This window comes from Cydia fagiglandana, chromosome 9, assembly GCF_963556715.1.
Source record: "Cydia fagiglandana chromosome 9, ilCydFagi1.1, whole genome shotgun sequence".
Lineage (NCBI taxonomy): Eukaryota > Metazoa > Arthropoda > Insecta > Lepidoptera > Tortricidae > Cydia > Cydia fagiglandana.
In genome coordinates this window covers 7111167-7183255 of record NC_085940.1, presented here as the reverse complement: position 1 = coordinate 7183255, position 72089 = coordinate 7111167, and the positions used below count along the sequence as shown (strand labels likewise).

Sequence of the window (72089 nt, the reverse complement as noted above, 5' to 3'; positions counted from 1 at the left end):
TATACGCTGAATAATTATTTTATTTTATTTTTATTTAATGTTCGTTATTACTGACCAAATCTTGCAAATACATTATTTTTTGTTATAGAAAGAACTTTGAAGTTATAAATGTATTTTAAAGTGTGTCTAGTGATAATGCAGCATTGTATAATAACATTGACCCTCTCCATGGCATGGTAGATGTATGATTTACTATCCAATTTTTTGCCGATAATTCATTTTTACCTAGCAGCGCAAGCGAGATATGAATTTTTCGATTCCCAAGGAAATGATTGATAATCTGGTGATGGTGGGCTTTCACAAAAGTCAATAATGATGAGATGGGATAAAAATTTTAAACTCACTGAATCGCCTAACGCGTGAGTTTATCAAAACAGGCATAAACTTTTTTTTAATTTGAGACTAATACATTAAATTTATTGTTTTTTTTTCTTACCTAAAATTAAACAATTTTTAAAATATCATTTTCATTTGTCAGAATTATTTGAATTTGCCGTCAGAACTACAGAGTTAAAGTATGCCGATTAATTCAGGCCCACGGCGTATAACACATAGAGTCCATTTACAAATCGACTATTCTAACTACAATACACCGTGTACACAAGCTTTATGGGCGGGCAGAATCAAAGGCAGTATTTGTGGCCCTTGTAGCGATCATGTACCAATAATTATAATCAATGGCCTGGCCAGTTAATGTCGTTTCGGCTGTTCGGCTTGTTACCATGGCCGATTTATCCTGTGGGGTTTATTTTATTGATCTGTGATGGTCATATGTTTAGATAGTGTTTTATTTAGTGGCAGATAGAATGAATATCAAATATATATGGTCTACCATTGATTAAGAATGTTTCTGTGTGCACGCACCACAAGTATATTGTATGTGTTAGTAGATATTGCTATTTCTGAAATGTCACTTTCTTTCGTTACGGTAAATTTAAAATAAATTTTCAAATATTTTATACAAGAATTCATACATCAAACATCAACATCAAACATCAACATTTATTCAGCAAATAGGCCACAAGGGCACTTTTACACGTCCACATTGAATTTACATAAAAGCAAAAATAATAACATCAACAATTTTATAAAATAAAACTAACAATTCAATCTAACGTATTACAATTACTAAGAGATGTATATGGTCTCTTAATGTCGAATTACATACAAAATACAGATAAAAAAACACACAAAAAAAATCTATAATATTTAGAGGTGTAAATGTCTCTAGGTGTCAGAACTATAAGATTATATAGTTTATCAAGTTATCCTTAGAGATGTATAAGGTCTCCAAGAGTCAATATCCTGTATAATTAATACATTCATTAAAAGAAAAGAAACATACGAGAACAGAATGAGGCGTCTCACTGTAATTAATTAATAAAAGTTACTAAGTATAATAGCTCGTGTTAGCTTAACAGACCAGTCTCCACAAACAGCACCCGTTCACGAGTATGACGCGTATCTCAGCCATCGCCTCCCTCAACCTTCATTCGGGAAAGTGGCGACCCGATCAACAACGCCACCGTAAGCAAAGACTTTTAAGCGAGCATGACATGTTCAAGCTACCGGCCTATATTAATATTAAAATAGTAATAACATGTAGCTGTAAGACACGGCATTTTGTGCTCATATGTTACATAAAAAGACAGTAATATAGCTTCACATAATTACTAGCCTAAGTTGACTTAGAGATGTAAAGGTCTCTAAGTGTCAGAAACATTAAAAATATAGGTAAGTATGTACAATCAAAAATAAAAATCAAATAAATAAATATGTACTTAGAGATGTATAAGGTCTCCAAATGTCCAAAACTAAAATTAAATTAAACAATATAATCAAGCGAGAACATCATTGTCTCATGTGTCAATTCTACTGGACACTAGCATATTTAATTCACAATGTAAAAAAAACAATATTTATTTAATTCTTATTATACTAATGAAATCAAGCTACCGGCTTAAAAGCATCTCTATCGTTTATAAAATCATTTACAGTGTAGTACGCCTTACGTAACAAGGAGTGCTTAATGTGCGACTTAAATTTATGAAGTGGTAAATTCACTACATCAGTGGGGACTTTGTTATAAAAACGTGTACAGTTCCCGACGAAAGACGTACTAACCTTACGGAGGCGGTGGGCGGGCACAGCAAGTTTATGTTTGTTTCTAGTGTTATAGTTATGGATATCACTGTTAACCTTGAATTCGTGGATGTTTTTCCGAACATACATAATATTCTCTAGTATGTATTGAGATGCAACGGTAAGAATGTTAACTTCTTTGACTTTCTCTCTTAGGGATACTCGAGCGCCCAGTCCATAGATGGAACGTACAGCTCGTTTTTGCAGCACAAATATTGTCTGAATATCTGCCGCTTTTCCCCACAACAGAATTCCATAAGACATAACACTATGGAAGTAACTAAAGTATACCAGCCTGGCCGTCTCTACGTTTGTCAGCTGTTTGATTCTCCTCACTGCATAGGCTGCTGAACTAAGTTTTCCGGCTAGAGTGCCTATATGTGCATGCCATTGCAGTTTGGAGTCTAGAGTGACTCCCAGGAAAACAGTTCGGTCCTCAAATTCCAGCGTATCACCTTTTATTTTAATCTTGCTGTTATTTACCTGCTTGACGTTAGGTAGCGTAAACTTGATGCATTTGGTTTTCTTGGCGTTCAAAAGCAAATTGTTTGCCGTAAACCAGTTTACAATGGTAGATAGCGCGTCATTAATGCTCTCGAAGCTATTTTCCTTTCTGTCCACTTTAAATATAAGGGAAGTGTCATCTGCAAATAACACTATATCATGTCTATCTTGCACAACTTTTGGTAAGTCATTAATGTATACCAAGAACAGGAAGGGACCAAGAATTGAACCTTGAGGCACTCCGAGGGCTACCGGGGACCCCGCCGATTGAGTTCCATTAATAACTACTCGCTGAGTTCTATCCGAAAGGTACGATGAGACCAGGTCAAGGGCACTAGCTTTTATCCCATAGCGGCTTAATTTTCTCTTTAAATTTTCGTGATCAACGCAATCAAATGCCTTTGACAGATCACAGAAAATTCCAACAGCATCTTGAGCTTTTTCCTAAGCATCAAAGATGTGTTTTAGAAGTACCGCACCGGCGTCAGTAGTTGATCGACCTTTGGTGAAACCAAATTGATTGCTGTCAAGCAGTTTGTTTCTGTTGAAATGTGACAATAGTTGATTCAGAATAAGTTTCTCGAACACTTTGCTTAATGCCGGTAGTATTGAAATCGGTCTAAAGTTCGTGGGATCTGTTCTCGTTCCTGATTTAAACAGAGGGATAATTTTGCTATGTTTCATAATATCTGGAAAAATTCCAGCATCAATGCATCTGTTGAAAATCTCAGCTAAGTATGGTGTAATTGACTCAATGATGGAATCTAATACTTTGACAGACAGGCCCCAAAGATCTTCTGTTTTCTTTAAATTTAAAGACCTAAAAGTCTTAAGAACTATATTCGATGAGACATACGAAAATTTGAAGATTTCTGTACATTCTGCCACATTTGTCTTCAAAATTTCTTCAGCGACGTCTGGCGATGAATTAAGGGATCTTGTTGTTTCTACCGGGATATTCGAGAAAAACCGCTCAAAATGATCTGCCACTTCACGGTCGGAACTTACTAAAGTGTCAGCAATTCGTAGGTTGTAGTGCGGATCCTTCAGTTTACGTTTTCCAGTTTCATTACTGATAACTTGCCATACAGTTTTGACTTTATCGCTGGAATTTAGGATCTTTTTCGACAAATAATCGGCTTTAGCGGCGACACACAACATTTTAAAAGTAAATATTCGTAATGCTCTTATTTTAGGGTTCCGTACCTAAATGGTAAAAACGGGACCCTATTACTAAGACTCCACTGTCCGTATGTCTGTCACCAGCTCACCAGGCTGTATCTCATGAACATTTTCACAGATGATGTATTTCTGTAGCCGCTATAACAACAAACACTAAAAAGTACGGAACCCTCGGTGGGCGAGTCCGACTCGCGCTTGTACGGTTTATTTTTCATAGTCATGCTTGTTATGAAAAAAAAGCTGCACTTTAGGAGGAAAACAAGCCGCTTTGCACGATGATAGTAGAGGCCCATTTAAACATTTTTTTTCGAAGAACCCGTAATTTCGTCCTTTAGGAGCCGAGGTGGAGCGAGGTCCCTTAAAAACAGAAAAAAAAATCTAAAAGTGTCACGGATCATCCGATTTCGCTAAATTTGGTGTCGATTGTAAGAAAATGACTTGCTTCATCGAAAAAAAAATTAAAACAAATTATTTCAATATAAAAATAATGTACAAAAAAATTTAAACCTATTTTTTCCTTTCACACTTTATTTTTGCAAATAGTGTGTTCCATATAGGAAAAAGTCTACAATAAAGCACTAAATGATAAAATTAAACATATTTATTATCGTATACTGAAAACCACATCAAAATCGGCTAAGCAGTTTAAGAGATCCATGTTTCAGAACTTGGCCTAGTTTTGTTTATTAATTTTATAGACCAACAAGCACGTAAATCATAGTAAATTTTAAGTATCTTGTGGGTATTTACTTTATCTATTTTAAAAATATGTGTATATATTCACAAAAAAACCGGCCAAGTGCGAGTCAGACGAAAGATTTCGTACCATTACGCAAAAAACCGAAAAAAAATTGCGTTTGTTGTATGGGAGCCCCACTTAAATATTTATTTTATTCTGTTTTTAGTATTTATTATTATAGCGGCAACAGAAATAGATCAGCTGTGAAAATTTCAACTGCCTAGCTATCACGGTTCATGAAATACAGCCTGGTGTTTACCAGTTCTGTTCGTTTGGACAGACGGACGTACAGACAGACAGCGGAGTTTTAGTAATAGGTCCCGTTTTTACCCTTTGGCTACGGAATCCTGAAAAGTTCTATTCGCCGTCATTCGTACTTGGCTCACATGGTACGCTGCATGCAAGGTATGTTTGTGAAGTGCAGCTCGAGTTGAGGGAAGGTTAGTTACAACTTTGTTCTTTACTGTAAAAAACCGTTCAGTGCTCTGCATGTGCGTCATACAATTTAATGAAATGGTTTCTAGGGGAACAAATAAGCTTATAAAGGCAGGTACTTCAGGATGCTACTGGACGCTGGACATCCGACAGGCGTGTTGGAGTATCAGGGCCTAAATATACTACTGCTTCCGTGAGCGCGAAAACACAGCCTCATTTGGGATGCGACGTGTGTAAGCACACTTGCCCTTGTGTGAGGACACCTCAGGCCACAGGGCGCGTCGGAGCAGCCGCCGAAAACGCAGCAAAACTTAAACGAGCGAAATATTCAAATTTGGAGCCTGCCTACGAATTTGTACATACGAGTAGGTACCAGTAGCCGCAGAGACAAGCGGTTCTTAGTGTGCTGAGGCAAAAAACTATCAATAAGTTAGGATAATGATGCCTACGTGAAAAAAGGGGTGACCCCAGGGTCGGCGCATCTTTAGTCACACAGCGAAGCAACGCGAGCAGTGTTATAGGCAGGCAGAGTTCATCGGAACCATCTACCGCAAAAATACTGCAAGTTCCCGTCCCTAATTCTGCATCCAAAAAGGAGTCAAACAGGATGATCGATCCACTATCTCCAAAGCTGTTTACCTCTTGCCTACAGGAAATCGTCCAGAAGCTGGTGGCTAAATGGTAAACAATGGGCATTGACGTCGGCGAAATAAGGTTGACTTGAATTGTATGACGCACATGCAGAGCACTGAACGGTTTTTTACAGTAAAGAACAAACTTGTAACTAACCTTCCCTCAACTCAAGCTGCACTTCACAAACATACCTTGCATGCAGCGTACCATGTGAGCCAAGTACGAATAACGGCGAATAGACCTTTTCAGGATTCCGTAGCCAAAGGGTAAAAACGGGACCTATTACTAAAACTCCGCTGTCTGTCTGTACGTCCGTCTGTCCAAACGAACAGAACTGGTAAACACCAGGCTGTATTTCATGAACCGTGATAGCTAGGCAGTTGAAATTTTCACAGATGATGTATTTCTGTTGCCGCTAGAATAATTAATACTAAAAACAGAATAAAATAAATATTTAAGTGGGGCTCCCATACCACAAACGCAATTTTTTTTCCGTTTTTTGCGTAATGGTACGGAACCTTTCGTCCGACTCGCACTTGGCCGAATTGTTTGTGAATATATACACATATTTTTAAAATAGATAAAGTAAATACCCACAAGATACTTAAAATTTACTATGATTTACGTGCTTGTTGGTCTATAAAATCAATAAACAAAACTAGGCCAAGTTCTGAAACATGGATCTCTTAAACTGCTTAGCCGATTTTGATGTGGTTTTCAGTATACGATAATAAATATGTTTAATTTTATCATTTAGTGCTTTTTTGTAGACTTTTTCCTATATGGAACACACTATTTGCAAAAATAAAGTGTGAAAGGAAAAAATAGGTTTTAATTTTTTTGTACATTATTTTTGTATTGACATAATTTGTTTTAATTTTTTTTACGATGATGCAAGTCATTTTCTTACAATCGACACCAAATTTAGCGAAATCGGATGATCCGTGACACTTTTAGACTTTTTTTTCTGTTTTTAAGAGACCTCGCTCCACCTCGGCTCCTAAAGGACGAAATGACGGGTTCTTCGAAAAAAAATGTTTAAATGGGCCTCTACTATCATTGTGCAAAGCGGCTTGCTTTCCTCCCAAAGTGCAGCTTTCGGGCAAAAAAGCTTCATAACCAGTAAGACTATCATACTCGTAATACTGTTGCAAATTATGCACATCTCAATAAAACAAAGCAGTACTGGGAACAAATAAAATATTTTTATAACTGAAAAGCGGTTACTTTCATGCAACCATTATATTAGCCATTAAATGCTTAAATACTAATAATAATCAATATAATTTTATACAACCACCATAAAGTAGGTATATACAAGTACCCATAACATCCATGTGTAAGCTTCTGATTATTAATAGTCATATTTTGACTAAACGAAACTCGAGTGGAACCCCTAGTGTGAGAATATGGAACTAAAATATTGTCCTGTGTTTAAATATATTGTTTAAACATATTAAATAACGCATACAGTTAATTAAAAATAATAGTTATTCTAAGTTATAAATATTCAATGTATAAATATAATAGTTAATACGGCTAATGAAAATAAAGTAATGTCACTGACTTGGAATTGGTTACCAGTTCCGGTTCGCGCGCTGTTATTGAACAGAGTGGGAGGGTTGAGTTGTCAAAACTGGTAACCGACACCAAGTCCGGGTCATTCGGTGATCGGATTTCAAGGTGTAAACAAGTGTGCCAAATATAGTTGCTGAGAAGTGAAAACTGTGGTTTGGATTATTTCGATTAACCTATCAATTCCAGTCCAGTGCTAGCGTGGATTTAGGTGTGAGTGGATGAGATTACATATGTCAGAAGTGGGATGAATTAAAGGTACGTGTTACTTTCATTTTTTTTTATGGAAGGTTTTGCTGTATAATTTTGACCTATGGTGATAAAGTTAATAATTTCGTTTCGATTACTATTACCTAACGATTTATTTACTACTGCTTATCGGTGGTGGTAATTACATTATTAGTTTCAATCTTTATCATAATTGAATCTGAATGCAGTACCAATAACGAATATTGTAGAAATGATAACCTTCAATTCCACGTGTAAGAAAAGAAAGAAAATTTCAAATCTTAACGGACAAGTAATGAGCAAATAACCTTGACCACGTGTAAGAAAAGAAAGAAAATTTCAAATCTTAACGGACAAGCGAATGTTGAATCGGTTATAGACTGGTACCTTAAGTACAAATAGTAAGTAAAAGTAAAAAGTAAAGTGTAAACAGTAGTAAAATAGAAACAATAGTAAATGTAAACAGTAGTAAATGTAAACCGTAGTAAAGTGTAAACATTTGTGAAAGGTAAACAGTTGTGAAATGTAAACATTTGTGAAATGTAAACATTTGTGAAATGTAAACATTTGTGAAATGTAAACATTTGTGAAATGTAAACATTTGTGAAATGTAAACATTTGTGAAATGTAAACATTTGTGAAATGTAAACATTTGTGAAATGTAAACATTTGTGAAATGTAGACATTTGTGAAATGTCAACATTTGTGAAATGTAAACATTTGTGAAATGTCAACATTTGTGAAATGTAAACATTTGTGAAATGTAAACATTTGTGAAATGTAAACATTTGTGAAATGTAAACATTTGTGAAATGTAAACATTTGTGAAATGTAAACATTTGTGAAATGTAAACATTTGTGAAATGTAAACATTTGTGAAATGTAAACATTTGTGAAATGTAAACATTTGTGAAATGTGAACAAAAAAAAAAAAAGATATAAAAATGTGAGCATATCATGTCCTTCCGTATTTTGTTTACAGCTACAAATGAGTGACCAAGATCAAGCACCACTGCTGGCTGAAGCCCAAGCCGATGCAGTCGATGATAACCAGAGTCTCGACGATGCTCGCGGACGTAGCATGCGACGAACCCCACGAAGACGAGTGCTGCGGAGCCCTTCACTACGGAGGGTACGGCGCCAACGCTCACCATCAGCGAGGTCACGCTCCCATTTACGTCGAAGCCGTACTCGAAGCCGGAGCCGTTTCTTTGTTGATGAACGAGGAAGCGGAGACCACGCCGATCAACGGGAATCACAGCATCGCAGTAGAACCAGGGAGTCTCCTTCCTTTGTTCATGAACGAGGAAGTGGAGACCACGGCGATCGACGGGAACCACGGCGTCGCAGTAGATCCAGGGAACCACTACGACGCTATGACCGATCCAGAGAACCATCGCGACGACGAGGCAGATCCAGGGAGTCTCCTCGGCACCAGCGATCTTCAGCCACAGAGGAGACCTCACGTGAGTTTTTGTCTCAATTTACAAAGCTATTAGACAACCTTGGATCCTCTCGCAAAAGTAATAAGGAAACTTTTTCAAATATTAACGTAGTGCCAGAATTTGATCCTTCATTGAAGAACCAAACAATTAGGAACTGGTTAACAAAGGTTAATGAATGCGCAAAGTTGTACGAATGGTCAGAACGTCAAACGATACATTATGCATTACCAAAGTTGGTGGGCGTCGCAAAAAAGTGGTACGAAGGTCTACCAACTTTGTTATACTCATGGTCCGAGTGGCAAACCAAACTTAAATCTGCTTTCCCTTCGGAAGAAAATTATGGTCAAATGTTGACGGACATGTTGGCCAAGCGAGCTAAGTTTGGAGAGTCACTCGAAGAATACTATTATGAAAAAGTTGCCTTATTAAATCGTTGCGGCATAGTGGGAAAAAGAGCGGTTGAATGCGTCCTATTTGGTATAGACGACAGGTCGGTGCGCCTTGGTGCGGAGGCAGCACAATTTACAGATACAGATAAGCTTTTAGCATATTTACGAAATGTTAAAACAGGGCCTATTAGAAACTTTAACAATTCAAATAAAAAGACTCGAGAGCTGAAGTCTAATATTACTGTAGGTTCTACGAATAAGGTTAATACTAATATCCGTTGCTATAATTGCAAAGAAGATGGGCACCCCTTATCCAGGTGTCCTAAGCCTATAAAAAAATGCAGTAAATGCTCTTTAGTCGGTCATACCGACGCAGAATGCTTTCGCACCGGGTCAAATGATAAAAAAGATAAATCGGTAATGATGATTGGGCAATCGCAGATTAATAAAAGCTCAAATAAATACGTACAACAAATTCTCGTAAATGGACAAGATACAACATGCTTTATAGATCTTGGGAGTGAATTAACCCTAGTTCGAAATAGTGATGCTAAACGGTTATTTGGCAAGTTTGACGATGAAGTTGGTAGAATGGTAGGATTTGGAGGTGCGGTTGTTGAATCTTTGGGTTCATGTATGGCTAACGTACAGATTCAGAATGTAAGCGCTTATGTAAAATGTATGATTGTAGCAGATCATCTTATTAAGTACCCTGTGTTAATCGGTCAGACCTTCACCGAACAACCTCACGTTCAAATACTGAAAACTAATAAAGAGTTGATTTTTACAAGCAATTATGAAGCTGAAGAGTCAGTTCAAAAGTTCGAGAAATTAAGGATAACTAGTGATGTCACTATCAAGGGGGTAGATTTGTTAGAGGTAAAAGGTGATTCGGATTTAACAGGAAGCGTATATGTTCGTAACAATTACCGAGGACAACCTGGTAGGGAATACCAGATTGAAGAAGGTATATACGCTATTAAGAATGGGATAGGTCATATAATTGTGACTCCGTTAAGCAAAAAACCCATTACATTTAAGAAAAACGAACTGATTGCAAGAGTAGAAATAGTTATAGATTCTCCTGATCTTAGCGAAATTAATAGAATTGAAAGTAAGGGACCACTCGAACCCTTCACGTTGGAACAATTAAATGTCGGTAATATTCCCGAGTCACAAAAAGTACGTTTATTGGATTTGGTTAATTCTTACAGAGATTGTTTCGCAACATCGTTGAATGAATTAGGCTGTACAGAAGTAGAGAAGATGAACATTGATTTGAGCGATGATCAACCGATAGTATATAGACCGTATAGGCTCTCGCAGAAAGAAAGAGAAGAGGTACAATGTATGGTAGATGAACTGAGTGCCAACGGAATAGTTAGGGAATCCAGTTCACCGTATGCTAGCCCGATCATATTAGTTCGAAAGAAAACAGGCGATAAACGCCTTTGCGTGGATTACCGGGCGTTAAATAGAAAAACCGTTAAACAGCATTACCCTCTTCCATGTATGGAGGACCAGATGAATAGACTATCGGGTTATTCTTTTTACACTACGTTGGACTTAGCTAGCGGCTACTATCAAATTGAGCTAGCGGAAGAAGCGAAACCAAAGACTGCGTTCATAACACCGGATGGCCAATGGGAATTCAATAGAATGCCCTTTGGTCTGGCCAACGCGCCAGCAGTGTTTCAAAGGACTGTGAACAAGGCTTTGGGTTCGCTTCGTTTTAATACGGCCGTAGCCTACATGGATGACGTTTTGGTACCTTCGGCTACGTTTGAGGAGGGTTTGACAAAGCTAGAGTTGATTTTCAAAAGATTAAGGGAGTTCAATTTAACCTTAAAACCGAGTAAATGTTTTTTCTTTCAAACCTCTGTCGATTTCCTCGGATTTCAAGTGACGGCTGAAGGTATCAAACCGGGCAACAAAAAGATAGAGGCAGTACAATCTTTTCCGTTACCTAAGAATGTACATAACGTGCGTCAATTCATTGGCTTAGCAAGTTTTTTTAGGAAATTTATTAAAAACTTCGCAATTATAGCAAAACCACTAACGAGCTTGTTAAAGAATAATGTACCCTGGGTTTGGAGTCATGAACAAGACGAGGCGTTTAATGAATTAAAAGAGAGACTGGTTTCTCGACCTATTTTAGCACTGTACAATCCATTGCTAAAGACTGAGCTGCATACCGATGCAAGTAAGTGGGGTGTTGGGGGCATATTGCTTCAGAAGCAACATAACGGAGATTTAAAGCCAGTGGCATACTTCAGCCGCCAAACGTCATCTGTTGAACAGCATTTTTCATCATACGAATTGGAAACATTGGCGGTTGTATCATCCTTAGCAAAGTTCAGACCTTATCTCATTGGTATGCCGTTCACTATAGTAACGGATTGTAATTCACTCAGGGCTACTTTCATGAAGAGGGACATGATTCCTAGGGTTGCTCGTTGGTGGAGTTTGATACAGGAGTTTGATTGCGAAGTAAAGTACAAATCCGGTCAGAAGATGTGTCACGTTGACGCATTGAGCCGAAACCCGATTGCTAGTTTACCTGATGATTCCCCTTTAACGGATCCAGAGCTACCAACTGTTTTTGCAATTTCTGAAGATTGGTTAAAAACAGTACAATCTGATGATAGTGAAATTGAAAGAATAAAGAACATATTACAAGACCCCAAAAGTAATGACGTAGTTGACATAAAGAAAAATTTTTGCATAAAAAACAATTGTGTGTATAGGATGATTGAAGATGGTAACAAATGGTTGGTACCTAAAGGAGTACGATGGCATGTGTTGAAGGCGTGCCATGACGAGATTGGACATTTTTCCGCAGAGAAGACGTTAGAAAAAATTAAAGAAACTTATTGGTTTCCTGGCATGAATAAGTTCACAAAGAAATATGTCCAGTCTTGTTTGGAGTGCGCTCATAGCAAAACACCATCGGGAAAGAAGTCGGGTTATTTACACCCGATACCTAAGGTTGCCCAACCTTTTCATACCTTACACGCCGACCATTTGGGGCCATTTAATGCGAGTAAACGTAAAAATAAATATCTGCTGGTAATTATAGACTCGTACAGCAAGTTTATAATTTTAAAAGCTGTAAAAAGTACGAAGTCGTTTACAACTATAAAAGCATTTAAAGAATACTTTTCTATGTTTGGGTGCCCCACAAGATTAATTCCCGACAGGTATTCTTCCTTCACGGGTAAGAAGTTTGCCAATTTCTTAAATGATGTAGGGGTGAAACATATAATGAACGCGGTTGCCACTCCACGGGCCAACGGCCAAGTGGAGAGGTACAATCGCACGATTTTAGATTCTCTGACAGCAATGAACCATGGACGCGATGAGGATGATTGGGATAGTAAAGTTTTGGAAGTCCAATGGGGATTAAATAATACGAAAAAATAAAGGTATAGGTCGTACACCCGCGGAAGTATTATTCGGGTTCAATTTGACAAGTATGGCAGAGGGCAAATTGCGGTCAACAATAAATAATGATCAAGAGCAAAATGTTACTACTAATAAACTTACAGAAATTAGGGCCGACGTTGATAGACATATAGAGTTAGCACAACAAAAACAGAAAACCCAATTTGATAAAACTAGATGCGAACCCCGAAAATTTAAAATAGGGGATTTGGTAAGAGTAGAGAGGTCCGTTTTATGTCCGGGAAAGAGTAAGAAGCTAATGCCAAAATGTTTGGGTCCGTACAAAATTGTTAGTGTGATGAGTAACGACAGATATTCGGTAGAAGATACTCAGATTACTAGGCGTAAAGGAAAGGCTGTCTATAGGGGTGTATATCCTGTAGAAAAGATACACCCATGGTTACATTTCAAAAGGTCAGAAGACGATACGAGCACTGAAGAGATGGAAGAGGATGATGTTAATAATAGCAACACAACAATAAGTATAACGAATGATGGATTAGAGGTAGATGGAATTCAGGAATCAGGATCCAAGGGAACATAGTCTAAAAGATATATATATAGCTGTAAAATGAGATAAAAATCACGTAAATAATATAATGGATGGAAGGATAATATAATAATTGGATATAAATTAAAAATGGAAGGATGTTAATCTTTTTTTTTCAGAGAGATAATGGAAGGATGTTAACCTTTTTATTTCAGAGGGATGATGAAAGGAAGGATGTTAATTATTGTCAGAGGGATGATAGAAGGATTAAACTTTTGGTTTTCTTAAAATGGATGATTTTATGTGATGAGATACCGATGTAATTTGCTAAATATTATGTGAGGATATTTGTTAACTAGTCATTGACTAATAAATTTTGGAAGGATATTGGCTAATAATATAACAAAAATTGGATATTCTGAATGAATTGAAAAATAAAGAAGATTGTTGTATATAGTAGTAAAAGGAACTGGAAAATAAATTTATTAAATCAATTAATGTTAAAAAAAAAAAACAGGATTCGTTTTCGAAACTTAGTATGAGTTGAGAAATATTGCATAATTGATTATGTAACCTGTTAAATACAAATAATAATTGAATATGAGATGCCAATGTTTCACGAATCAAGCAAGTATATAATGGTTGGTACATTTTCTCACACATAGGGGGCTTACACGAGGTCGTGACATGATTTGTCAGGATGGACGAATCTGTAAGCTTCTGATTATTAATAGTCATATTTTGACTAAACGAAACTCGAGTGGAACCCCTAGTGTGAGAATATGGAACTAAAATATTGTCCTGTGTTTAAATATATTGTTTAAACATATTAAATAACGCATACAGTTAATTAAAAATAATAGTTATTCTAAGTTATAAATATTCAATGTATAAATATAATAGTTAATACGGCTAATGAAAATAAAGTAATGTCACTGACTTGGAATTGGTTACCAGTTCCGGTTCGCGCGCTGTTATTGAACAGAGTGGGAGGGTTGAGTTGTCAAAACTGGTAACCGACACCAAGTCCGGGTCATTCAGTGATCGGATTTCAAGGTGTAAACAAGTGTGCCAAATATAGTTGCTGAGAAGTGAAAACTGTGGTTTGGATTATTTCGATTAACCTATCAATTCCAGTCCAGTGCAAGCGTGGATTTAGGTGTGAGTGGATGAGTTTACATATGAATACATTGGTATAAAAATTAACAGCAAATGAAAGTTCGTTATTAATTAAAATTAAAATAATAACGAACACACTTAACTTGAACGCAATGAAAATAAAAGTTATTCGAGCTACGTTAGCTAGCTAGCTAGCTACGTAGCTAGTGTTAATAAGTATATACCTAATGTTATTTTATTAATAATGTTAGACATGTTTCCGCCGTGTAGTACAAGTAAACGAACGTTCTACTTGGTTGTAGAACTGAATCCCGATAAACTCTCTATGGAGATAAATTTAATGTAAAACATGTGGGTATGTTCCACTTAGACAAGTTATAGATAGGTAATAGACAAAATTAGTTATAGAAACATAATTTTACAGTGCATTATGGTCCTATTTTCCCGCACTAGTGCGTGAAATAGCACTTTTCGTGCGTATGTCAAAAGTTTAAAGGGCCATATGGGTCAAACAGATCACTGTGTTACGTTCTTTCCTGTGGACACACACAAAGTTAAGGGCTATAAAGGTTAATTTTCTTATTTAACCCTAACCCACGTAAAAAGGTCCTCCTTTTATTTACAGAACTATGATAAAATCATTACTTACATGCCCACAAGCTGTTAACTATTGCCCACAGGGGAGAAAAATGTACAGTTCGCGCGAACACGCTAGTTTTCTCTCCTGTGGGCAATAGTTAACAGCTTGTGGGCATGTAAGTAATGATTTTATCATAGTTCTGTAAATAAAAGGAGGACCTTTTTACGTGGATAAGGGTTAAATAAGAAAATTAACCTTTATAGCCCTTAACTTTGTGTATGTCCACAGGAAAGAACGTAACACAGTGATCTGTTTGACCCATATGTACTGTAAAACGTTGTACGATACACGTGCGAATAGGTTATTCGAATTCGAATTCCTCTTTTCCGCACTTGTATCGTAAATAACAATTTTCTGTTTCATAAAGCCCGTTGAAGTCTTTTGTTTAGCGTTACGTACAACATGTAGGTTCCCATAGAAAATGGTCCAGCCAAAATGTATCATCTTCCTCGCGTTGTCCCGGCATTTTGCCACGGCTCATGGGAGCCTGGGGTCCGCTTGACAACTAATCCCAAGAATTGGCGTAGGCACTAAACCACCAAAATGTATGATATAGCCAATTTTTTTTTCGCGATGTCAGGGTTGATCCCATAGTAAAAGTTGCTCAGTATAATCCCAAAACCTCCCTGGCAACGGGAATGCAGTTATTTTTTAACCACCCTGTATTATAATGTAGGTATATGTATTGACTTTGTGCGAAGTGCGGTGTGTGGAGGTGGACTGAAATGCCACGAAATGTAAACTATAATCGACTCAAAACTTATTTTCTGCCAACTGTCAATTGTCAAATAACTAATAAGTACCTAATGTGGTTTATAGTTGCCGAACGAATACCCATTATACCTGTAACTGGAAATCTAATTGCCTTCATATAAAGCAATAAATTACTTTAATAAAACCAATTCATGACAAAATAGGAGTCAAGCGGAGCACACTCAAACAAGTTACAACTAATTTATAAGTAGCCGGCAACAGCTGGCTACGGAGTTTAATTAAAAAACGATGAATCGAAATTCTTAAGTGACTTGCAATAAACGCAGTTCACAGCGAGTTCACACTTGCCTCGTGCCTGGCTCGTGCACTTTTTTTGAAACTACGCTGGTGGCTGGTGGTGAGATTTTTGGTACCCAAGTGGTCATCAAAGTTTGTAGTAGTGCGTACCTCACGCACGCATAGTCATACGGTTTTAAAATGTCCACTTGAGAGATTATCTGCCGATGAATGGCATTGTATTATATTTTTAAACTAAACCGCTAATTACGTGTGCAAAATAAAAAGCAATAACAACAAAAGATCCATACAGATAACAACTTGTGTAGGTAATGATAAAAAATCTTGGGTTTAACCACAGTTTAACCCTAAGTCATGCCAGAAAAATCATTCTAGAATAAATTACCAAAATTTGTGCCAGGACTTTTATCATACACAGAACACAGACAAGAAGGTCAATAACTAGTTGATACATTATATAAAATGTGTACTTACTTATTTTATTCTGCCGCAACTTGTCTATACCTAAACGCAAAAATAAAATAGATCTACGCATGCTCACACTATCTTAGGGTTGTGTCTAGGTCATTTTGAATACCTCACCCATTCAGCTAATTTTAGTGCTGGTTGATATTAATAAATAGGATTTCGAGTAGTGGTTAAAATACAGGGTGTCCCATAAGCGACACTGGAGGTAGACCAGGCCAAGAGGACCCGAACCAACTTAACTAACATGACCCCAGTAAAAGTGGCACGGTTTTCGAGTTATTGCCAAATCAAGGTTTTTCATGAATTTTGACCGTTTTTAACATTGTTAGTACCAGTGTGCACTCGGAAAGGTCTCGAAGTTAGTTTTTTTTATGTGTACGGCATCATGAATAGTTAATAAGATAACAGAATAGGTATTTATTAACTAACTAGCTATCACAGTTCATGAGATACAGCCTGGTGACAGACCTACAGACGGGCAGTGGAGTTTTAATTTCCATTTATTTATTTAATAAAGTAAACAATGATTTTATTTTTGTTAGTACATTCTTAAAAATAATGTTAGTACTTAAACATTTAAAATTATTTCATTAATTACAGGACAACACAAATGATCAGCAATCATCTTTAATAATTAGGGTCCCGTTTTTACGTTTTGTGTACGGAACCCTAAAAAATGCCCATTTACGAACTGTCAAATAACAATCACAATCTGATACACCCTTTTTGCAAAGTGCGCATGCGAAATAAAAGAAAAAAAAATTATACGTGCCACGCCAAAGCGCCTTTAAAAGTTTTTGTACAAATTATTTTTTACGGGATATTCTTCGAACCAAGTCTATTACTTTAGAATGTTTTTTTTTTAAGTTTACAGTTAGAACCAGTTTAGTGAGCGTTTTGTCATTCTTATTGCCGCCGCAAAAAGCCGCGGCAGTTTTATTCCCAGTGCGTATCAAATTCATTGCGTCTAGAAAACCAGTAAAAGATGAAATGCGAACAGACATACAGCCATCAAATATATCGAAGCGGTTAAGGCGCTCACAAATATCTGAACACGCCTCTATTATCAAGGCGCTAGAGTGAGTGTTCAGATATTTTAGAGCACCTAGGCCGCTCCGAATATTCTGATGGCGACTGTACTACCGATACCGTTGCGCTCGACGAAAATATGGATTATGATATTTTATTGGCATCCTTCATATTTGGCCCGGTCCCGAATCCTGGATTTTAGCTTTGATGTTAATTCCTTCTTTTTAAATTTTATAAAAAGGGAATTCATAAAAATAAACTGGGAAAGTATTTTTACCTCCTTATCTCGTTGGTGGTGTAATTAAGAATAGAAAAGAAATGTTAGAATACGTAGAAGCACAGTTTAGCCTTTTCACTGATTTAATATTTAAGAAAATAACCTCAATATGTAAGGGCTTATTTAAAAAAATACATTTTGAGGCTTACCTATAAGCAATACACGCCTAGGCAATTGGTATCTTTGTATTATGTGTTGTCATTCACACATACATATATAAATTTACTAGTAGGTACAATAGTGGTAACCAGACATCGTAAATTTTTAAGCATTTTTGGTGCAGCAGAGTGGTGTTTACGGAATTGGTACAGATGATTCCAACTGAAATGGTAAATTAAGGTTAATATTAACGTAATTAACGCTAATTAATCTTTAGGGTTGAAATTGTTTATGCCAATTCCTTTAACCACCCCGCTGCACCGAAAATAATATAAAATTTACGATGTCTGATGGTACCTTTTCTACAAGAATTGGGGAAATGGATGGTGGTGAAGGGGCCAATCGTTGGATACTTTACCCTAGTTAGCAATTAACTCTAAAGGGTTGCCACAATACATAATACAGGATTGATTCACCCGAGGCGGTACTTGTCTTGTGGTTTAGTGGTCCTTAGGACCACAAGATTTGCATACTTGCATAGTTTTTTTACCAGAACCGGCTTGCTGCGTTTAGGTTGCTATAGTCCGTCTAAGTTAATTTTGCACCGAATGGAATAATAGATCAATGGGTCGGAATGTCAACTTAAGCCTTCCTTGTATCAGTATGCCAATCGTTAGACTGTTTGCTATTGAACCCTATGACCTCGTATTATTCTGGAGGCAAATTCGAACTTACATTTTGTTGGCGAAACGATATCTAAAAAATGTCATTTTATTATCATTCGACCGTGCTTCTCTCTCGCCACAATACATGTACGAATTGTACGAACAAGTGGGACCGGAATTCACGCGCGAATATAACAAAGTGACGTCATACAGATATCATTTTGACATCAAAATGTACGTTCGAATTGGTCTCCTGTACTGTATCATTTGAGGAACTCAGAAAGCAACGGCAGGCAATAATTTGCCTACGCTCAATATGAACATATTTTTTTTTAGATTTTTAGATTATTATAACAGTTAGGAGCGAAAAATAAACACCATGCGAATTTTTAAAAGCTCCTAACTTCCATAATAATATGCAATTTCCGTTGTCCAATGTCAATATCCAGAGAGGAAAATGGGTACCTTCTACGTATGTATGAAGGAGCGATCGTCCACTATCCTCTTAAGATAAATACTTACAAAGTTGCACACTATTGCACATTTCACATCAATTGCATACTTTACGTGTGTTATGTAGTATCTTAATACAAAAACCGGTGGAGGCGGGGTGGCTGACCTTTCATTCAACATGAAAACTTGTATATTTTTAGCTCACGCAAATTTGGCTTATCAAGTAAAATAATATATTTTTATTTATAAGGGCAATAAACAATAACAAGGGTAAAAATAACAAGGGTATAGAAAGTAGATGAGTTTACCGTGACGTCACTATACTCGTTTTCATATAAATTTCATATCAGCAAATCGTTTTGACCGTTCTAAAAAAGAAGCTGAGTTGACTAGTAGCAAAGTAGTCAATTGAACCCTATCACTTTGAAATAAAGTACAATATCAGATGAGAATAAATAAATTGTCTCTGCCTATAAAGGCTTAAATCGTATAATCGTATGGTTTCCTCGGGTATAATTTCATTTACAAGCATTTTAAGTAATATGTCTATTACATGCGTTAGTTACTATTACATGTGTTAGTTATATTTGATTTTCGGTGCTAATTGTAGACAAATCTCTGGACGATTAGCTATTCTAACATAATTTATCGAAAATCAGCGTTCTAGTGGGCGGTACGGCCTCTAGATGCTCCCGACACCCACGCCTATATTTTAATTGGTCCGTCCATTCATATTCATGAGAATTGTCGCTAATGACCCGTACGTGTTAATTCACCCTTACGGACACCAAGTACTGAGGATTTAGCGGTGTAGAAGCTAAAGATGAAATGCAGCATTTAAAGAGGCAAGAGATTATAAAATAATAAATAAATAAATAAATATTGGGGACATCTTACACAGATCAACTAGCCCCAAACTAAGCAAAGCTTGTACTATGGGTGCTAGGCGACAATATACATACTTATATAGATAAATACATACTTATATACATGAAACTCCCATGACTCGGGAACAAATATTAGTGTTCATCACACAAATAAATGCCCTTACTGTGATTCGAACCCAGGACCATCGGCTTAGCAGGCAGGGTCACTACCCAGACCAGCAAGTCTGTCTGGCAGGGTTGGCCAACGGTTTTGAGTGTTTATAACTTCAACCACTGGGTGGGAGTGGATGAAACATAAATTATTTATTTATGTTTCAACCACTGGGTGTCTTCTGCACTTCTGCATGCATGACATGCATCAGCTCGAAGCAAAAATAACTTTGCCAGTTCAGTACCTACATTTGCAGACCCGTGTTGCTTTCCCTACTAAGGGCCACCCCACATTTAGCGTCTTTCGAGCGTCGGCGTCTACAACTCTATGGCCGCTGCTCGACGCTACGTCGACGCAACTGCGCGGCGACGTCATTTTCCATAGCGCTGACCAGACGCCGACGCTCGAAAGACGCTAAATGTGGGGTGGCCCTAATAGCCCAGCTGCATATATCTGTTAAATTCTTACCCGAAATAATTTGTTACGAAAATTGTTTTTTTCTCTCCGTTCGATTGGTATTTATTAAAATGTATAAAATGTATTGTAGAATGCCTATTTCAATATTGTTAGTCTTAAAAAAATTTTTTTATCTAAATCATTATTTCTGTACAAATGGGAGAACCTCAGAAAACGCTCTGACTAGACGAGAACATATGCATCAGGGGATAAGTTGCAGTTAAGTAGTACTTAAAATCAAAGCTATGTATTTAAAACGGCTAGCTGTTTGAAATGTTTCTAGAAGCATTTCTACATAAAATCATATATCTAATTCATCATCATCATAAAAATCTTGTGCTTAAACGATATTAGTAAGTACTTGACTTCTTCCTCTTTTTTGTCAGATAAAACGATAAAATCTTTCATGATAAAGTCACTAAAGCAACATAAAAAGCAAGCATCTTAAGCCTGCTCGTCAATGTCGGAATCACATAATAATATCATTATGACATTCATAATAATTAGTTTAAAATGCATAAAAAAGTAAATATTTGATTTTATAAGTTGCGTGAGCGCCGAGTTGCCATTTATGAAGAAATTAATTAATGTTGAGCATACGTGCAGTGCTTACATCCCTGACAACTGCAGTGATCATTGTGACAACCCTGGGTAAAGATGTTGTCAAGAATATAGATGCGAACTTATGTTTAACCCTGTACACAGTTTAAATAAAACGATTTAAACGGAAGACGTTGTTTTGAGTGTTTATTTAGTCACGTTTGAGCCACTTGCACCATTAACTAGGGGTTAATGGTGCAAGAGGCCCTAACGTGCCACGCCACTAACTAGATGTTAACCGGGTAACCCAGAGTTACCTGTGTATTGTATTATTTAATTACATGTTATCGGTTAACTCCGAGTTAGTGGCTAGCTGGTAGCTGGTAATTATTACCATACTAATTTAACTTGAAATTCTCGGCGATAAGCAATCTCATTTAAAATAAATCATACGTTAACGAAGTAACATACCTTATTGAAAACAATAAACTCTTCGCGTCGTCGCGCATCTATTCCTTTTTATCCATCTACAAGTCTAGAAGATCTCCATACAAGGTCTATCTGTTCCAATATAGTATTTCTTTGGACCTCTTTTTAGCAACTTCGCACTAATCTCGTATTCTGAGCACATAACACTCTGATGCAAGTTTGTAGGAACACTAGGGACACTAATAGGATGGTAATGCAAGCTAAAGGTGACATTCGGATGTCAACTGCAGGGGCATTACATTGCGACATTACTGCTGCGGCGTTGCTGCCTCGATTTCAAAGTTCAATCCGTACACAGACAAAACATCGTCCAGACTGAGCATAGTCGCGCTACCTCCTCTGCCACGCATACGGTAATTTTACTCCATGTTCGAGTCGAAAGTGTCTTTGTCTGACGTCCGTGTCTTTGAACGGACCAATCACGGTACGGGACTAAGCTCACCTCGTCCCGCGCACCCCCGCATTTTTGGCATCAACGGCTGCATGAAATAATTGCTCTTAACTCGGTCTAGAGGATTCCTAGTCTATGAATCCGTATCTCATTTTATCAAGGAAAGTGACAGATGCAGCGACAGCATCAACACCGCAGTAATGCAACATTAATACAAACTGCATTTGACAACCTCATAAGAGTGACATTCCATTTCCAACTGCAGCTGCAATACTGTTCATTTTACTATGGAAACGCGTCGCTGTCATTGTCAATTGCCATAGAAAATGAACAGTATTGCAGCTGCAGTTGGAAATAGAATGTCACTTTAAGATCCGAGGCAGTTTTCATGCTTTTGAATCTGAAGCTTTTTTTTATTCTAAAGCTATGCGTGGTCGGGAAATTGAGTTATAATGGATCATCTGAGCCTCCGTATCGCACGTCCTCTCTATGCGATTGGACAGGGGCTAATTTTAATAACAGTACTATAATATAGCATTAACATAACATTTGTAATATAGGTATTGTAAGTATGTATATCTTTTTACATACTTACAACGAGCGATCCGGCCCGGTTCGCAACTTCGCACGGGTTAACAAATTATACTCCTAAACCTTCTTCAAGAATCACTCTATAGATAGGTGAAAACCATGAAACCATGAAAATGCGTTCATTAGTTTGTGAGTTTATCGCGAACAAACAAACAAACACATAAACAGACAGACGCGGTGTGGGACTTTGTTTTATAAGGTGTAGTGATATTAACCAATAGTAAAAAGAGTGAAGTTTTTTTGTGAGATATCATAAATCATTATATATACTATATGACAGCAAGCTTAACGCAAAATACTAATGTGCACATTCGTTTCTATGCCTCATTCAAGTTCCTATAAAGTTTCTGCTCTGTACTATATGATGTATGAGCTTGTCTCTGACTGTTTAAGTCGATAGCAGTTTGCACTAAAACTGTATAAAGTTCTATAGCCGGGTCAAAGATCACATAACTTGAACAGTTTTAATTGTAAAATTATGCATTTGGCACATACAAACCATTGGACGTTTATACGAATAATTTCCAATATCTATTTTATGAAGTACAAGGGTTAATGATTTAGGGATAAAGGCCTATAGTTTTGGTCTAAAGTCGACCGGAATAACTGTCAAAAAAGGAGTACATATTGTTTTCAGGGTTCATGTTTATATATCACCGGCACACTGTAATGTTTTGCTTTTTTTAATGCTAAAACTACTACTAAAAGGGGGCTACTCTCAGCAATTTTTCCGTTTTTAACCTTCAAACTATAATTAAGTAAGTTAGGTAATGTAGTCATTCAGCAATTATTATATTATGCATCTTTTTTTCTAAAATGATCCCTTTTCTATTTCTCCATCTTCTCTACAATGAGCTGTATGCCTTTCTTTTTCAAATATATACTTTTTTTTAACATAACATACCTAACAGCTGAATATTTTATGTAGAACTATAGGTATATACTATTTTAAGTTCCACGCAACTAGAATATGTATGTTAGTACAATTGCTGCGCATTGAATATTAAGCCTATAAGCCTGTCGCCAAGCGTGCTATAAAGATCAATGCTTCACCTAGTTTGGTAGAAATTATTCCATCGATAGTTCAGAGATCACGTCAGACAGTAATTGTAAAGTTATGTGGTTGAAACACCTGTCTGTGTGTAAGAAACACCTTAGTATTTCTCGGCAATACCATTTGCATTGCTATTTATGTTCGCATAACAACGCTCTGTACAAAAAATATAGAAAACTATCGATAAAAGATCTATATCTGAATCCCTAAAGTCTTTTCTCCTATCATTGCATTCCCTAATATTGTTTGTCATAATGATCAGTTGTTCTAACACTAAAAACCCTAATTTTGTTTTTCCTAACCTAACTTAACCTATCCTAATGTTATTAAGCATATTTTCTTTTTTGCGAGGGTCGCAGTTCTAACCCTTACCCAACCCACTTTCGTGGCAGCAAGTTCTAAAACCTAACCATCTTTCAGAACCTTACATTACGGAAAATAATCGTTATGGCAATTAATCGTTACTTCGTTAGGGCATGTGCCCATTAGGACAAACCAGTTAGGGCAAGTGACTTTAGGACAAACGTTGTTAGGGATTCAGAATGACACACATCGATAAATACCTTCAAATAGCAGTATTTGATAGACGAACTTGTCAAACTGATGTAAAACTCGTTTATAATTAGCCGGGGTAAAGTGACGTTTACTTGACATGTTTGGACATGTGCGATTGATTGATGTTGACCAAGTACAGTCAGAATCAACACAACCATTCTTTAATAATTTAATAAAAAGCGAAGTCTTTAGGTACAATATGTAGAACAATTAGACTTACGGCCTGATTTCTTCAAACAAAAACGTCACTTCTGACATTACATATCCGATAAATAATACCGGGTGTGGCTGTACTCCTAAATTAAACTGTAAGCTGTACTCCTCATACTAACCAACATTTGTTCAGCTACTTTTAAAAATAACTTGTGGTTTGATTTTTAATACACTTTAAAGTTTATTCTAAGACGCAATGTACTTATTGCGAATTTTGTTATGTTTAAGGCGTGACAAGCAACGTCAGTCACAATGATATGTCGTGGCGATGGCGTCCATTGAAGATAATATTTATTTTGTATGAAAAATAGGGAGTCTAAATACTTCATAATTTTTAAAGTTATTGAACAAAAGTGTCACCGTTTGAGGAGTACAATCTATGTTTTAATTATTTGCTCGTGTTATAGGCCACACCCGGTATAACGTAGGTATCTTTAGCAAATTTTTGACGTATCTTAAAGTTCGAATAACACTTTTGAACGCGGACGCTAACTGTAGCGATACCTAAGTATTTACATATATCCCTATTTGTAAAAGTATTTCAGAGTGGCAGACACTTTTGGTACCTTGTTTCACCCACTGATATTGATGCTGACTGTACGCGAGTGTTCCTGTTTCATTTCTTTCTATAATATAGGAAAAAAGAGAGACATGACAAAACCTTGAAACACTAACTTTTTTTGGGCGGCGTCAAAACCACCTACGGCAGGTTTTTGTCCCATTTCATTATCTCTAGAATTTGCCGTCGGACGAAACGTGTCTTTGAAGTACATATTAGTTATCAAATAAACTTATTATAACATGTATTAATTTGTCTATTGGTGTTACAAGAAATTTATCTCTTAATTTAATGTTAACTGAAGCGGTGTGGAAGCGGTATTTGATTGACAACTGACAAACCAATTTAGAACAACGTTGAATAGTTCGGTCGAAGCTTTCAATCTGGTGACTCACTTTTTATTGTAGAAAGCAGTTTTGAAAATTACGATTTTGAGAAAGTGCGAATATACCTATTAGTTCTCCTATTATGAGGCCATAATTAGTTAGCAACATACATCACTTAAAAGTGCAGATGTAAATTTTACTTCCTTTGGAATTCAACTGTTTCTAATGAAACTGCTGCCTAGTGTACCGCAAAATCTACCAGAATGCAAAAAAATGGTCCATAAAAAAGCGTATGGTATGTGAGTCTGTGACCGTCACAGCTGCGCCAGAAAGTATGGAACATAAATCATAAATCATAAATCATAAATTATTTATTTGCGTGAATAGGGTCAGATTACAGTTGTTATATATACATAAAGTTCCTCCTAATTCAACCGTCCACAAACAGCATGCAAATATTTGTTGTATTTCTTAAGCTAAGTATTTATTACATTATATACATTATGTACTACAATATATCATTGAAATAATCGTGAAGTGAATAAAACATTTTATTTAACAGCCACTCATGTAGGGTTTTCTTAAATTTATTCATTGGCAAGCATTTAATGTCAGATGGCAACTTATTAAATATTTCTACACACATAGCAGGGCAGTTTTTGTTAAAAATAGCAGTTTTTTTTGCATTCCAACTACAAGTCGTTCACCATTTCTAGTATTTCTAGGGTATATGTCACTAGCTGTAATAAATAATTCAGGGTGTTGTTTAACAAATTTGGCTACTTCAAAAACATACAGGCAAGGAAATGGCAGGACTTTAAGCTTGAGAAACATCGGCCTACATGACTCGAGAGGGCTAATACCACAGATTGCACGAATACATTTTTTTGGGATCGCAGTACTCTTATAATATCTATCCCATTACCCCAGACCGTGAGTCCATATCTGAGAATTGATTCGACATATCCGTAATAGGCAGCCATGGCAGTTCTGTGATCAGATGTTCTACGCAATCTATTAAGGACAAAAACAAATCTATTCAGTCTTGCGCATACAGTCTCAATATGTCCATTCTAGTTTAGCTTATTTTCTAAATGTATTCCTAAAAATTTTATTATGGCACGTTCTTGTAATAAATGTCCATTGTAGCTTATAATTATAGATTGACTAGATTGATTAAAACGTAAATACGTTGTTTTTTCCAAATTAACTTGGAGATTGTTTCCTTCAAGCCACTTTACTACACATTCTATTGCACTATTTATGTCAAATTCGTGATTTGCTTAAGTTTCTGATTGATTACTTGATACTATAATTGAAATGTCATCGGCGAATAAAATACATTTATGATGTGTGAGGTCAGGAAGGTCGTTAACATATAATAGAAATAGCAGAGGCCCAAGGATGCTTCCCTGGGGCACTCCATATTTATTAGTAGAATATTCAGAAGTAAATACTTCTGTTACGTTCCTATTGTTTACTCTTTTTATTTCTACACATTGCGTTCTATCTTCTAAGTAAGATCTTATCCAATTTAAAGCCAGCCCTCTAATGCCGTAATGTTCCAGTTTTTTTAGAAGTAAGTTATGTGATACAAAGTCAAACGCCTTTGACATATCAAAGAATAAAGCTGTGGTTGGTACCTTATCATTACAATTAGTTACAATCTCACGAACCAGATTAAAAGCTGCAAGTGTGGTAGACTTATGTTTTTGGAAGCCATATTGATCGTTTGTTATAACATTAAATTTGTTAAGAAAGTTTATCAGTCTTTTGTACATAGCTTTCTCTAAAATCTTTGAAAAGATAGGTACAAGTGTGATAGGTCGGTAATTTTTAATGTCGTTTCTATTACCTTTTTTATACAATGGCTTTACGATTGACTTCTTTAAATTATCAGGAAATGTACCAGAAAGCAATGAAAAATTTATTAAATACGTTAGTACTGAGACAATTTGAAGTTTACATTTTTTTATTACCTTTGTTGCAATTCCATCATATCCCTCAGCATTAGTTTTATTTAACGAGGTGATAAGATTTAGAACCTCATATTCCTCCAATGGCATTAGGAAAATAGAGTTAGGAACTTTGTGGTTTTCCATCAATGTTACATAAGGTGTGTTGTTAAGTTTGTTTGTTGTTTCTATAAAATAGTTGTTAAAGATAGTTGCTATACTAGATGGATCCGTAATATTCAAACCATTATGCTCAATGCTTTCTATGAATTGATTGTTGATAGGTTTGCCTGTTTGATCTTTTATTACATCCCAGGATGCTTTGCAAATATTTTTGCTATTGATCACATATTTCCTGTTTGTAGTTTTTTGTGCATTTACTATACATTTTCTTAATAGTCGTGAATATGACATGTATTTATTTTTATTTTCAGTGGTCCTCTGTGTGTAGTATTGTAACCGAAGCTTTCTTTTAGTTTTTGTACTCAGTTTTAAGCCTTTAGTTATCCATTTCCGTTTTTTATTCACATGCACTTTGACCTTAATAGTAGGAAAGCATAATTTGTAAAAAAGGTCTATAGTGTCATAAAAATACATAAAACTTTTATTAAGATCACAACAAATCATGAAAACTAAACTTTTATTTATTTTCGCCGTAAAAAATGCGTTTAAGTAGGTATTTAGTTGCTATGCAATTTATTATAATTATAACATAAGGAAATCACTTAATATTAATACATGTGCATGTAGTTCACAATATTTACATATTTTTTATTGAAAATAAAAATATACGTGAAGTTTTAAATTTTTAAACTTGAATATGTTTACAAAAATGTTTTACAAAATACTTGGAGGTTCACATTTATGCATTAATTTGTTGTTATTGAATATGTTTAATAAACAAACATGGCTAAGTATCTTAGTCATCGGCAAATGCTGAGTGGCATCCATTTTGGTGTTAGTATGTATTAGAATAAAATGTATTTCTATTCTATTCTATTCTAAACATAATATAATATTTTTCATGCAAACTCAGAAAATTAGTAGGTAATAAGATAGTAGGTAATTAACAATATACAACTTAAAAATTCACGCTTAAATAGCAAACGGTAAATAAAGAATCTTTTAATTGAAAAGGTTATTCACAGATAGACTTAACCTTTTATTTTATAACCCGTATTTTTATTACACTCTGCATACATTAAAGACTACATTAAGTAATAGATCTATAAATTATCTTAGTTCAACCTATGCCGTTACTAACTATTCTTTTGTCAAATGGTTAAAAGTATCTTAAGTAATGGTTAAAACTCTAAATATTTTGTAATAATAATTATGTATGTTACGTATATCATCTTTGCGCTTTCCAAATCGGGGCATGTGCTCGATTTTTGATTTAATATCTGGGAGACGGAAATGCGCATTTTCCCAGAGATAAGACTTAGCTAGATCGATTTATCGCCCCCGAAAATCCCCATATAGCAAATTTCATCGAAATCGTTAGAGCAGTTTCCGAGATCCCCAAAATATATATACATATAAATAAATAAACAAAAATTGCTCGTTTAAAGGTATTATTAGAAAAGTAGGTGGTAACCTAGCAACAAAACATATGTAAAAGTAATTCATTAAAATTAAATGCAACGACGATATGTAACGATGAGGCATGTAACCAATCATAAATATTAATAAAAAACCGGGCAAGTGCGAGTCGGACTCGCGCACGAAGGGTTCCGTACCATAATGCAAAAAAAAAACGAAAAAAAAGCAAAAAAAGAACGGTCACCCATCCAAGTACTGACCACTCCCGACGTTGCTTAACTTTGGTCAAAAATCACGTTTGTCGTATGGGAGCCCCATTTAAATCTTTATTTTATTCTGTTTTTAGTATTTGTTGTTATAGCGGCAACAGAAATACATCATCTGTGAAAATTTCAACTGTCTAGCTATCACGGTTCGTCAGATACAGCCTGGTGACAGACGGACGGACGGACGGATGGACGGACGGACGGACGGACGGACGGACAGCGAAGTCTTAGTAATAGGGTCCCGTTTTACCCTTTGGGTACGGAACCCTAAAAATATTGGTTTAATAATTAATTAACCAATGAAATGCTATGTAGTCACCTGTACTACACATGCTTATGTTATAAAGGTGTTATACCGAATTAAACGCTGTACCTCCGAAAGATTGAAATGAAAAGTATTTATTACTTATTGCTTGTACTGAAAAATATAATATGAAACTTAGATATAATTAAGCAAAAATACCTCATATTAACAATAATATTTACAGGCAACATCAGTTTTAACACCTATCTGTTTATTTCTTAAAAAAATCAGATTTGTTGCGGGTCTAACCCCTTACTCATTCATAAACTTACCCTTATTCATAAACTTTTACTAAAGTTGACAAGCCGATAAAAATCGTTTGTCCCTTTCCATCATACCAATACGTCGGAAAGGGATAAACATTTATTATCTGCTTGTCAACTTTAGTAAACATTTATGAATAAGAGGGTTAGTCTCTATTTTGTCTATCGTAAAGTGCACCAATGATAAATGCGAAAAATTTTGCGCATGAAACAACATTCACAACATTGTTGTGAATAGAATATTTTTGTAATTTTGAAATTATTTTAGCTACCCAACTTAAAGGACTGATGGATGTATCTTGTAATAACTTAGCTACCTAAATAGTAGATTGTTAACCATGGGATGAAAGGCTCCCATTTCTGCCGAGGTAATTAAGGCGGGAAGAAGTTGATAACTCGAGATATTTTACTGAAGGAATTTGAATTTAAAATGAAATGATATAAGGTTCAAATTTCTTCATTTTTTTCCCGCCAGACATCAACTTCTTCCCGCCGTGTACGGATTGGCGCTCGAACCCAGTGAGAAAAAATAATAAAATCGTACTTGGAACCAAAAATGCTCTAGTCTAGTGCAGAAACGTGTCATTTTCTGCACACCGTTTAGAACAACAATGACCCTCTTTTAGAGCATGAGAAATGAAAATAACTAAATGTGAAGCCTTATTTATAAAACTGCGCGCGCAGCCGACAGCCCGTCATGCGCACGTCAGCCAAGTCGCTTCTTTTAAGCGTGAAATTTCTCGGAACAAGTATTTATATTCTGTTTTGTGTTAAAATACGACAACTTAAATTGGTAGTTACATAAACTCACACTTATATATTTCTTTTATTAATCTTATAGGTAGTCTGTTTACCACGAGTAGCTATATATGTATATCGTTGAAATTATGCCTCCCGCGGCGCGGTACCGCGATTCTTTATATCTCTAAATTTTACATTCAGGTTGCATACTTCATATATCTATGGTTTAAGAAGCTTGATGATCGAGCGATATCACAAATCGGATATAAATGTATCTACTTAAACTAGTCATAATTACCAAGATATCTGTGTTCATTTTGACCCTAGTTGGGAGGTTTTACGGTACACGATTTGACTTAAGGTGAACGACCGGATTGCCGGGCCGTGGTTAGTTTTACGTGGTTTTGCTCTCATATATACTGCCCTGCTAAGCCGAAAAGCGCTATCTCAAAAACAAATGATTTTGAAAACGGAATTCTCAGTTATACAACCTAAAGTATAAATTAGCAATGGATTTTCTTTTGAGATAGCGCCACTTGGCTTAGCAGGGCAGTATACTACTAGTCTCTGCACACAACTTTGTCTGCATGAAATAATGATGATGATGGATAAAAACTATCGCATGTGAGGACATGGGATAGTTTTTAACACTGGGAGCAGGCGTGGCTCACTCCGCGATTTCGTCGCTTTGCTACAGGTAGCTAAAAGTCCATCCGTTCGACCCCAATTTTGGGGTTTGCCATAAGCCGCGCGTGGCGCTGTCGCCACCTAGCGGCCATATCTGTGCTGATCGTGACAGACACGTTTTGTTAGAGAGTGAGTCTTCTATACCTAGTGCTATTATTTATTCTGTGCTGGGAGTAACATACTATTGCAGGTGAGGCCAGGCCTCGGGGCTTACACTATCTCCAAACCAAATTTCATCTAAATCGGTTCAGCGGTTTAAGCGTGTAGATGTCACAAATAGACGCAGATATACTTTTGCATTAGTATTATTAATTACTTGGTAATGCAAAACATATTATGTGAGAAATAAAATAAAAACATACATTTTACTAACACAGTTCAAATAGGTAGTGTTGACCAGTTGGGCAAATTGAAATCGAATAGAGTGTTAATAATTTTGTTGCGATTTCTAATTACACCCCTAGTTGCATATTTATTTCATTTTAAGTAATGAGTTTACATAATACATACTCGTATACCGGGTGTGGCCTGTAATATGAGCAAAAAATTAAACTGTAGGCTGTACTCCTCATACTGACCAACATTTGTTCAGCGACTTTTAGAAATAACTTGTGGTTTGAGTTTTAATACACTTTAAAGTTTATTCTAAGACGCAATGTATTGCGAATTCTGTTATGTTTAAGGCGTAACAAGCAACGTCAATCACAATGATATGGCGTGGCGATGGCATCCATTGAAGATAATATTTATTTTATATGAAAAATAGGGAGTCTAAATACTTCATAATTTTTAAAAGTTGTTAAACAAAAGTGTCACCGTTTGAGGAGTACAATCTATGTTTTAATTATTTGCTCATGTTACAGGCCACACCCGGTATACCTATTTAACAATGAAACGAACTTCTTCAAACAAACTGCATGTAAATATTCACTTATTGTTTTTTTAAGTTCTTACTACTTAGTATCTTATGTATTTAACACACCTAGTTTTATATTGCAAATTTGCAATGAAAAGTAACTTGCACTTGATAATCAATTAATGGTCATCCCAATTTTACCTATTTTCGTGATTTATATATTTATATGACCAGACAGTTACTAATAAGATACCCGTAGGTACTAATAATTAGAAATTAAAGAAAAACCACAGCACATTTTCATCAAACATAGCTTTTCAGAGGGTTACAAATAGCTGGTCAAATGATTTTCCAGTCTTTTAATATCATCAGGTACTGTCGGCACGATTCGAGAAATGAATGAGGTACCTTTTGCCGTGGAACGTCAGATATCTTTACTATTTCATATCTAGTACATCTCTAATTCATTTCCCGAATCGCGCTGTGTGTCGCACGGAATATCCTGCTACAAGTTATCCTTTAAATTATCTTAAATATCACAAATTGAATAATGCCTCATTATTAAAGGATAATAATATTAATAAGTAGATAATTTCACTCACCTGTGTTTTAATCACTTATCACTTCACATCACATCACACACACACACGCACATCAGCTGTTCGCAAGGTCGTTTAAAACACGAATGAATACACTTTAAAATAAGTCGCTATTTTATTTTAAAATAACTGTAATAAGCTTTATCAAATTAGATCAATATAATAATATATACCTGAATGGTTGAAATAATTACAAACTTAAATGAAAAAATATTGAATTATTAAGATATTCTTAAAATTGAAATATTTTTTTACGCAATTCGAAATTTTTTAATTGTATATGAACTGGTGAATTGCTAAGTCACTTAGAAACACTTCCTTACAATTTTTTTTTTCAAATGGTTTTTCACTTTCAACAAAATAACAAAAACCGTTTTTTTACACAGTCATAATTAACCAACCGAATTCTATTATAACGTTAATTTCGAACACTATTAAATAGTTTTTGGCTGAATGCGCTAGGAGCGCGATGCCATAAAAAAAGTTTTTTTTTTTAATTTCGTGACAGTTCTGCCGGTGTCTTGCGCAGCGTGCGCGCACGCCGACGGCGCGGCAACGAATGAAAAGCCGAAGAACTATTTCAAGCATCTCCCAACATCTGTGCGAGTAACGGAAGCGGGGTTATCGTTCCGTACACGAGATTAAAATTTAATCAATTTTGATCAATGGGCTATTAACCTGTGGACGGGTTAAATTATTTTGCAATAATTAAGGGCTCATTAAGATGATGCGAGAACTCGCATGCGAGTTTCATTAGGTACATTGTGGTTTTTGATCGGTCGGTTGGATTGGACGTAACCAAAAGTCTTCAATGTAAAATCGCATTGCTAGTTCGCGCGCCGTCTAAATCAGTCCTTAAGTATTATTTTATGGAAGTAAGTGGAAGTTTCAATTTTTTACTGCTTTTCTGTGTTCGTTTGCAGCTGGAGATCCCCGGGATACCCAACTTTTTAGTTGTGAGTTCTAAACTCTTAATAAACATGTCATAACCGTACTTAGTTCATGTGGCGTATTAAAGCAAGTGGATCAATAATGATCGGGAAAACTGGCGTTTTTTCTTTGAACAATACAAAAGTTAACCATTTGGATACATTTTTGTAATACTTTCATGTTTAAGTTATTAAGTACCTTAACAACTTGTAAGAAGCAGAAGGTTTTAAAATGCCTATATTTAACAGTAAAGTAAGAAACTTAGTTTTTAAAACCGACTTATACTACGCATAATCTTAACTCATTCTAAAATAATTTTGACACAGGCAAGCTACATACATACTTCTACGTTGAAAATATTAGAAGCATTTTTACAAGCTTTTATTTAGTTTCACCTGACCGTTGTCTGTAATCAAATCTTGCAAGTTAAATTTGATCCTGTTCCCGGTTTCCGATTGAGCTGAAATTTTGCATGCATACGTAAGTCGGGTGACAATGCAATATTATGGTGTCATCTAGCTGATCTGATGATGGAGACCAGAGGTGGCCATAGGAACTCTGTGATAAAACAACGAAACCTAATTGTGTTTGGGGTTTTTAGAATTGCCTCGATGAGTATTAATTGCCTATGGAAAGAAAAGTACAGTCAGCGATAAAAGCTTGTACCAAAAATGAAATTTTTGCCAAAAACTTATTTTAACTTTTTTATTTGTTTTCACCTCTATCTTTTGTTTGGTTGTATTGGGCCGGATGGAATGAGTTGAATGCCATAATTTCCTAAATTAATGTTTACGTTCTTGACTAACCGTTTCTTTTTGCGTTAAACAACATTGATTTATTGGCCAATAAAGTTTTTACCGGTTATAAGTGTTATGAGCTAGCGTTAATGGTTATTTTTTTAAGATTAAATCTTTATGGGCCTATTCGGTTTTATAGGTTCTTAACGCATTTGCAAATTTGATTATTTTAAAAATTGAGGCGCCAGGTATTTATTCATGTAGAAATTAAATAAACAAACGAAACTTAACTATCAAGTAAGATATAATTATAATTCCCACTAATTTTGTTTTAACATATTCCTTTATAACCCTTATCATTCTGCTGACTACCAATACGAATTTTTGAAAAAATTGCGGTATTCCGTTGAGAAAAAAAATATAAAGAATAATTTTTACACCCAGCTGCAAAAGTGCATGGCCACTTTACGAATAAATTCTATTCATAATGTATCCATGCAATTTTGCAGCTCGCTTAACATACCTTACGATAAGCACCCAGTTACAAATCGGCATTGGGCGTCGTTTCATTGAACCTAAGTAGGTACCTACGAATACGAATGAACTCCGTGCAGTAAAAGACATCGACGCGCTCCGAGATTGAAACGAGACGCGTCGATATACATACTATCTTTTAACCTCGTAACGCCCAATGTGCATTACAATGTACACTCTGATACAATCTAATTTGAACCATTCAGGTAGCATTTCTTTTGTTTAATTGTTTTCTAAAACAAACGAAAGTCACCCTAATCTACTATACAACAAGGTTCAAATTAAAAATAGGGAAACTTTATATGGTGAGCCTTTCGAGGTTATATATTCTGTTTGAAGAATATTTAAAATTGGCGTAACACCTGTCTTCCAGACAGTACCTTATTACAAATAATGACGTAATATTTCATCTTTTCCTTATCTTATTACTATGTCAGTTACTATGAAATTAAATATTTAACGACTATATTAACCCGAACCTAAATTAACTATGTAAGACCACCCTAGGGTTGTTTTTTATAAGTCTATTTACAAAGTATAAACAGTATTTACCCTACGACTAAGCAACTAACGAGGGTGAGTTAACATTACATACATTGTAGGGAACCGATAGATGAACATAGACTATCTCGCACAGACTCCGCATGCTGCAACGACATGAGTCAAGACATAGGAATCCGCGGGGCAAATTGTGAATTAAGACTTTATGTTTGGCACTTATGGTACTAATTACAACAAAATTTAGGCTGTTTTAAAATCTAGGCAATTAAAAACGAATTTTTAACTATTTAGATGTAATTAGTACCACAAGTGCACAAACATAAAGTCTTAATTCACAATTTTCCCCACGGATTCCTATGTCTAGACATGACAAAGACACGCTTATGCTTTACTTTTTGACGACCGGTCTGGCCTAGTGGGTAGTGACCCTGCCTGCGAAGCCGATGGTCCTGGGTTCGAATCCCAGTAAGGGCATTTATTTGTATGATGATACAGATATTTGTTCCCGAGTCATGGGTGTTTCTATGTATTTAAGTATTTGTATATTACATATATCGTTGTCTGAGTACCCACAACACAAGCCTTCTTGAGCTTACTGTGGGACTTAGTCAATCTGTGTAAGAATGTCCCATAATATTTATTTATTATTATATTTATATTTACAAGGATTTCTCCTTGGGAGCACTGGAAATGTTACTCACCATCAACAAAAAACACATTACAACACTACATAACTACAGAGCAAGTAGCAAAACTATTATGGTTGTAGTCTTCTGTAGGGTGGACTTCCCCAGTTGGGCTGCTCTACTCATTTATTGTTCATTCGAAATTTACATATACTTAAGTATATACAAGTTTGTAGACATAGCCACAACTGCACAGTATCTAAGCTTTAATGAGGTCCGCAAGTTTTTTATTGGCTAAGTGCGAAGTGTGTGACAGGAGGGAACTTGAGCAATGATCGCGCTCGAGTGAAATTAATGTGAACTTAATTAAACTAGTAGGCTAGAATCTAGCCTAGCCTAGCTAGATCAGTGTTTTTCAAACTTTATGGTGTCACGGCCCTTTATGACCACAAAATGTTTTACTACCACTAAATCTAGCCGCTAGATGTTTAACATCGATTTATTTTATTTATCTATATTAAGGAAATCATTCACCGTTAAAATCATACATAAAGTTAAAACAATTAGATAGACCAATTAAATATCCATTACTTACATATACATCGTACATGTGTCAAAAGTCCAATAACGTGCTACACTACCGCCAGATGAGCGTCACCGTCGCCGTCGCGGACATAGTTATGTGATACATTTAGAGTCAGCCTACGATATATCGTTGGCCAATTACATGAATTATGGCGCAGCCATACATTGTCACTGCCAAGTGGCACATACAGAGCGTGGTCGGAGTCTATCGAAGAAGTGGTCCGTGTATTACAGGCGTTGTCGCGAACCGATGGATGTGGAATTACGCGTTATCGCGATCTGTGTGATTTGCGCGCCGTGCGCACGCAACGGCTAGTTTGTGTCGCCATTTGAGCATGATTGGATTCACGGGGTTTTCGGTAGACCGACGGATTCCCCAATCACGCACAGATGTGGATCTGTCCGCGGAGATATTTGCCCCTAACACCTTTTATAGCATAGAATAATATATATATATATATATAAGTAAAGAAAGAGTGGGAAATCCGTTTTCTTACCAAAACGAGCGTTATTTCGTAGTCGATATCTAACGACTTACCAGAGGAGCGCGGAGTTACCACTCTTTATTTATATTACTCTATGGTTATAGGTACATTGACGCCAATTTACGCTACGTCTTACGTAGGCGAACAACGCGCGAACGCGGCGCGGCGCGGCGCGGCGAAATCAATCCTTTGATGCCCATAGAAGTGTCCTACGTAAGCGATCTCGTTGCGAACGCGGTGCGGCGCGATTTGCACGCGAATGTCAGGCGGCGCGGCGCGGCGCGGCGCGGCGGCGGCCGCTTTCGCCGCGCCGCGCCGCGCCGCGTTCGCGCGTTGTTCGCCTACGTAAGACGTAGCGTTAATCTTACAACTGACATCAAATCGATATCTGAATTATTCTCATTTGCCCGTGGCTCTCGCTCTCGATAATGCATGTACACTGAGAGAAAAGTACAACAAAAATACACTTAGAATTACAAAAATAAACTTAATCCGGGGACAAGGAGAGTTCACTAATAGGAACAAATTGACTTTTGTAATTTCTATTAGTTCTTGCAATTTCTATTATCTGTTTGTTGAAATTATATTTGGGATTACTGAGCTGTTTGTAGAAATAAATAAACTTTACAGAAATAGTGAAACGTCCATAATTATTACTAAAACTTCATTATTTCCCCCAGTAGGTACTGATGATTTTTCTCTCAGTGTAGGGTACCTACGGTCGAGTATGAACGCGCGAATGGTAAGTATGGTAACTAATTGACATCATTTAGACACCGTTTTGACGTCAGGTGCACAGTTGCACACTGCACATTCGAATTGGCCTAATTGTCAGTTTTGTACGCCGCATCTGCCAATAAACAGACTTCTAGAAATGAGAGGAGGTACTGAATTCGATTTACCTAACATCGTTATCTAAATGTGGTCCAACGCAACAAATACAAATCAAACGAATATCTTTTATTTTTCTGACGCGATATTAGCAATGTGCCAAAAAAAGATTTTAGTGTCAATGCAACAAGTTTATTAATAAGTTAATAACTTTTTAAACAACATATAAAATACATTTATAACCAGGTGTGAACCGGTTTAGCGGACATGGTGTTTTTATACACATTCTTAAGCCCCCTCCAGACTATGCGCGTGAATCGCGGGCGAAGCCGCGAACGCGAGTGTGGAGTCGATTTCGCTGTCTGCGAAAATCGACGCCACACTCGCGTTCGCGGCTTCGCGCCGCGATTCGCGCACGAGTGTGGAGGAGGCTATAGGTTGATTCAATTACACAAACGGGTCTACCGCGATATAATTTCATTGTTTTTACCTTTAATTCCGACGTTTCAGCTGAGTTGCACCAGCTGTGTGTCAGTCTTTCCGTGACCACAGCTGGTGCAACTCAGCTGAAATTATATCGCGGTAGACCCGTTTGTGTAATTGAATATGTGTACAAAACGCGAGAGTTTAAAGTGTTATATAGGTTGATTGTTAAGTAGATCTAACTGTAATTTTATTACCCGTCTTATGCGGTTCGAAGGGTAATATGTAGTTATGTAATGTATTTTAATATCACTGTGTCTTTTTTTTGCCATCCTCTACAACTCAAATAGCTGGAACACAGACCATTTACATCTGCCATACTTGTGCTTGTTTGCTACCGGCGTAGCATTTAGCGCATAACCACAGAATAAATAATAGTACTACCGTACAGAAAGGACACTTCCTACTAAACCGAAGTTTGACAGCGATTCAGGGACGAATCATGCTGTCCTTTTTAGGGTTCCGTAGCCAAATGGCAAAAAAACGGAACCCTTATAGATTCGTCATGTCTGTCTGTCTGTCTGTCTGTCTGTCTGTCTGTCTGTCTGTCTGTCTGTCTGTCCGTCCGTATGTCACAGCCACTTTTTTCCGAAAGTATAAGCACTATACTGTTGAAACTTGGTGAGTAGATGTATTCTGTGAACCGCATTAAGATTTTCATACAAAAATAGAAAAAAAATAATAAATTTTTAGGGTTCCCCATACATAGAACTGAAACCCAAAATTTTTTTTTTCATCAAACCCATACGTGTGGGGTATCTTTGGATAGGTCTTCAAAAATGATATTGAGGTTTCTAATATCATTTTCTTCTAAACTGAATAGTTTGCGCGAGAGACACTTCCAAAGTGGTAAAATGTGTGTCCCCCCCCCCCCCTGTAACTTCTAAAATAAGAGAATGATAAACCTAAAATAAATATGATGATGTACATTACCATGCAAACTTCCACCGAAAATTGGTTTGAACAAGATTTGGTAAGTAGTTTTTTTTTAATACGTAATAAACCGTAAATCCCAATTTTATTATGTTACTTGCAGTTACGGAACCCTTCATGGGCGAGTCCGACTCGCACTTGGCCGCTTTTTTTAATGTATGGCACTATCCCTTTCGGCTATTTAGGGTTGTCAAAATTCAATTGATTATCTTATCTGTGGTCGTGTACGCAAAGGGACGTCAAGTGATGCCAACCCTAATAATTGCTCGGAGCAATGCTGAGCCGAACGGAGCCGAGTTTGCCCGAAGTCAGGAGTGTCTCCCCACTGACATAACCCAAGGTAAAAGATCTAAATTTTTTTTACATAACATAGACAGTGCAATAAAAAGTAGGGTTATGATTTAACACAAATACAGGGCGGACACGCCATACATCAAAAATAATTTGCGTTTATATGTGTGCGCTGCACGTCTGTACATGCGTCATTGTGTATGTGTTGGTAAGTCGCTTTACGCCAGAAGTCCGCCAGATTCATGTCGCGGCCAGCCGCGGGGCGAGGTAATCCGAGTCGGGGGGGCGGGGCGGTGCGTGGCCGTTATGTATAATAATACTATTACTTATTCTGTGCCGCTAGTACACAGGGTGGCATAAGAGACATAATTATAAATTGTACGCAACTAACTCCCTCCAAAAACAAATAAATCTGTAAGTATGATCGCGTGTCGCGTGTATGTTTATCAACCGCGAATCGAACCCTGATGCGCAGATAGCGCGCTGGTCGCGTATTACATAAGTTGGGCGAGAGCAGGAAAATTGAAGTTTTCTTTTAACAAACCAGTGTAACATGAGCTCTAAATTTCTAACTATGCGTAATTTAAGGTTTTTTTTTATGTAATTTAATCATTCGATTTAATTGTTAATATATTCAGGGTAAGTGTCGTAATGTGCCGTAAAATTTTCAAACATATGATTATTTAATTGTTCATGAGGTAACTCGACAGCTATGTTTATTGATAACAAACATACGTATACGTGGTCCCCAGTACATGTCATCTTGAAACTTAAGTCATTGTCAATAGCGGTGACAGCAAGGATAAATGACAATTTATTGGGCATTATGGTAACATTCCATTTCTAACCGCAGCTGCACTACCGGTACTGAACGCGTCGCTGTCATTGTCAATTTCCATAGTAAAATTGACAGTAGTGCAGCTGTCGTTGGAAATGGAATGTTACCCTTAGCATGTCGAGCACTAGTACGTTTACCTTATATTATTTGTTCAAATGAAATGAAAACATTTATTTTCAGGCAACTATTGGCCCATAGATAAATACCTTAAAACTCAAATGGGTTGACGTTTGACTTATCACGCGTTTGATGTAAAAATATACTTTATGTAATATAATTAAGATCTCATCAACGTGCTCACGCCACCACTGCTAAATAATGTAATTATTTTTAATTATTCTGCAAACGATTGTTATCTTGGCTAGGCCCCCAGATAGGAAAAAAAATATAATATTAAAGAGCTTGTATTATTCTGCAAACTAATATATTTTTACATAAACATAACTACATACATACATAAGTTTATGTACATAGTAAAATACTCCACAACTCGCCCATACTCTGCGAACGATCGAAATGACACCACTTGAATCCAAAAGATCGTAGGTGCCGTAGATTTGTACTGAAATCGAACATTTTAGAATGGATAGGTATATCGCTGTCCATCATTCTGGACGCCTACGCACCTCTAATTGGATTAACGTGATTACGCATAGAACAGTTGAAGAGAATATATGACATCGTATTTTTATCCGACTGCCAAAAGGAAGGAGGGGAAATGTTTATCGAGTATGTGCATATTCGTGTTTTAGCATGGCCCACAGACAAAACATCCTCCAGACTTAGCATAGTCGCGCTACCCCCTCTGCCACGCATAAGGTAGTTTTACTCCATGTTCGAGTCGAAAGTGTGTTTGTGTGACGTCCGTGTCTTTGAACGGGCCAATCACGGCACGGGACTTCATTCACCTCGTCCCGCGCACCCACGCATTTTTGGCATCATCGGTTGCATGAAATAATTGCTCTAAACTCGGTATACAGGAGTCCTAGTCTATAGCATGGCCAAACGAGGTATCGTTTGGATTTACCTAACGTACCAATGGGGTTGGCCGGTCGAAGTATTTAAAATAAAAAAATAATCAAAATAAAAATAAAACTCATTTATTTCAGACCTTGGTCCATACATTTACACCAAAAAACTAACTAACTACAAACTAAATTTAACTTAAAACAAATTTAGAAGATGGCGCCAGCATTAGCTTGCCCTATCAATCCCTAGAAATGTGTAAATTTTTTGTTTATTTAATTGAATTTTTTGCCCTGGATGCCAGCCCTTTAAGCCAAATTTCATGGTAGCATCTAATGGCTCCTCTACACGATGGTCCAGCGCCGGCCACTCCAAGGGACACGGCCATGTGGTAGAATGAGACAGCAATATCACTTGCTCCCTCTAACGCATAAACGCGTCCCTAGGAGTGGCCAGCGTTGGCCCATCGTGTAGAGGAGCCTTAAGCCAAACGTAAGTTACTCCAACACTAATCTACGTGACGTCACCTTGCGTGACATCAAGCTAACCATCTTTGTAGGAGGTAACGCACATAGTAGGAGTGTTCAGAGGCCTACCACGAACACCGTAGTTCGCAAATTGCGGGCATCTTTCTCTATCACTCTGATTACACCGTAATTAGAGTAAAAGAGAAAGGTACCCGCGATTTGCGAACTTAGGTGTTCGCGGTAGGCCTCCTGTCACCACTATCCACCGTTACACCCATTATCTTTAAACATAAGGTTTATAATCGCGTGTGCGCTACGTACTATCACTTATCATTGCATGCGATTATGATATCTATCGTAGGCAACTTTAAGTGTGATGTTCGCGTGCACGTTTTTGTAGATGGTGGGAAAGTGAAGGCGTGTTGATGGTGGGTGATTCTGGCCGTTTACTTTGTCCGAGTTAGATAAGGCTCGGTGTCATTTGTATAAAGTAAATACATGAAGCACATTAAGTTACATGCTCCCCGCTGAGCAGAACTTCGTCATTTCTGGACCGATTTGAAATTATCCGATTGGATTTCCTATTTTTTTTTTGATCAATTGATCATATAGAAAAAGCAATTATTCGGAACGTTTCTACATAAATTTAAAACGTCGTTTTAAAGTAGGTCTGTACCTACTTCCAGGGGCCTATTTCACCACGATGACAATTACCACCTGACATACAATAAGTCTACTTAAAATAAAATAGTCAATTTTCCAAGTAACCTAATGAGTAATGTAGCAACAAGGTTTGAATTACTAATTATTTTAAGAGCCCTTCAACGTGCACACTAGCGCCACAGCTAAATAATCGTAATTATTTATATTTAACGAAAGTTATTGAAAAAAGGGGGCCGCTACGGGGGGACTGTATTGTGTATTTAAGTAACTATTAAATACATCAAACTAGTTTTTATGTTGCTGGTTTCGTCAATTTAATAACTCAAAACAAAAACGGCTGTTTTAAATAAATAATAATATAATAAATTCATTTATTTCAGATACATGATCTATAATTACACAATTAACAATTAATTAATTAATTAACACATAAAACAGTGTTAATTAATTAATTGTTAATTGTGTAATTATGGATGCCATAGATTGACGAATCCATCAACATAAAAACTAGTTTGATGTATTCAAAAGCTACTTATATACACAATACAGTCCGTAGCGGCCCCCTTTTTTCAATATCTTTCGTTGAATTTAAATAATTACGATTATTTAGCTGTGGCGCTAGTGTGCACGTTGAAGGGCTCGAAAAAAATATCTCTTCAGTTTTACGAGTGTTTCCTACGTTCTCTATAGTTAATCTATTTTTTCCGGCCGGCAACCCTACACTACATCTACATCTAAATTGATAATCGATTTGTGCATAAGAAACTAGAATCGATCGAATGCCCATTGAAAAAAACAAGTACCTATAATCGGTAACCGCAGCTGAGCGAAATGCATCGCTCATTGGTCTGCGGCTCATTTACAGCAATAATGTCGGTGTAATGAGATCGCCGACAAACGACCAGTGATTAGGTGTTTAGTAGAATGCGATCAAACTGTTATGAGGGATAATCGTAGCACGAGTACTGTGTACCATAGTCTAATAAAACATGGTATTCTCTTCCCAGAGTGACACAAGCCTACGTCACAATAACATGGCCGCTATATATAGCGCTATCGCATGATGACGTAGGCTTGTGTCAGTCACGTGACCACGAAAAGACTGGAAGAGAGTACCAGGCGGAGTATATTATTATACCATGCTGTGTACTGAGGGTCTACCGCGAAAATCGAAATTCGCAAATTGCGCGAATTTTTGTCTTTTACTCCAATGAAAACATAATTAGAGTGACAGAGATAGATGCCCGCAATTTGCGAACTTCGATTTTCGCAGTTGTGGCCCTGAATGGGCGAATTGTTTCAGCCTTAGACTAAGAAAAGTCTGCAGCGATTTTAATAGCCCACGCAGTGCAAGTGTTATTTATACGTCATAATTTCATAGATGTTTGACGTTTAGAGTACCACTTGAACTGTCAAAATCTCTGCAGACTTTTCTTGGTCTTCTCTATCTATTTTTATTTTCTCTGAATTGTGCGTATTGTAACTGTCCGAGTTTTTCTTTCGGTAATTTTTCATAATAATAAACAAGAAATCAGTATTAAAAACGCCTTAATACTTAGACTTAGGTGGGTAGTATCAAAATTACAAAGACAGTTAAGTTATTCTAAAAATACCCCTCATTTCAAAACATTAACTTCCAACCGACTTTACGATAGTTAAATAATTGTATTTTTGATTTACCGTCTTATTTGCAAACTATTCTGTTTATTTTAACGTTAAATATAACAAGTAAGTGAACTTCAACATTGACAAATGGACAGAAATGCATTTGGTAAAAAAACTGTAAGTACCACTAACATTTTAAGACATAAAACAACCTAGGCATACTAAAGGCCTCTAATACGTTTACTATATAATATTCCTGTAGGTTTTAACAGATAATCTTATTCCTTTAAAGTGCTTTAAACGAGCAATTCTTGTATATTTATTTATATATTTCGGGGATCTCGGAAACTGCTCTAACGACTTCTATGAAATTTGCTATATGGAGGTTTTCGGGAGCGAAAAATCGATCTAGCTAGGTGTTATCTCTGGGAAAACGCGCTTTTATGAGCTTTTATGCGTTTTCCGAGCAAAGCTGGGTCTCCCAGATATTAGAAACTAAATCGGGGTATTTAGTTCATCCTTAGCATCAATAATTGCTGAAAAATTCATTAGTTTCCTGGCTGGCAATGGACACAGTGGGCGAGAAATTCATACTTTTGTGTTATGATATAAATTTAATGAATTTATTTCATTCTTTTATTATGTAATATTAGCATTAACAGATAAACCTTGCATGCTGACACTAAGATTTCATTGATATTGACTTCTTAACTTATCTTATCTTAACAAAAAAATTATAGGTAATACTTAACAATAAAAACTTTATAAATTATAAAAACTTTAACAAAACACGTTGAGTAAGGCTTCGCAACCAACTATAACACGATATATTTCAATAATTTCCAATCATATATCGTATTGTTGAATCTAAAACCCAGACAGTAAAATATAGCACTAAATAAAAACTTTTCACGAAAAAAAGAAAACCGACTTCAAAAAGGATGAAATAAAATATTATATTATAAAGCGGTGGTGGCCGAGTGGATATGACGCCCGACTTTCAATCTGGAGGTCGCGGGTTGAAATCCTGGCTCGTACCAATGAGTTTTTCGGAACTTATGTACGAAATATCATTTGATATTTACCACTAGCTTTTCGGTGAAGGAAAACATCGTGAGGAAACCTGCATACATCTGCGAAGAAATTCAAAGGTGTATGTGAAGTCCCCAATCCGCATTGGGCTAGCGTGGGGACTATAGCCCAAAACCCTCTCGCGCATGAGAGGAGGCCTGTGCTCAGCAGTGGGACGTATATAGGCTGAAATGATGATGATGATGATGAAAATATTATCATTTTTTAAGTCTATGCGTTACCAACTGATATGTGTGAAGTCGGTGCCAAGCGAAGTAGTAACAATAACGGTGAAAAATAATCCTCCTATGAAATTGAAGTCGGTTAAAAACTGGCATGTGTTTTCAGAGTGGATTGCAACGGCCTCGCGTTGATCGTTTCGTGGCGCCGCGCGAGTCCTTCGATGAGCTGCGCCGGCGGCAGCACGTCTTCGCCCGCAAGCAACATTCTGAAAGCATTTGGGTAAGCACTTTTGCCCGTCATTAACATTCGTGGAAATACGCCAGCCCGTAATATATATCCTCCTACAAATTCGTGTCATCATCAATAATGGATGCTGTTTAGCAAAAATGTGTCAACCCACAATCCCGCCATGGTAAATGAAATGAGGTATAACAGCTTGCAACTCCATGCGAGCTCAGATTTAAGCACCATCGCTGTCATTGACCTTTTTCCAGGTAGTGTCAAATCTAAAAGGTTTTAATCCAAAATATTTTAAATTTTATCAAAGTAAGTAGGTACTAATAAGATAAACTACGTGTTTTTTCTTTTTAGCATGGCAAATACGTGAAACAGAAACAGTACGCGAGCCACATCGACAAAGCCTTCGGGCTAGAAGCACCAGCACCTTCACAGCCAGAGCAAACCTGGCCCTGCGTGCCGCGCACCCGCACATTTCTATCTTCAGCTGATAACGTCCTGGATCTACCAACTTACAGCTCCGCTGTATGTAAGTATATCATCATTATTAACAAACTAAACCGATCACTATATCAAAATAAAAACAGGTCAAAATCTATGAAGCCGTTGGACTAACAAGTATGAATAAGTCAAATCAACCTGAACCTGAGCAAACCTTCTATAGGCCTGCGAGCCGCTTACGCACCGATTTCGGACTTGGCTCCGCAGTTTGTGTGTATACCTTTATCCCATCAGTTCATAAAAGTAAAGCTTAGTTTTTCGATTTCAAATTTTTTATATTATGTTACTCCAGGATATAAAAAAAATCTGATTCTTCCTTGAGGTCTAAGAATTTCCATGCGATAAAGGATCAGATTTCTCTGCAGCTGATTACAACTGGCAGATGCTGTATGTTTATTGTACAATTCGTGTTTTATATAGGCCAATAGATAATCCATTGTAACTGCACTCGTCAATGTATATCTTCTTCTTTGGCGTGGTCGTCATATCAGGGCCGGAGGCAAGCTTCACAATCCGTCGCCATTCTTCCCCTACTGTAGGTCTTCTTGTACATTCATGGAGTGGTCCATTGAGTGCATTTTTGACTGGGTCTGACCAACGCATTAGTGAATGCTATATATGAAGTATTTCACAAATCATTATAAATATAGAACTTACTCGTATTCAGTTCCAGAACTCCTCGACTGGAGCAACGACAACATCCTGGTGGCAGCACTGGGCAACAAATACTACAAGTGGAGCTGGCATTCACAGAGCCCTATAGGCAAAGGCTTCACCCTTTTTAGCACCGCATGCTGCAGGTTTGACCCTACAGGGGAAAGGCTAGCAGTAAGTACCAAATAATGGACTACTATCTGCAAAGACGACTTATTTCAGTTTACACGCTAATTCACTACACTCTTATGACATTGAATAATTATCAATAAAATAAATTTTCAACAGTGTGTCACTACAGAATAATATTTTTTTGATACTTTTAAAAACTATATACTCGTTGGTTGCCAAGAAAAACTCTATGATGCAACTGGGAAAGTGCTAAGACTAGAAATAGTTTTTCCTAAATCTTGGCTTAAAACAAATTACATTCGGAAATACTGAGCTTCCCTGAAATCGAAAAATAAATGAATAATAAACAGAGTTTCATTTTCAGCTAGGAACCGACATGCAGCGCATAGAAGTCCACAACGCGTGGAGCAAGTGGGTAGCCGGTAGTTGGTGCCGCTGCGCCACCAAGCCGCTGCAGCCCTTCTGTCTGGTCACCGCCGTGGACTGGAGCCCCACGGGGAACTCTATCGTCACGTAAGACATGTTGCTATGCACCTGTAAATAGATGGTCGGGAGTTGGTGCCACTGCGCCCATAGGAGTCACGTCCCTCAGACTCATGTCTGAGGGACGTGACTCCTCATGGCGCCTCATGACCACGATCACGAAGAAGAAGAAATAGTAACACTCAAGTACAGCTTCAACCACACCGTGGCTGACCAACCGTCTTAAAATAATAATAATAATAATTTCAGCCTATATACGTCCCACTGCTGGGCACAGGCCTTCTCTAATGCTCGAGAGGCCTTACCAACCAAAAACTGTAACTTACTACCGTTGGAGGCGATGTAATGTTATCGAACCATCATGCTGGTGATCATTGGAACTCTGCAATAAAGTAAACTCATTAGAAAAGTTTCAGGTCATTAGAAAAGTCTAAAGACAAAGTACAGTTGACGATAAAAGCTTGTAAAGTAATATTTTTTTAGTGGCTGTTCTCGAGGAATGATCACCGCTTTCGACCGCGACGCCAGGCTCATCAGCTACCGGCAAGCCACCAACTTCGCCATCTTTCTAGTGCGGGTGTCCCCGGACGCGCGCTACGTGGCCGCGGCCGCCGTCAACAGCTCACAGGTAGGTACTTAGGTAGTGATCAATATGATCAATATCAATGTAGTACAGGCTATTCTTCCGTGACGTGACAGACTGATCGCCTTCGATTCTTTTATTTATTAACTGACTTCCAAATCCCAAAGGAGGAGGTTATCAATTCGGTTGTATGTTTTTTTTTATTTTAATTTTTTTTATTTTTATTTTTTTTTTTTTTTTTTTTATGTTTGTTACTCCATATCTCCGTCATTACTCGACCGATTTTGAAAATTATTTTTTTGATTGTATGTATATGCATACAGATTGGTCCCGTTTTTGTCAAAATCCAGTTCTGATGATGGGATCTATGAGGAATCGACGGAACTCCTCAAATCTTAAAGGCATACATATGGTGATTTTTGTGTTTTTATCAACAAATCAAGCATATACATTCAAAAACGTGACATTTGATGAAGTGGAACTGCTGATGATGATCAGAACGGAACTCTTCGACGACGCATAGTTCGCCTTTGGCGATTTGTCCTCTTCGTTATGTTTGTTAAGCAAGTTAAGTTTTTAAGCCACAATTTTGTCAAGCTTGAGTTCTGATGATGGGATCCATGAGAAATCGAGGGAACTCCTCAAATTTTAAAGGCATGCGTATAGAGATTTTTGTATTTTCATCAGAAAATCAAGCATTTTCATCAAAAACTGTCGCATTTGATGAAGTGGAACTGCTGATGATGATCAGAACGGAACTCTTCAACGACGCATAGTTCACGTTTGGCGATTTGTCCTCTTCGTTATGTTTGTTAAGCAAGTTTAGTTTTTAAGCCACATTTCTGTCAAGCTCGAGTTCTGATGATGGGATCCATAAGGAATCGAGGGAACTCCTCAAATCTTAAAGGCATACGTATAGAATTTTTTGTATTTTCATCATAAAATCAAGCATTTACATTAAAAACTGTCGCATTTGATGAAGTGGAACTGCTGATGATGATCAGAACAGAACTCTTCAACGACGCATAGTACATGTTTGGTGATTTCGAATTTCGATTTTGACCCGGACTCATACCCGGATCCGGTTCGGACCCGGACTCGGACTCGGACTCGGACCCGGACTCGGACCCGGACTCGGACCCGGACTCGGACCCGGACTCGGACCCGGACTCGGACCCGGACCCGGACCCGGACTCGGACCGGGACTCGGACCCGGACTCTCACTCAGAGACCCGGACCTTGACCCGGAAAACCACTATGATACCTAAACTAAATAAACCACTATGATTACCTACCATAAAATGTGGGTATGATGATGCCAAACCCCTCCCGCTCAAACTCCCGTACACCGCACCGCATGCGCCGTTAAGTGGGTTAGGTTAGGTTTGAACTGCGATCCTCACAGAACCGAACAAAAGTGGGTTAGGTTTGGTTAGAACTGCGAGTCTTACAGAAACGAAATGCTACTAGAAAAGTGGGTTTGATTAGGTTCGAACTGCGATCCTCACAGAACCGAACTGCTATCAGAGAAGTGGGTTAGGTTAGGCTAGAACTACGACCCTTACGGAAACGAAATGCTACTAGAAAGTACTGGTTTTACCTCCTTTTCTACATAGTGCACCATCTACCATAATCTTTTACCGGGCCCCATAGAAGTCGGTTTTTTTTTCTTAAAAATTATTTATTTAAACTTTATTGCACAAAATATAAACAACAATGTACAAATGGCGGACTTATCTACAATTGGTGCAGAGGGAGAAATATACCTATTGAGTGAATTAAAAAAATAAGCATGGTGTTCGCTATGCAGATCATGAAATGCCAGCGTTTCATGATCTGCTTAGGAATATCATCCCTTGAGGTTTACACGATATGGCCGTTAGACAGATCATGAAATACCGGCGTTTCGCGATATGCCTAGGAATATCACACCCTACTTATTTGATGTGCCGAAACGTCGCCAGGCAAATCGTCAAACGTTGAGGTTTGAACGATATGGCTGGTAGTCGTTAGTCAGATCATGAAATGGCGGTATTTCATGATATGCCTAGGAATATCTCGATATACCCGATTTTACGATCTGCCGCCGAAATATACATTGTGAGCATAGAAGAAAACGTCTCATGAGAGGGATTCGAGCCTTCCTTCCGCTTTCGAGCTTTCCTTTACTTAAGGTTCCGTCACACAAGCGCTTTTACATATAAAACGCTCACGCCGCGCTCACGCCCCGCCCGGAAAACGCACCTGTGTGACGGAGTCTTTAAACATTGGTTATTTAAGACTGCGAGAATTATATTATCTATTTGAATGATCGTCACTGCAGATATAATTGGAGTTTCATTATTATATGTTCATCAGGTGCTGGTGATGTTGTGGCCGTCTCTGGTAGAATCCAGGGCTATCAGTTCCGACTGGATGGTAAAGGTAATAAAATAATTATTATAGTTTATTGTAAACATCTAGACTTTTTACAAGCTTTTATTTAGTTTCACCGACCGTTGACCGTTGTCTGTAATCAAATCTTGCAAGTTAAATTTGATCCACTTCCCGGTTTCCGATTGTGCTGAAATTTTGCATACATACGTAAGTCGGGTGACAATGTAATATTATGGTGTCATCGAGCTGATCTGATGATGGAGATCGGAGGTGGCCATAGGAAATCTGTGATAAAACAACGAAAGCTAATTATGTTTGGGGTTTTTAGAATTGTCTCGACGAGTATTAGTTGCCTGTGGAAAGAAAAGTACAGTCAGCGATAAAAGCTTGTACCAAAAATTTAATTTTTGCCAAAAACCTATTACATTTCTGTTGTTGTCGGGTACCGTCACAAAACATTTTACAGTACATGTTGTGCTACTTTCCGCACTAGTGCAATATTTAGCACATTACGTAAATTCCCGATATTTTTTACGCTTTTTAAAAAGGTTTTTAATCCATAGTTAATAAATGGTCCCTAAAGTAAATTAAAAAAAGTCTGTTTCTAGTTAATATTTCTTCGGATTTGACTTTTAAAACAATAGCCGCGCCATCTGCTTTAAGCTTTGCGCGTTTAATCTCATTTCCAGACTATAGCCTGGCACCCATGGCGCAGCGCTCTCCTCGGCATCGGCGGAGTCACGGAGACCAAATCCTGGATAGCCCTCTGGGATGCCCCGCGAGCCACCCTGCGCGCTACCACTACCGTCAGCAGTAGCGACTATAGCCTGGACACCATGTTATTCAGCCATCGGACTGGGGAACTGGTACTCAGTCTCTGGAACACAGGTAAATATTAACTGTGGTGTTATAGTTACCTATAACTTAGAACGAAACAAACAGTCCTATCACCTTAACACGTAAGAGAGGAAACGAATAGGTTCGAGTATTGACACCCCTCTCATGGTAATCTCATGCACCATATTTAAAGCGAATATATGTTTTTTTTACAGTATAAAAATAACAAATGTGTTTATATGCCATCCCAAAATTTGCCAACAACGACGTCTTGAGCTTCATCGGCAAACTTCAGTTTGTCCATGATTTCACTCCTTTATAGGGTTTGCAATCCGGATCCGACATGTATGAAATTATCCGGATCTGGATCAGAACTGTATGTATGAGAAGATCCGCGGGATCTTCCCATACATTTCAGATCCGTCGTGCAAACCCTACTCCTTTACAATAGTAAAATCAACAAGCCAAATTAGTGTTAATGAAATGGAAAATATGTCCGACTTTATGTTTAGAAAATGACTGTACGCAACGCACCTCACCATCATTCTCTTGCCCTTGTCCCATTCACTTGGGGACGGCGCAGCATATCTTTCTCTTCCACACCTCTGTCCCCGTCATCTTATCATTCACTTGCGTTCGTTTTACATATATCACCTCTCACATAGTCCATCCATTTCCTCGGTTTTCCTTTACTCGTATTTACTTCCCTCCACATTCATTCGTAATACCTTTCTCGTCACATGACTTTCATCCCTCCGCATCACATTCCCGTACCAAATAAACTACAAATACTATTCATTCGAATCTTAAGTTTCATAGAAACATACATAATGTAATCAATAATGGTGGTTTCGAGCTTCGGTCCAATTTTATTACGAGATAACTATTAAATGTTAATGTCTAAGAGAAAACTTGATGAGACATTAAAATAAATCTATAATACATTTTACCGATTCCATCCTGGCAGACATGGCAGTAACTATCTCGGTGGCGTTTTGAGATTTATATTTACGAGTATAAATTACACCGTTCAGACTAGTGTTGCAGTACGGTCCAATTGCCATCGAAAATTACCATTTGTTTTCAAATTAAACTACAGATTAGGTCCCTACAAATAACATAACCATGGGTCAAATATCTATTTAAAGGCCGGTTTATATCTACAGACATTGAGCGTGCCGTGGCACACAAAATAATATTTTTCTATACAGTGTCTATAACATCAGTTTACTTCAGAGACGCAGTGAAGACCATGTGGTAAAAATCGCTCTTAACTTACCAGAACGCAAGAGAGGTAGCGGCCGCGCGCCATTGACCTGGTGGTCTAACATCGATAAAGACCTTAAGAAAGCCCAATTGCCAAAACCAACAATCCGGGGCCTGGCGCAGAAGTGTGAGGAGACCCGACCCCAGATAACGGGAGCAGGGACGGACAAAGAAGAAAACAGTGTCTATAACGTGTCTATAAATATTTGTATCTATAGTTACACGGCCGCGCACACGCCGACTGAAAACAACATAGAAAAAAATGCACGGCACGTGTCTGACACGCTTACCTAATGTCTAACCGACGATCTTAAAGCGTATTTCTATTTCTTCTCAACCTCCCAAAAACCAAGGTTCATTGTATTTAACTATTGAAAAAAGAAGATACAATGTTAAAGTATACATCTTTTATATTTACATTTTATATTATAGAGCAAATGGGCTACCCTAAAGCGTGCTCTCAGCTGGTGGTGATGAGCGGACCAGACTCGGTGGTGGACCAGTGGGGGGAGGGCAGATACGGCGTAGACCGCGTCAGGACCATGGTCTTCAGCCCTGATGGCACTAAGCTTGGTAAGATTAGTATGAGTTTATATAAGGAATAAGGTAGGTAGGTTACCGTATGCTAATTAATGGATGGATGGCAGAGAGGAGGGTGGAACTTGGAGGCGTAGAAAAAATAGGGAGCTAGAGGAGCTGGTTGTGATGCCTAATATAATTGGCGAGATCAAAGCAACACGACTCCGCTGGCTTGGTCACCTGGAGAGGATGGGAGAGGATCGTGCTGTGAGAAGAGCGTATGTGGGGCACCCGGGCGGAAAACGTCCGTCTGGGCGTCCCAGATACCGCTGGAGTGACGAAGCCCAAAAAGACCTGTCCGCCCTCGGAATACCCAACTGGCGTGAAGTGGCGCAGAATAGGGCAGAATGGCGCTCTCTTGTGTCAGAGGCCAAGATCCTCTTTGGGTCACTGAGCCAGTGATGTAAGTAATTAATGGACAAGATACGGTGATAGATTGTCTTAACTTTATCATAGGTAAAGATGCCTGTCACGGACAGCTAAACTGTGGAAACAACTGTCGCCCGCGGTATTTTCGGACAGATACGACCTTGTAACCTTCAACAGTACCTTCGACCGTACTCCAATCTTAAATGCCAGTAACGAACTTGCAACCCCTCTGGTCTTACGGTAATTGCTTACCCCCAAGCAATTCGTCTGCTCGTTTGCCTCATATCTATATCATAAAACATAAGTATAATATAAATCATAATATTTAATAACGTATATTAATTGAAAATTCATATTTGTGTACTGTATCCACCTTCCAAATATTTTGTAGGATTGTAATTTGTTCTAGATGGTAAGTACAGTCACCGCACGGAGTTGTAATGCCATTTAGGGTTCTTGCTAAATTGGAAATTCTATAGTGTAAGTATTGAACAACCAATTTAGCTAGGACCCTAAATGGCGCAGCAACCATTGGGTTAAAACTATTTCTTTGATTATGAAGGATTATTTTCTTTGCAGCGACAGCCACAGCAGACGAAGACCTAATAATCTGGAATTTCCTGCCTCCAGACAACAAACCAAGCAGAAAGACGAAACGGAGAAGATTCTCCGCCATCCCCACATACATCGACCAGAGCTTACATGGCTTCTCCGTTCGATGATATTTAGTTTACAGTGTAATAGATTAGATTAGATATATTTATTTCTTAAAGAAAAAGACACAGTATTTTACAAAAAAGGATAAACTATTTTTCACCTAAAGAGCGTCAACATAGTCATAGTCATTCTAGATAATTTTTAACCCTCAGGAACTTCTCTATAGTAAACGGTTTGTATCAATTTAATTTCATATTTCAGGGAATTTCTTCTAAGTACCTAAATATGAAAGTGTAACAATTAAATATTAATTTCAGTAACGATCAATAAGAGCATTGAAAAGAACATAACAGCAATATACAATACAACATACTTGTACATACTTATATTTTAATTGGCAGGGTTTAGTCTGGGACAAAAATTTCTACTAAAATATTAATTTTTGACTGTATCTATGATATATTATTAATTCTACGCATGTCTCATTATTATATTCTTTGATAGAATTTTTGAAAATGTAATTATGTTAATTAAATATGATTTTATCTTTGTTGATGATAATGAAATACACTTTATGAAAATATATGTACCTATAGTTTTCAATTTAATATTTATTAGGTATATTCTATGATGTGTTTTGGCATGCATGGGTATCCCAGAAAGTAAATCACAGAAAAGATACTTTGACGGTATTTGGGTAAATACTGAGAGACTTTTCACTATGGAAACAATTTGAAAATAGAAAATGCTATAGAAAATATCTAGATTCAATTTCACACAACGACACAGTATTTTTTTCGCAAGGACTTAGAATAAAAGTTCCGTTTCGTCAGAGTTGGATTCCGTAAGACCTACATACCTTACATGGAATGTGCAAAGAATGACGAGACGGCGAAAACAATTAAAATTCTTGAAATGTTATATTATAAAAATATTTTACACCCCATTTTTAATATCAGTGCAGGGTGTAAAATAGTATTCTGTCGCACAAAACTGTTGTGAACTAAGTACCTAACTCTGGACGTGTCCGCGACGATTGGCTAAACTTCATCAATGGATTGACAACTAATCGATTAGTGTTACATAATTATATGCTTATATTAGCATATATTCATGTTATTCCAGCCAGCTTAGCGAATGACCTTTATGGTATAAACATGCGCACGTCTGGTCAAACCGTCACGCATACGCATTCAGCTCCCGCGGTCAGTGCGCAGATATTTCATGCGCGCGTTGACAACGCGCACAATGCGCACGAGCAGATTTACCGACCGATTCAGCGTGTGAACGCGGGATTTATGAGGCGAAGAAGAGTCTATAATCTATGGTGTGAAGCTAGTCCTGTCTAGTTGAAGTCCGAACCTGCTCTGGGAGGGTTCAAAAGAAATTATTTGGAAGATAAACAATACAAGAACAGGTGGGTGTGGTTTTAGCATTGAAAGAAGTTTACAACCATGTTTCACGCGTGAAAATGCAATGCAAACAGTCGCAAACAGTGTTTATAGTTTTTGTATCCTTGAAAATGACATACGGAAATGCAAGCACAAAAAACGTAAGATGATAAAATATGACTAAATTATTTTTTATATACATACGTATATTTTTGGCCAGATGTAAAGGTAACATGTAGGTAAATTAACATGTAAATGTCCACAAAATCTGAATTGCAGATATCAAACGATACTTTCTGATTTCCTAAAGATTTTGTGAATAAAGTATCCTGCCAAAGCCATTCCTCAGATGCGCTCGATAAGCCCTCATTGAGTCGTTGCAGCCGCGCTGGTTCAATCTAATTTATTCGCTCATTGTGAAGCTTACGACGTAGGGATGTGACAAAGAATGAGGTACATGCTTACCTCAAGTCCATCATGGCGTGCGAAGACAAGATATCCAATACAAAACAAATACTCTTTATTGCACACCTCATTACAGAAACCAATACAGGAAGTAAATTTATGTCATGTCAGTAGGTGTTTCATATTCAATATAAGAATTCTAGCACAGAAAAAACAATAACATACAAATAAAAATAAAATAAAATAAGATACATTGTTCTAGCGGCATATTGCGTGCTGCAATTTTATTATCTTCTAACGAAAATAAATTACAACAAACTATAAATCGCCCATAATTCCGTTACTACAGTAAGGGACTACGTTATATAGAAAAAATAATTGACAGATGATTTCAGCACATTTGAGGTAAATGCAATCTAAGATTGAGGTACAAATAAATATGCCTAAACAGCTTTATTCGGCTCTCAATAATATTTACAGTGGCCGCGGTAAGTATTTAACACGTGGTTCTATAGCTATTTATTGGCAAGAGTTATGTTACGAGAGTTATGTGAATTGACTGCCTTCGATAAAGTCGGGCGTGTAAGTAATATACTTATTATAGACGTATAATAATTTTATCACCTAATTCATACATAGATGCAGCGTGGTATCTTAGATGATGGGTTCTTAATTCTAATAAATACCTGCTGGCTTTAGTAAAATGGACCTAAAATTTATTCGGGCTAGCTATAAAAAGACGGCAAAATCAAAAAACCGGCCAAGTGCGTGTCAGTCCACGCATAATGGTTGTACCTTCATACAATCCAAAAAGCAATACATAGATACAAAATGGCAGTTACGTCGTTTAACTAAAGAAGAGAAATAGGTATATTGAAAAAATAAGCATCCTTAACACCACCAAATATACTACGCAAACAAATATAAGAAAACCACTACCAAACTCTAGAGTCAGACCAAGCTGAATCGGCAGAGGTTTTGATAGCACAGACTGTGCAAGTGTTATTTTAACCGTATAAGTACTAACGTTTTTATGACGTTTAAAATAACACTTGCACAGTCTGCTGGAGATGTTAATGATCTGGCGCCCGGGGGAGTAGAGCTAGACTAAGATCATTCTGCAGCGATTTTGATAGCACAGACTGTGCGTGTGCAACTGTTATTATTATTTTAAACGTCAAACTTCTATGAAATTATGATGTTAAAATAACACTTGCACAATGCACAGTCTATGCTAAACTAAATCGTTGCAGAGTTATCTTGGTCTAACTCGATAGATGTTTGCATCGTGTGTTGCTTGTTGACTTAATAAATTTCTTGTAGCTCTGTACGTTATCCCTTAACGATATATAATTGCTGTCCATAAAAGCATACATAACTATGCTAATATGAGATGTAAATATCAAACTAAGGTTTATAAACTATTACAATAGGCGAATGCTGAGCCATGCATCGCAGGATTCTTGATTATTTTTTGTGTCTTTTTTGCATGTTTGAATAGACGATGCATAATTATTTAATAAATTTACTAGGGTTACGTGCGAAATGTGCACACTGCACTGTTCCAAAACACAGTGCTTTTCAAACTTTGCTTATAACAACTGCGAGACGTAAAGATTAAATAGTATGAAGAGTTCAGTTCGGAAGGTGTTGGCTCGTTGGGTGGATGACATCCGAAAAATCGCGGGACTTTAGACTTACCGACCGGGATATGAATCGTAATTACCTTTTGTGTTGTTACACAACAGATAATCACGGTTCATATCCTGGTCGATATAAGTCTAATGAAACTGGCCGTGAATCATTCAAAACTGTCGAGGGACATTTATGGATGAGACTAGCCCAGGACCGGGATAAGTGGCGTACCTACACGAAGAGAGATTTATGCTCAGAAGTGGGCAACTGGAGGCTAAAATTGACTTCTACACGTGATATTATGGAAGAGCGGGGTCTTCTGTCCCGGGTATTTCATACTTTCACAATTACAACTGTACTGCTGTTTGTTGCTGTATTAACAAAAAGCATTTTAATTTTTTTCTATTTAAATATATAAACATTTAATTTTATTGTGTCCACTCTGTTAGGTATGAAAACTGCTTATGTTCTAGCCATTAAATTAAACTTATTTATTATGATAAACATAACTTGACACACATAGCCACGACACTCTAAAGTTTGGGAAACAACGTTTCCAATATACTGTTCTAACAGTTTTATACAAAATGCCGTGTTTGCTGTCAGGGCGCAATTGTTTACTACTTCCTCTTCCTAACGCATAATCTGCTTAAAGACTAATGTATGCATCAGGTTTTCTATATATTTTTTGTGCAATAACAAATTACAAAACCATAATGATCACCTATTACTAGTAATTAAGAGGCAAATTTTATAAATATTAATGCAATAAGGTAATTAATAGGACAGTAGACGATCATTTTTCATACAATAAATTGTAGTACTTCCGCCGTTACCTTTTATATACATATTACATAATGAATAGGTAATGAGATTACTAACGGCTAGTTGTAGCAATTTCTTAAAAACACTATCTGTTAAAAGATGTATATTATTTTATATTATGTAAATTATAATATTTATCGTCGGCCTAACTCGCAAACCTCGTATCTCCATTTCAAGGAAATTAGTAATTGCTACCTTGGACAACAATACTTATAGTCGCAAATCTCGTAACTCCCCGGAGGAGTTACGAGGTTTGCGAGTTAGGCCGACGTTATACACGGTGTAACATGAGTAAACCGAATAATTTTAACAGCGTATTCCTGATCATATTTAGAGACAAAAATATCCTATAAACTTTTTTTTTAAACGCCTAGTTTCAGAGATAATATTAATTTAAAAATAAACAAGTTTTTGTTGTTACATAATGTAACAACAAAAACTTATACTTACTTATTACTTATAGGCTTTTTTGATGGTAATGTTGCTGCTATGGGACGTAGTCTAAATACCTATCCTTATTGATAGATGTCAAAAAGTGACAAGTAACACTTTGCAAAAAGAAGGTTTTACGAAAAAAAAATGTAAAAATCAATTTTAAGTAACAAGTTTACCAATAGCATTAATTTTTTATGTACAAATACATTCAAAAAATTAAAAAACGAAACAAACAACAAATTCTTTTTTTTTGCGAAATTGACCTAAACTCATATTACATTTTTCCTTCTTTTGACCTCAGAAATGCGTGGTTAAAATTATTCGGTTTCCTCATGATACACCGTGTATACCTATCCTCCCTATATTTATAAAACTAATTACTTATTATTATTATTAAAATCTTATCACATTCTGTGCAAAGTTACCTATTACTGATGACTTACATAAAAACATTAAAAGAAAACGACCGGCTCATTAGAATTTATTTATTTGGTAAAGAGATATATGTTATACTAATAGATACATTGTTTCGGCTTCTACTTAGTTATATATGTATAATGTGAGGTTTTCAACCAAATACGAGTAGTACCACATTGTCTGTTGTCAATAAAGTTGATTTCAAAATGAAGCTACATGGAAATAGCGCCTTATTAACAACCGAGAATAAGTACCCTTTTGGTTGAAAACGTCACGTATATTATCGGATTCCACTATAATATTCTGCTATATTATAACCTAATTTACTATGTACATACGCTAAGTGCGAACTAAACTATCGATTAACACACTCTTCATCGACTTTGTTATTAACCAGCTAAATATATGCCCTGGGTACTTAAATGAACCGCGATTACTAAGCCTCTTTTCGTGTTAAGCTCTCATATTATTTTCAACTTTATATCGTCGTACCAAGGTTCTTTTTGCATTGAGTTATTTTGCCAATTTTGATCATAGATTCCTGATATTATATTGTAGTTAAAAGCTGTCGGTTAACTCGTTAACGCGTTTTACATAGGAAATTTACAACTAACTTTTAAAATCTCTTATCTTGTTTTACACTTTCATTGTAATAGCAAGCTTGTTACTTAAGTAATATGGTTCTTATTTTAATGTTAAGAAGATATAAATATGATCCTGGGGAAGTTGATAGAAGAAATTGGACCGGGGTAATCGTACGCATTTTAATTAAGTCATTAAGTACAGTCGGCGATGTATCTAGGGATCTCGTACCGTGTTAATGAAAATTAGAACGAGCTCTTGATACAGTCAGGGCATAATGTAAAGTTTTGATAGAAACAAAATAAGTAGATTGCAATCGCAATCCAGCGCGGGAACGCTGCCTGCGTGTTGGGCACCTCTCGAGGGCACTATATTTTGATAGGGGTTTTTAATTTTAGTTATTTTAATAGTAGTTACTTTTGGTATTCCTGTTCATGTCCTTTAGTAATTTATATTAATAAGTATTATATTTGAAATTTTCAATTAGTTATTAGAGAATAAGATATTGTAGGTGGTGTCGGCGCCTGATTATAGTGATTATCCTGTTATACTGGCTCGATACAAATAAATCATGAAAACATGTTTAATTTTCATATATTTCAGTTGTATTTTTATATCGTTAAACTGCATACCATAGCTGTATAATTTTTGTATAAAATAGCTAGTGATTTCGTGGAGGGATCTTACAAAGCAAAATTTTAAATAGAAGTATTAATTATCAGAATAGTTGAGATAAAGGTAAAATCCGCGCGGCGGCGCGTCATTACGTTTGTTCCCTTCCAATTTTCTGGCTTCACACCGGTTTTTATTAGATCACCTCTATTGTAATCAATGTTGAAGGTGACAGACTTAACCATCCCGGCAATGTGCCATACATTATGGTTACTTATTTCTTTATAAATGTTAGACCGCGTCAAATACCGCAGTAAAGCGGTCCGGGAACAGGTTGAATTGTTATCGCGGGATCTACGCACCTCCGGCTAAGCTTACACTAGTTATGCCTAATGCTATAGTTAGCATAATTTTATAGCGTAATAGCCTAATGTAACTACAGGTGTTACTGTGAAGAAGAGCTAATGTGTTGCATAAATGGTTAAATCGACGACTACTAATCAATAATTATGTATTTCTTTGTATTTTTGAGCTTTTTAATGGCTGCCTTTGAGCGATAAGTAGTTATTTTTCTTATAATTCTATGAAGAGACGGTTGCATACAAACTTCTATTCAGAGATGATCAACTGGGCTGCTGTACTGACTGTACTATTAATTATCCACGAAGGTAAACTTTAAAATATGATGATGATGATGATGCATTCCTGCTATCCCTCATTAGGGACATAGGGCTCGCAGAAGAATCCTCCATTTGTCACGATCTTGAGCGGCTATTTCCAGTCGAGTCCAGTTGAGCCAGCCTCTTTCTCAACTGACCGCCACTTTAAAATATAAAGATGACTTTAAAATATAAGACACTTAAGTTATTCCAAGTATAACTGCGGGAATAACTTAAAGTTTGGAAAAAGCAATTTTCCAAAGTCTGTGTTACTCCTATTTAATTTCTTGTAAACATTAATACATGTAATAACTATGTACTTTGAAACCCAGTCCCTCGCTACAAGTACAGATGTTTTGCAACCATTCTAGTCAGGTGTAAACTTCAAATTATCATAAATCTAACGCAGCATTATTCCACTTCTCATCAGCAATTAAACTGCTCGGGCATTGTTCAAGACGCGAAGATTACAAGTTTCGGAGCCTCGGGCTCGATCCTAACCTGAATTACTTGCTCTTAACATTTCTGAATAGAAAATGAATTGAGGAAATCTTGAGGGCACAATACGGCACCTTTCGGTACTCCTTTTGAACTTTCTCCTAGCCAATGTGCAATTCATTTAAATTCTTTTTATTTTTATTTTACTGGCGAAGACACAAGGGTATGTTTTTCAAGTGCACGCAAATGTGAGAATATAAAGAAACTTTCTATGTTCCATACTATTTCAAAATTACGAAACCTTAACCCTTTGAACGCTATACGTTGTAATCCAAAACGTCACTAATAAGCCAAAGTACCGGGCGCAAGCGAGCTAATGTAAACCTTATTTGAAAGTACATATAAAGGTTAATTTGACACTTACGTCATAACACCTATAGTTGTCCATGGCGCGGTGGGCACAACTACTAACGACGACTTTATGTAGGTGTTCTTGGCGTTCAAAAGGTTAACCAGTGCAGCAGCATCACAAAAATCTTAATTCCATGCAAACTTAATGTAAAGTAACTCGCTCATAAGTCATAAGTCACCAATCGATGATACCAATTCCTTTTCCAAACTCACAATTCCCCATCCTCTGTTACCCCAAAGTATAAAGCGTTAACGACCTATGAACTTCACAAGAACATGGTACCTTTTTCTTTTGGACGTAATCTTCTATCGGCAAGAGGGTATGTTACCCATCTGAAACAGAAAGGTGCTAACTTAGTATTAAGGGTATAGTGACTTACTACCTTTCGGTCTTGGGATATCTGGCGGCGCAAGCGCACCTTACACGCTGCAGCGGACACGGCTCACGATCTGTCGCGGCCATAACTCTGGTAATTGACGTGCGCCACCCAGTGAGGATGCGCTGTGGTGAAGTGACGTAAATAAGGAATTTGCATTATACTTCGAACGAATAAACAATATAAACGAAGATTGTTACAAGAACTGCTCAGGACTAAATAAGTAAAATACTAAGTAGTTCTCGTAAATGCCCTGCGTTTTGCATGAAAATGTTTCTGACTTGAGAATACAACATTGAGTAGGCACCTTGTGTATTACAATAATATATACATATAATTCCTACTAACCTGGTTGGTAGTGACACTGCCTACGAAGCTGAAGATCATGAGTTCACATAACTGTTGTATATTAAATAAGTTAAGTTCTTCAAAATAACATAACTTGATCTAGTTACGTTTTACGCATTAAGCCTCAGATCGTTTAAGACGACACCTCCTCAAACGATCGTCCATCTAAACGTCAATATAATTATCAGTATGTACCTGTTCTAATTCATCCTAAAACAATCGTCCCGCAAAATCATAAATACTTGACTTACCTACCTCTTCCCTTTGGTGGATGGTAACCGTCTCCATAACTCAGCGGTCGCGTGCGGTGACTTCCCTATGATAATTTAATTGTCGTGCGTGCACGAAATATTGTGCACAAACTATGCACAATGTTCCACGGAGATCGTATTTACCGAAGCTGACGTGGGTTATTTAATATACTCTTTATGCAGGTATTTAAATAAAAGTTAACAAACAACTTGTACATTTTCGGGTAGTTATAACATTTATTGGTTAACCATTAACCAACCAAATCAAAAATCACGTGGATCAGTCACTAAACTACCTGACTTTAACCTACTTTATTTGATCACGTAATGTTTTCATCTACCCTCAACTGGCCTATGGAGCTATTTGAGGGTAGATTTTATTTACTTTTATTTAAGTACCTAAAGATACAGAGTATAGTATTTGTACAAAATTAATATAAGGTATACCTGTAGGTATCTAAGGCATACTCGAAATTAAAATTACAAACGTTAGCTTATTTTTCCCGTTTTTAAGTTGTGCCCATGTTCTTTAGAATAACTAAACTATTATTATTCAATTATACAATTTATAAATGTCTATAGAACATTACCTACGTACATGCCACTCGTGTGGGTTTTCATTAAATATCTATCTGCATATTTTAATTTTACTACCTAGTCTACCTATAGGTAGAAGTGATCATTGAATAGATAAACTAGTACGAGTAGGTATAATATCTCATAAAAACTTCATCATGCCAGTCAATATTAGCAAACAGAGTTAGAACTTAATACCTTGAAAATGTAAATACTTTTCATGTGACGTACATTTTCAATAATAAAAAAACCGGGCAAGTGCGAGTCGGACTCGCGCACGAAGGGTTCCGTACCATAATGCAAAAAAAAAAACAAAAAAAAGCAAAAAGAAAACGGTCACCCATCCAAGTACTGACCCCTCCCGACGTTGCTTAACTTTGGTCAAAGATCACGTTTGTTGTATGGGAGCCCCATTTAAATCTTTATTTTATTCTGTTTTTAGTATTTGTTGTTATAGCGGCAACAGAAATACATCATCTGTGAAAATTTCAACTGTCTAGCTATCACGGTTCGTGAGATACAGCCTGGTGACAGACGGACGGACGGACGGACAGCGAAGTCTTAGTAATAGGGTCCCGTTTTACCCTTTGGGTACGGAACCCTAAAAAGCTCTAATCTCGCGGTATTATATTACAACTGACCTAAGACAATGGTTTTCCATAAGCCAGGCCTTACATTAATATTTGGTTTCACAATCACTCGTACGCACAATACACTCTCAGCGTTACACTGACCCACTTGAAATGAGTCCCTTTCTAATTTTAAACTTTTTATGTTTCTAATTTAAGGTTCATATTCGAATGTACATGTTTTTCACTTAGGTCTTCGTAGCATGAAGTGATTGAAAGATCCTCGGGCTACGCTGCGCGCGAGCAGCAGGTCAGGAAGTTGCGGACTCACCCCCAGGCCTGACCTCTGACACCACCTTGCTAACTACATATATCTCTCAATATGCTATTTTACTAACAATTCAAATACTTATGAAACGTCAATTCGATTTTTGTGATGGAGTTGTAAGAGAGACGTACCTATCACGTCACAATATATTGTGATGAATCCACTCCCTGTAAGTGATTATCATTACAAACGCAAAATTTGTTTTTCCTGTGTTTTCGTTAAACTAATTTCATGATTTATATCATAACATTCCTCAACACAATAACTTTTTAACGACGTATTGGCCGATTAGCAACAATAGGTTTTATTAGGTTATTATATCTCTACAACTTGGTTTCAGTGGTTACTTCATTACAATCATCATGAGTGATTCAGAATTCTACATATGCCACTAAATCTAGCTATTAATTATGATATTTCTATTCTATAATGAATTAAATATTATCTCTATCTGAGTAACAGTTGACACTAGATAGCAAATAGTTAAGTAAATAAATCATTTATAATTATAACAGGGTCATAGCGTAAGTTAGTTTCACACAAAAGATATAATATAATTTATTGAATTTGTTGTAATGCAAATCGGCGATAGACAATCCCTATTCAAACCATACTTCCTAGTAGAACGAATTAACAGCTATTGCATCAGAACAAGAAGGTCTTATGTGGGCACAAGTTTCTACTACATACAGACTGATGTAGTTCATAACAAGTTGTCCCGGTCGGCTCAAAGGGAAAATATATACCGGGTGTGGCCTGTAACACAAGCAAATAATTAAAACATAGATTGTACTCCTCAAACAGTGACACTTTTGTTAAACAACATTTAAAAATTAAGTATTTAGACTCCCCATTTTTCATACAAAATTAATATTATCTTCAATGGACGCTATCGCCACGCCATATCATTGTGATTGACGTTGCTTGTCACGCCATAAACATAACAAAATTCGCAATACATTGCGTCTTAGAATAAAATTTAAAGTGTATTAAAAATCAAACTACAAGTTATTTTTAAAAGTCGCTGGACAAATGTTGGTCAGTATGAGGAGTACAGCCTACGGTTTAATTTTTTGCTCATATTACAGGCCACACCCGGTATACCTAAGATCAGAATGACAAATGATACGAAAAGTCACGTGTTCTGACCAAGAAATCGAAATTCTCGTATGGTGCACGTAATGAAAGCTTTTCCTCTTAAGACCTTTTCCCCCCAGATCATATTCTAGATCGCGTGAAGGCGACGCCCCGCGTTTATCATGCGCGTGCGCCCTTTGTGCCTAAGTTATGCGCAACTATAGCCGCGTGGAATCTAATGGGCGTAAGCGCCGTTGACTTTCTTAGGAGTTGAGATCTTCTGTGTTAAGTAATGGATGAGTTAAGACGCCCTACAAAGTTACGCTGCGCAGGAGCTCTAAATTGTGGCAGTTGGTGTTTGGAGCAAGTTATAAGCGATTTTGCGGGCATATTATTTAGAAGTATTGTGATCAGCGTGCCTTCCTCCTTGAAAACAGCATTTTATTTCACATATTTGGTTTCATCGTAGGTAGGTTAAGCGTAAGTTGATGGTACTGGTGCTCGACGCGGTCCCATTACATGTCATCTTGAAACTTAAGTCAGTGTCAATAGAGGTGACAGCAGGGTGTCATCTATTGGGCATTAGCATGTCAAGCACTAGTACCACCACCTTACCAGTAACCTAAGTAATCATTGGATTAAAAAAAAAGTTTTGAGAATTAGGTATGTAGAGGAGGTAAGTTTAGTTATTAATGTTAGCAGGGCAGCGTCGGTTTCATTTCATCTTTCAGCTATACACAGCTTTCAGTAGTTGTACCCAAAAGGAGCACGAAGTTGGCACGACAACGTGAATTCAAAGATATTAACAGGCACTATTTCGTACAGTCAGCAGCAGAAGTTGCTAAGCGGATGAGGTGTTCAAAATTAACTTGACACGCTCTTATTCTGTAAACAATAAAGTCGCGTCAAGATCATTTTGAACACCTGGCCCGCTTAGCAAATTCCGCTGCTGACTGTACGAAATTATTTTTACGAAGCTATCTGACTTTCTATACCAGAGGGAAATCTTATCAGGATTAGTACAGTTTCCTTAGTTTATTTGTACAATAAACTTAAATCGAAATTAAACTTCTATTTCTATTTGAAAATTATGTTACCTATATCCTACCAGCTAACCTACACATTAACCCTACCATAGGCGTACGCACGGTGGGGCAATTGGGGCAACTTGCCCCACCCTGGTCTGTGGTCTGACGAGAAGCTAAAAATGTTTAGGAACAATTAGGGCACGTAACCATATTTCTGCCCCACCCTTTAATAAATGCTGGGTACGCCTATGAACCCTACTCTTCAAATCACCTATCACTTGGATCACACACTACACAACCAATTTAAAAAGGAACACCCACACCTCAAAATCCCTAGAAATCACAGGTCACGTTTAAACAGCCGCTTATAGCTTTACATAATTGCCGATCATTCCATGCTTTCCAGCTATGTTTGGAAATGCATCTTATTGAGGAATCTCTAAAGAAAATTTTACACAGCGAATCGCTGTGTCGGTTTTGGTATAAGCAAGTTTGAGGTCCACACAAATTGCACAATGCAGTCATATCATGTTGTTGGCTTTGTAGCTCTACTGTAGATTACGTCCTATAGATTCCTTATTATTATTAAGAAGTACCCGCAAATATCACGAGTATCAAAACCACACAAACCACACTTATAATAATATGCTTTTAATTATGTATAGTATTTCGCTCTCACATTTTAAACTATGTATGTACCCAATGCTACTTATAGGAGCGCTCGCGTCCGAATTATAAGTACCTACAAGAAGGTAAGCACGATAAAAGTTTTATTATTCTTGGGAAAAGAGTGTATATTCCCCGGTGTATCTACTGTGCCCTGCGATTGGATATTTAACCATTCGTATGTATGGATTTCTAAAATCGTGGGTTTAGATTTCGGTCATGTCGATACCGCAAAAAAATGATTTAAAAATATAAAATGCAAAAAGGTTGCCGAAAGAATTAGATGTGGTCAGGATCCCTAACCCTAACAAAACACGAAAGGTTAAGGGTAAGTTCAGTTTTGATAGCCTTACAGTTACAGGGCTTTATGCCGCTCCTAACTAGGGTCGAAATTGCCGCCTGCAAACACTATGTAAATAACTAAATAATAATTACATCAAATGATCCATCTAGTCGGTAAATGATCTGTGAGCTGCCCAGAATATATTTTAATCTGATTGATACACAGAGCTTGAGGCGGATCGTTTGCTTTTATGAAATTGCTGCCATTCTCGGTTCGGGAAGGAATAATATACCTTGAGTTGCGGATCCCTTGTTAGATGCTAAATAGGCCTGCTCCATTCCTGGCTCTATTTGGTACAGTGTGAGGCTTGACTTTATGGCTCCTCTACACGATGGGCCAGCGCCGGCCACTCCAAGGGACGCATTCATGCGTTAGAGGGAGCAAGTGATATTGCTATCTCATTCTACCGCATGGCTGCGTCCCTTGGAGTGGCCGGTGTTGGCCCATCGTGTAGAGGAGCCATAAGAGGTTGGTGCCATTGCTATAAACTAATGTCACTTGTTTCCTATCTGAAGAATTACATATTCATTTCAACTATGTATAGCTATAGCTATCCAATATATAGGACTTTTTTGTGTCGAATTTAATAAGTTTTAATGTTACCCTACACTATATTGTCATAGAGTACGTAGATTTAGAGTAAAACGCAAATTTCTCCAGGATGGTACACATTTTCCAAGATGGCTACGATTCCTCAAGGTCCGAAAAGTCAAGCAGTGTTAACATGAAAAAGAGACCTATAATTAACATAATATTATATACCAAATTTCATGACTCTTCTAGAGATTTCGAGTAGGTATAGACCTAATATCCGATTGTACTAATTAAGTAGTTCATCTGCTCGTTTATATTGCAATAGTAAATTGACATTTAAAAAGCTAATTCGATGATAGCGTGTTTAGTTTAATCATTTAATTGTTGCATTCATGTACAACATTGTAAGTACCTACTACAAGGTAACATAATATTATGAGAACATCAAGCCTGTAGGGTGTAGCAATTAGTCTTAATCTTTAATACTAAACTAAAGTTTCAACAGAATAAATGCTAATCGTTTATACAAATAACAAAGGAAATAATTTAGATAAAAACAATACTCTTTTTTTTGGGCAGTCATGTAATAAGCCATCAATAACTCTGATTAGGTCTACCACATTATTGCCTATCCTCGGCTACATGGTTCTTCCAAATCTTAAAATCTTTTTACATGTAGTGCATGTTTTCCATCGTATTTTCTCGGAAATGTTCGTATTTGTCATGCTACTTCAATCAACTTGTTGTACCGAGATTGATTGAAATAGCAAGACACGTTCGTACGTTTCCGTGAAAATACGATGGAAAATAATTATGCACTACATCTGTACTTTAGTTATTATTTTAAAATAACGTGTTTTAACTTATTAAATTCAGTCTTTGCAACTGTTACAATAAAAAGTTTGTAATAACATAGAAATACGATGAAAACGTGATCACATTAGCTGGCCATTGTCAACGATAGCGGGGCCCGAACGTATCCGAACTATTCCGAACGATACGCATCTCATTCGTGCTCCAGCGAAGATTATCAATGCCACCCGCCGAGCCTTCGCTTGCCGATGGAGGCGACCATTGGACTCATGCAAACCAATATAAGTACCCCTGACTTCTGTAAGCCTTATAGAAGTCAGGTGTTCTTATAGTATAAGAAATTGATGCGATGACAGTATATAGTGCAACCTTATATGCGCAAATGCAGAGGTGCATCCACCTTGCTCTTGCAGATTTCCGCAAACAGGGTGAAATACTGAGTGCTATATTGATCCTGTACTGCAATGTTAGGTTAGGGTGTCTGCATGTGATATTAAATAGGTCCTAACAGGATAGGCCCAGGGTAGATCGATGATAGGTAGTTAGACAATCAAGTCAGTAAGAACTCGAAAAGACCACAGGATTAACAGTTAGACACGTCATGGTTACAACAGCCAGTACCTTACTGTAACTACACTATACAAGCAAAATGATTAGTACAGTGGAACCTGGATAATTGCAATCTCAAGGGACCGGCCAATTTTTGTCAATTAACCAGGTTTTTCATTTAAGCAGGTCGTGTCAATTAACGAGGTTCAAAAAATCGTTGTGTCAATTATAGAGGTTTTCATTAATAGAGGTTGCGTTCTGACAAATTTCTTTTATGGAGGTGCAAATAACCATTTTAAGTAGATTTACACGCTTACATTCTATATATTGCTTCCGTCTATACTTGCACTTTTACACTACATTAATTACCACTTTATTTTCTTATCATTTGGGTTTAAAAAATTCCCTTGAATTGTAGAAGAAAGTTTTATTAGAATGTAAAAAGCATACTTTGTTTTTTATTGATCAAAACTATTTCACCTACTACAGGCTGTGATAGATACCCAATAAATAAATTAAATTCTGGATGGAGATATAAATAAAATGATCATTGCTATTAAAATATTGTTTCTGCTGTATACAACTACATTAATTCAATTACAGAGGTAATAAGCAAGACTCGTTTCAATAATAGAGGTAAAAACAAGAGCAAAAATAACGGATTTTTTTAGCACAGTGTCAATTATAGAGGTCTTAAGTTGCGATGTGGTCAATTATAGAGGCAAAATTACGAAAAGCACTAAAATCTAAATTGCAATTATAGAGGTTCCAAAATTTCAATTATAGAGGCCTTTTGGTCTTAAGGGACCGGGACCGGACTTTTGGTTGCAATTATTAAGGTTTTCCATTTATCCAGGTGCCAATTAACCAGGTTTCACTGTAATTGTATATGATCGTGGGAGTCTGACATCCGTCACTGTTGACAGCTGCCGATGTTCATATCCATAACCGTTTCATGACAAGAAATTTGAATCGGGATCGTTTGGATAAAGACAGTAGGTATACGATATTCGTATAGCGGCAAGGCAAGCCCACACATACAGGCAGAGATAGCCGGGCGACAAAGACAACGTGGTAGGAACAGATACTAACTAGTAGAAATCAATCTCGATCGAGGTAGTTGTTCAACAAGTCAACCGTGGTATGGTATATAGGATATGTGGGATGCTACAACAGGCTTATAAACAAACTGGAGATCGCCTTACAGTGGTCCCTTTAGGTACACCTTCGTTTAGCGCTAGGAATACCCCGCCAGATATTATACGGGCAACTTAATAAATGCCTATTAAAATAAATTGTTTAGCATTGTTGGCTTCCGAGTCGCATGATGGTGGACGTTACCTCATTTTACCGATGGGATGATAAAGCATTGAGGTAATTTATTGAGCTGAAGCACTATAATGTATAGTAATGGGCTAGTTCGCTAGCTTTGCAATTACTGAGTGAGTTATTTGACTTAATCTAGACCTAATTTGGTTAGGGTTCTGTTTCACGCAATGATGCCCTTATATGGAGCTCGCTGGTCTAATATGCCTTGGATAGGGTGCTGAATATAAATGATAGCTTATTAGTTGCTTGCTTGCCACGTGCCACATTGGACTCAAACTTACACAGCAACCAAAAATGTCACAATCATTGTTCTAGTTGTATCTAGAAAAATAAAAATCATATTACAAGAGGCATTCCACGAGCTCATTATCATTATATATAATCATCTCATCAACCGTGAAACCTTTCTTGAAAATCTTTGAAACGACTTTCCCCAATATTTTCACAACAACCGCTGCAGCCGTTGCAGGCATCCAACCAAAATTTTCTTTATAACGTTGGTCGCTGTTATTCCCGCGCTGGGTTACCTTTTGTGTTCAGCCATTCAAGTCGAGGAGTGCCCTCAATGGGCCCATCGGTTATACAAGCTATGTGCCCCACTCACTGTCTCTACACGAGCCTTCAAAAAACAATGTTAATTTCCGACTGAAAGGAATGCGATGCGTACCGGTCTGCGTTCGATACATTCTTTTTTTGTACCAAACTGATTTTAAAAAAACGTGTTCACTTTTTCATAAAGAATCTGCAATACCGTTACATTTCATACAATAGTCAGCGTCAGTCACCTAGATAACAGAAATGCCAATTTATATTTGCCATCAGATCTATTGCCACTTCTTCATATGAAATACTAATGAAGTACCGATAAAACGCCAACACTTTATCAACTACCAGCAAATATAACTTTGTAAAATCGAACTATGGCATTTAGGTATGCTTTTTTAAACACGGCACGAGGCAGATTTGTATCTCTCTCAAAGGTATGTTGTTGGTATAAACCAAAGTTGATAAATTAAATCTTCTTACGAAGGAGTAGCGTGTACTTTTAGCTAATTGTAAACGACATATGTGAAATTGAATGTAGTTGTAGGTACCTACTTAAAGAAACGGAACGCATCGCTTTTGACATGATCATTTTTTTTTAAATATTATTTGCTATTTCTACCTGGAAACCATTTCTACCTAATATGTTACCTTAAATTTGTAAAAATACATTTTAACTGTGACAAACACCAAACACTTCACCATTTCCACCATCTTCCACAAAATCTATCAGCGGCACAACGGATACCTTCCAGAGCGGTATGGGCGTTGATTCTCCTTACTGACCAAGTTAGGAAACCCCATAGTTTGGAGAGCCTAAATTGGCCTAAATTGTTATAAATACGTCTTTATCCTTATCATTATCCTTAGTCATCTACTTGACAAACTGAAAACGGTGAAAAATAGAAATACTACTCCTAAAAATAGTATTTTTCTTTTCATGTATTTTTAAAATTCGTGAACTAACTAAGAATTTTATTTTCATACATCATTTCGCATCCAATGAGATATCACACCTTTTATTAGGAATAGTATCTCTATGTTTACCATTTTCAGTTTGTTCGAGTAGACCACGACTGGAAATCTCTCGCAGCAGAAATGCGAAACCGAAATTAAAATTAATTGACAGAAAGTTAAAATTCCAACAAGTCAA

General features: G+C 37.0%; 1 protein-coding gene across 1 annotated transcript; it reads left to right on the top strand.

Annotated features, from left to right (window-relative positions):
• The first annotated feature begins 43909 nt into the window (after window positions 1-43909).
• LOC134667618 (protein cortex-like) lies at window positions 43910-54374 on the top strand. The gene is made up of 10 exons (XM_063525047.1): window positions 43910-44044; window positions 45287-45400; window positions 45713-45887; window positions 46527-46687; window positions 47010-47158; window positions 47612-47756; window positions 50070-50135; window positions 50777-50975; window positions 52623-52763; window positions 53718-54374. The coding sequence occupies exons 1-10, from the start codon at window positions 44015-44017 to the stop codon at window positions 53858-53860; spliced, it is 1323 nt and encodes a 440-aa protein (XP_063381117.1). The 5' UTR covers window positions 43910-44014; the 3' UTR covers window positions 53861-54374.
• Window positions 54375-72089: the final 17715 nt, after the last annotated feature.

Excerpts from the sequence above, each read along its gene's own strand:
- LOC134667618 (XM_063525047.1), top strand. The coding sequence starts at position 44,015 with ATGGACAGAAATGCATTTGGTAAAAAAACT. Across the intron at positions 44,045-45,286 it reads ATGCATTTGGTAAAAAAACT|AGTGGATTGCAACGGCCTCG; the intron begins GTAAGTACCACT and ends ATGTGTTTTCAG. Across the intron at positions 52,764-53,717 it reads CCCTGATGGCACTAAGCTTG|CGACAGCCACAGCAGACGAA; the intron begins GTAAGATTAGTA and ends TTTTCTTTGCAG.